The sequence below is a fragment of the Bubalus bubalis genome, chromosome X, assembly GCF_019923935.1.
Source record: "Bubalus bubalis isolate 160015118507 breed Murrah chromosome X, NDDB_SH_1, whole genome shotgun sequence".
NCBI classification, from domain to species: Eukaryota; Metazoa; Chordata; class Mammalia; order Artiodactyla; family Bovidae; genus Bubalus; species Bubalus bubalis.
This window is the reverse complement of record NC_059181.1, coordinates 142,703,332-142,775,420: the sequence shown is the minus strand read 5'-3', so window position 1 is coordinate 142,775,420 and position 72,089 is coordinate 142,703,332. Positions and strand designations below refer to the sequence as shown.

Below are 72,089 nucleotides of genomic sequence, written 5' to 3'. Positions count from 1 at the left end.
TTGGTTGGATAGATGGATGAAAATAGATATATAAGGAAGATATTCCCTCAGGAATGTTTTCCTTCTTTCCTTGCCTTCTTCCCTCTCCTCTACCCCCTCCTCCACCCCTCACCACTTTGCTTCCCTGTCTCCTTTCTCTTTTCCTTCCCTTGCCCTCCTTCCCTCCCTTTTTCCGCTTTTTATCCTCTTGTCCCAGCTTAGTCTTTGGAAGATTAAGGGGTTTTCTGTTTCCTCTATCCTTTGAACCTAGTCTGTGACATAAACTCTGCTCTCAGGCCCTTTTCTGTCCTCGGACTAAAGTATATTTGTTATTCTGCTTTGTTTTTTCCTCCTATACTACTTCTAAGCTATTTTCATGAGCTTTGCTTGCTTTACTTTTCTGTATTGCTTACTTTCATAGAATCATCCTTTAGCTTTGCTCAATTTAATCTCTGGACTTTACCCACCTTCTTGATCCTAGAAATTTTAACACAGTACTTCCTTAGAAGAATTCACAGTACACATTTATGTGTTACAGGAAATTCACTCCCTTTCTACTTTTACTTTTAAATTTACATTTCATATAGTCACATGTCAGGCTTCCCTTTTATGTGGGGGTATGCTTGGATTTTTAGGTGGGCTGACTTTGAGATTTGAGTTTTTATCAAAAGAAGAGTTCTCTTTCCTTCCAGGAAATTAATATTTAAAAACAAATCAACACCAAAAGCTGTACACTTCAGTGTTTGTGAACTTTTTTTAGACTACATATATCTCGCTGGAAAGAAGAAAAGGATACTCCACTATCACCACCCACTACTGTTCTTACAAAGAGTCTACCAGGAATCACAGGCGAGGGGCCAAGAAAGAAAGCAGTAAAACAGAATGGCATTAAGTAGGTGGTAGCAAAGTATATGAATTTAGTACATGGCAGCAGAATATACAGGTTTGGACAACAGCAGGTACAGAAGGGCCGAAAGGAATCTTTCATTGTACTTGATTCTTGGAAAACATCAGGTGAGAATAATCAAAGGTACAATCTATGTACTTTTTTTTTTTAAGGACTATTTAGCATGGGCTAGTGGTAGATTCACAGAGGTGATTAAAGTTGAGTGATTATTTGTTTTCATAGATATCCTGGAAGGAATGCCTGAATTAAAAATTTTCAAGGGTATTATGTTGCTTTTCCGGGTTTCTTATTTTCCTTGTACAGGAAAAAAGTGAATACAGTATGATTACCAATTATAGTCTAATTTTATGGATTTAAACTTAGTTAAAAATACAACCCATAGCAAATTCATAATTTATTAGAAGCCTACTTATTTTCAAATAGGCTTTTATCAAGGTTTATCTAAAATTGATGCTTTTCTTTTTTTAAGGACATTTGACACACTAAGGAATCACCCATCATTTTATGTATTTAATCATCGTGGTCGAGTACTGTTCCGGCCTTCGGATACAACAAATTCTTCAAACCAAGATGCATTGTCCTCTAACACATCATTGAAGTTACGAAAACTTGAGTCACTGCGTCGTTAAGATTTTTACAAATTATAATAACAGGACAGGACACAAAGCTGGAATATTGGAGTTTGGGATACAAAACACTCCCCCATCAGTATTTATATTGATCGCTCAGACCTAATTAAAAAAGTCTACAACCCTTATTTGTACACTGTTAATCAAGTCATTAATGCAGTATAAGTTATCTGTGAAATGAGTCTTTGATCTTTCATAGAATTCTTTTTCATTTAAAACAAATTCACATTTTTTGTAAAAGTCACTGTTTTGAGCACATTTCTTTGAAAAATGTTGATGGTTTTGTAATTATTTATTTTCTTAGATTTCTTTTGCACTACAGTTTTTAGGATCCTTTTGGAAATAGTGTGACTACTGCATTTTGCAGCATGAATGGTAGTAAATGGTCTTAAGTTCTTAACAACAAATGGATTTCTCTAAAGAGACCAAAATGGTGACTTATCAGTTTTTCTTATGCCCCCTAAAAAGTGGCTCTGCCTCAGCAGATACTTGCCAGTTTTTAATTTATCCATGACTTCTCACCCTACCCCACTCCCATATACCTCCTAACATCAGCTGTCTTGTTTCATCACTTCTCTGGGGTTCAGTGTGCAGTGAGCAATTTTTGTGTCAGAAATCCCATCATAACAAATAGATTTAACAAACTCAACTTACGTAAAGCTACCTGTGTTCTCTTCATATATCTGTAAAACAATGTCCCTAATTGATTATGTAGCGTAAGAATAGTTGAAGATAGACCAGAAAGACCATCCGTGAATTAATTATCCTGCCTATGTAGAAGAACAGTAATCACTGAAGAAAACTGATTAGTTGTTACTAACCAGTTTAACTTATTTGAAGCCTCTGTTATTTTATTGCATAATAAACTTGTGAATTAGTTGGAGAAGGCAATGGCACCCCACTCCAGTACTCTTGCCTGGAAAATCCCATGGACGGAGGAGCCTGGTGGGCTGCAGTCCATGGGGTTGCTAGGAGTTGGACACGACTGAGTGACTTCACTTTGACTTTTCACTTGCATGCATTGGAGGAGGAAATGGCAACCCACTCCAGTGTTCTTGCCTGGAGAATCCCATGGACAGAGGAGCCTGGTGGGCTGCAGTCCATGGGGTCACTAGGAGTCAGACACGACTGAGCGACTTCTCTTTGACTTTTCACTTTCATGCATTGGAGGAGGAAATGGCAACCCACTCCAGTGTTCTTGCCTGGAGAATCCCATGGACAGAGGAGTCTGGTGGGCTGCTGTCTATGGGGTCGCACAGAGTTGGACACGACTGAAGCGACTTAGCAGCAGTGAATTAGTAAGAATAAAGGAAACCTTATTAAAGGTAGATTTCAACAGAATTGGGCCAAATATGTTCTAAATATTTGGAACTAATATCTTTTAATTTAAAAATTAAGGTCGTAGCTTCCAATTTGTAGCAGACTTGGAGTTTTCTGTCTTCATTGTATGTTGCTGAAGGTGAGGATGAGGGTACAGACTAGAATTTTTTTAGAAATAGCAATTTTAGGGAAATTTGGCTAGCTCTGATCTGCTGGAAGCTTAACATTTCTTGGTAGAGAACGTTGCATTTGTTGAATTGTATAGGTGTAAAGGGAATTTAAATTTAAAAAGGAAATGTGCTTTAGGCAAGAATCATAAGATGCCCTTATCGTTGATGGCTTTTTTTCTGCTAGTAGTGAACCTCAGCTCTTCTGCCTGGTAACACACAGCCCAAAGTACAAGATTATTTTGTCATTGGGTTTTTAATCATTGTTTAGTTTTGTTTTGCTAACCTTTTAATCATTGTTTAGTTTTGTTTTGCTAACCCAATCTATCTGTGGAACACTGACTCTGCTCTCTAAGGAGAACAAAGTTAGAAATCTAAAATAATTCAGAAATGAGTTTAAAATGTGAAGTCAGGAGTTAAAGTGGTCGTATAAATCAAAGTAGTGTACGAGAAACAAGCTCCTTCCATCATGCCTGTCTACCATTTCCTCAGGTATGACTTGATTTGCAAGATCCTCTTGTTTTTTTCTCTTTTGAGGCCTGTCTTCCTTTCCTAGTATGTTTTTATAATAAATTTATTAAGATAAAAATCACATACCTTACTATTCACCCATCTAAAGGGTACAATTCAGTGGTTTTATAATATATTCACAAAGTCATGCAAACATGGTCACAGTCAATTTGAGAATTGTTGCTGTCACCCTGGATAGAAACCCTGTACCCTTTAGTAGTCACCTGTCCTTCCCTCCCAATGCCTCCCAACCCTGAGCAACTAATCTTTCTGTCTGTACAGGTTTGTTTCTTCTGGTCATTTAATATGATTGGATTCCCATAGTATCTGATCTTTCATGGCTGGCTTCCCAAATATTGTTTAGTTCTATGTGGAGTGAGAACTTCTCATGTTAAGAACTGTGAATTCTCTGAAAGGAGGTGGTTGGTAAGAATCAGTAGATGTAAGGAGGCAAGGTCAGATTCCTAATAGGTTTCTCAGTCAGTCGGATGCTGAATAGGTTTTTTCTCAGAACCAAGCATTCATGATGTGTTAATATAATTGTTTGTCTAGTCTCTAGAATGGATATTGAAATCTTTGCCTGCTCAGGACAGTCTTGCTAAAAATGATGCCAAATAATATGGCAAGTAATTGACATAGCAGACTTCAGTCATGTCTAATTTTGCTAGGAGTTTGTATACCTCTGGTCAGGTGAGTTTCCCAAATTTTTAATTTCCTCCAGTGAATTTATGCTCTCTTTTTAAAGTATGTACCATAGGATTGGGGTGATTTGGATGCATCATAACAGTGCTAAATGGATTAAGTTTGGAAGTTTTTTGTAATGCTATGAGGCAGTACTAAGGTAGCCCAAAATGTAGTGATGTGAGCAGATTAAGCCTGCAGCTGACTATGATTTCAGTGACATTCAGAAGTGTGTGTTGTTGAAGGCTCTCTAGAATATAGGAAGGCTCACTTAATCAGGGAAGCAGCCGAATGCTATGGCCTAGTGGCCCAGCTGCAGAAAATGCAGGTCGGCGAATTGGAGGCTGTGAAGCTCTGTAACTCCCTAATGATTGTTTCCTGAGCATTGTGGCTTATTTTTGAGTGGCATGACAGCATCCCCCGGTTGTATGTGGCCTGTTTCCATGATGTATTGAGTAGTGTTGTTTGTTGTGAGCATCAATGCCTGTAACACCAAGCTAAACACATTCTTTTGGATATGTTTCCTCTCTTTAAATGATCTTGCCCTGTCCAATAAATAAATGATTGTCTCACCCTGTTTTTGGTAGTGGTTTTTTTTGTTGTTTTGTTTGTTTGTTTGTATGTTTTACTTTTAATCTCATTTTCTTCTGCTTCTCTGTCCCCAGAAAAATGTAAGATTTAATTTTAACAACTGTATTTTTTCCAGTGTGATGCTTTTACTAAATTCAATGGATACTTTACTTTTCATTATACATGTAAAGTCTTACTGCAATTTTATGCTCTTTTAGAGTTGAAATAGAATGTGTAATCTCATTTATATTTGTATTTATGAATTATCAAATACCCTTTGGAGTACAAGAATATTGGTCTTCAAGCAGCAGTGTCTAATCATTCCAGCACAAATTTGTTATATAGCCAAACTGCTATTACAGAAATGGCAATTTATACTTAATAGGAAATCATTATGATTGAAGCATCAAGGGGCAAATCTAAAGTTTAATCCAAGAGGAATTTCTGATTCTAAAAGCATGGCACTTGTCTGCAGTAGTTTGAAAGATAGCACTATTAGTATTCAAATCTACATAGGAATATCTCAAAATAACCTACTAATCAAGTGTTCTTTTGAAAAGAAAAGGAATATATGCACATGGCAAAAAAATCAGATGGTACAGAAAGGTATGAGATTAAAACTTGCTCCCTTTCTTCCTGCTCCTAATAACCTCTCTCCAGAGGTAACTAGCTTTAAGTGTCTTGTATATTCTTTCAGGAAAAAAATAATTTGCCAGCAAGTGTATACATAAAAAGTTTTTACATTAATGGAATCAGACTGTATACACTCTCTGTACCTTGCTTTTTTTTTGCTGTGTCTTATAAGATCTTTCTGTATCTGTATATATAGAAATACCTCATTCTTTTTAATGACTGTGTGGTATTCTACTATATATTGTGTTATAAATGTTAAAACATATAGACTTCCAGGTTGTTGGCAGTATTTTACTGTTGATAAACCATATTGTGATGAATTTACTTGTACGTATAATGAGTTTAACCTAACAAGGTTAATTCCTAGTAATAGAATTGCTGGGTCAAAGGATAGTTTTCATTTTCAGGTCAGTAGGTATTGCCAAACTGATCTCCAGAAATCTGCCTAATTATACTTCCACATATAATGTATAAGAATAATTATTTATGAGGCCCTTACCAATATTGGGCACTCAGCTTTTAAAATTTGATCATCTGAAAGTGAATAAATGGTACTTTGCATCTTAATGAAGTTCTAATGCATTTTAATGAAAGAGATGGAACACATTTTCATGTTTATTGGTTACTTATATTTCATTTTCTGTGAACTGTGTGGTCATGTTCTGTTTTCGATTCGATTTGTTTTTATTAGTTTGTATGAGCTCTTTGTATGCTAAGAAAATTGGTCTATTGTCTTATGTTTAATAATATTTTCCTGAGTTTTATTTATTTATGTAGTTAAACTTACCAGTCTTTATGGCTTCTGGGATTTGTGCCTTGCTTTAGAAAGGCCTTTACATTTAAGAATAAATTTAATGTATTTTTTCAGTATTTTTAAGTTTTTTTTTTAAACTTTTAAATCTTTGATTCGTTGGAATTTAGGTGTAAAGAGTGAACTAAGGATTCAACATTTTTCTCTTCTAAATAGCTATCTGGTTGTCCCAATCCTATTTATTGACTTTTTCCACATTGATTTGAAAAACCATCCCTTGTATATTGTTTCCATATATATTTAGATTTGTTTCTGAACTTGACAGACTTTTCCAAAACTTACCAGTCTTTTAATTACTTTAAGTTGTTATACATTTTCATATTAGGCTTTGCTAATATATATCACATTATTATTAATTTCAGCGTATTTTCCTAGTTATTCTTGAAATTTTATATTTCTAGACAAACTTTCAGTTTAGTTCAGTTCAGTCGCTCAGTCCTGTCCGACTCTTTGTGACCCCATGAATTGCAGCACGCCAGGCCTCCCTGTCCATCACCAACTCCCGGAGTTTACTCAAATTCATGTCCATCGAGTCAGTGATGCCATCCAGCCATCTCATCCTCTGTTGTCCCCTTCTCCTCCTGCCCCCAATCCCTCCCAGCATCAGAGTCTTTCCCAATGAGTCAACTCTTCGCATGAGGTGGCCAAAGTACTGGAGTTTCAGCTTTAGCATCATTCCTTCCAAGAAATCCCAGGACTGATCTCCTTTAGAATGGACTGGTTGGATCTACTTGCAGTCCAAGGGACTCTCAAGAATCTTCTCCAACACCACAATTCAAAAGCATCAATTCTTCGCCACTCAGCTTTATTCACAGTCCAACTCACATCCATACATGACTACTGGAAAAACCATAGCCTTGACTAGATGGATCTTTGTTGGCAAAGTAATGTCTCTGCTTTTGAATATGCTATCTAGGTTGGTCATAACTTTCCTTCCAAGGAGTAAGCGTCTTTTAATTTCATGGCTGCAGTCACCATCTGCAGTGATTTTGGAGCCCAAAAAAATCAAGTCTGACACTGTTTCTACTGTTTCCCCATCTATTTCCCATGAAGTGATGGGACCAGATGCCATGATCTTCGTTTTCTGAATGTTGAGCTTTAAAGCCAACTTTTTCACTCTCCTCTTTCACTTTCATCAAGAGGCTTTTGAGTTCCTCTTCACTTTCTGCCATAAGGGTGGTGTCATCTGCATATCTGAGGTTATTGATATTTCTCCCTGCGATCTTGATTCTAGCTTGTGCTTCTTCCAGCCTAGCGTTTCTCATGATGTAGTCTGCATAGAAGTTAAATAAGCAGGGTGACAATATACAGCCTTGACGTACTCCTTTTCCTTTTGGAACCAGTCTGTTGTTCCATGTCCAGTTCTAACTGATGCTTCCTGACCCGCATATAGGTTTCTCAAGAGGCAGGTCAGGTGGTCTGGTATTCCCATCTCTTTCAGAATTTTCCACAGTTTATTGTGATCCACACAGTCAAAGGCTTTGGCATAGTCAGTAAAGCAGAAGTAGATGTTTTTCTGGAACTCTCACTTTTTCGATGATCCAGAGGATGTTGGCAATTTGATCTCTGATTCCTCTGCCTTTTCTAAAACCAGCTTGAACATCTGGAAGTTCACGGTTCATGTATTGCTGAAGCCTGGCTTGGAAAATTTTGAGCATGACTTTGCTAGCGTGTGAGATGAGTGCAATTGTGCAGTAGTTTGAGCATTCTTTGGCATTGCCTTTCTTTGGGATTGGAATGAAAACTGACCTTTCCCAGTCCTGTGGCCACTGCTGAGTTTCCGGCTTTGCTGGCATATTGAGTGCAGCACTTTCACAGCATCATCTTTCAGGATTTGAAATAGCTCAACTGGAATTCCATCACCTCCACTAGCTTTGTTTGTAGTGATGCTTTCTAAGGCCCAGTTGACTGCACATTCCAGGATGTCTGGCTCTAGGTGAGTGATCACACCATTGTGATTATCTTGGTCGTGAAGCTCGTTTTTGTACAGTTCTTCTGTGTATTCTTGCCACCTCTTCCTAATATCTTCTGCTTCTGTTAGGTCCATAACATTTCTGTCCTTTATCAAGCCCATCTTTGCATGAAATGTTCCCTTGGTATCTCTAATTTTCTTGAAGAGATCTCTAGTCTTTCCCATTCTGTTGTTTTCCTCTATTTCTTTGCATTGATCACTGAGGAAGGCTTTCTTATCTCTCCTTGCTATTCTTTGGAACTCTGCATTCAGATGCTTATATCTTTTTTTTTTTAACTTTATTTTATTTTCAGATGCTTATATCTTTCCTTTTCTCCTTTGCTTTTTGCTTCTCTTTTCACAGCTATTTGTAAGGCCTCCCCAGACAGCCATTTTGCTTTTTTGCATTTCTTTTCCATGGGGATGATCTTGATCCCTGTCTCCTGTACAATGTCACGAACCTCCATCCATTGTTCATTAGGCACTCTTATCTATCAGATCTAGTCCCTTAAATCTATTTCTTACTTCCACTATATAATCATAAGGGATTTGATTTAGGTCATACCTGAATGGTCTAGTGGTTTTCCCTACTTTCTTCAATTTAAGTCTGAATTTGGCAATAAGGAGTTCATGATCTGAGCCACAGTCAGCTCCCGGTCTTGTTTTTGCTGACTGTATAGAACTTCTCCATCTTTGGCTGCAAAGAATATAATCAATCTGATTTCGGTATTGACCATTTTGTGATGTCCATGAACTTGAGTATCATTTTATTCAGTTCTAAAATCCTATTGCTATTTTTCCTAAAATTTTAGGAACTTAAAGTATGAAAGAATAGTTTGATGAGTGCCAAGATACTTTTCAGTTAGATTCACCATTTCTAAATGTTTTATTACTTTTGCTTTTGTTCTTTCCAAGCGTGGTTTTTTCAAAGCCCTCCTGAATTGTTTGTGGTGAGTTACAGACTTCATCATCACACTTCATGACATCATGACATTCCTAAATATGTCAGCAGGCCTCTCCTATAAGAGTGAAGACATTGTTTCATTTAACCACAATACCATTCTCACACTTAAGAAAATGATGAACCGTCTAATACTATATTCAGATTTACCCATGTATCCCCAGAATGACTTTTATAGCTGCCCTCACCAAGGTTCACAAATTACATTTTTAAATTTGTCTCTCTAGTCTCATTTATTTTTTTAGCTGTGCTGCCCAGCTTGTGGGCTCTTAGTTCTCCAACCAGGGACTGAACCTGTGCCCCCTGCGTTGCAAGCACAGAGCCTTAACCAATTGGCCACTAGGGAAGTCCCTCTAGTGTCTCTTAAATAGTCCTTCTACCTCCTTTTAAAGATGCTATTTTCTAAATAAACCTTAGTTTTTAGAACTGTTTTAGATTTATAGAAAACTTGGGAAGATGGTGCAGAAAATTCCCACATAATTTGCCTCAATTTCACCACAGGTTAAAGTGTTAGCATGATACATTTGGTAACAATCCTTGAACCAAGATGGATACATTGTTATTAACCAGAGGTAATATTCAGATTTGTTTAGTTTTTACCTAATATCCTTTTTATGTTCCAGGATTCCATCCATGATATTAGCTGTGATGTCTTAGGCTTCTCTTGGCTGTGACAGTTTTTAGACTTTCCTTATTTCTGGTGACCTTGACAGTTTTAGGAAACTCAGGTAATTTGTATGATATTCCTCTATCTGGATTTGTCTAATTTTTTTTAGTGTTATTAGACTTGGATTATGTATAGCGTTGTCATACCAAGGGAACACATTTATTAACCTGAATTATCGCTCTTGATTTTTTTTTTTTTTTTGCCTGTGCCTGCAGCCTGTGGGATCTTAGTTCCCCAGCCAGGGATTGAACCTAGGCCATGGCATGAAAGGGCAGAGTCCTAATCCCTGGACTGCCAAGGAACTCCCTATTGGTGTTACTCTTGATCACCTAAAGCAGTGTTTGTCAAGTTTCTCCATCAAAGGGTAGAGTTACCCTTTCCATACTGTCTTGGAAGTTGCTATACATAGCCCAGACTTAGAAAGTGGGGAGTTATGTGCACCTCCTTGAGGATGGAGTATCTACATCAATTATTTGGAATTCTTCTGCACAGGAGATAGCTCTTCTCCCCCACTTACCAATTTATTCTATATTTTATTTATATGAGTTTGGGCTCATGGATATTTATTTTGTACTCTGGCTTATCATGCAATACTACTTAATTTGTTGTTGAAATTGTTCCAGTTATGGACATTGGTTGCTCTTTCTTTTGATTCCTGTGTCCCTTTGACATCACTCCCATTATTGTGGATTTTTTGCCCCAGTATTTCTTACTTCTGGCACTACAAGATGTTCTGGGTTCATCTTGCACATTTCCTTCTCCAGTTCTAGAGTCAGCCTTTTACTCCAAGGAACCTGGTTCTTTTTGTTGGAGAATAGTTTTTAAAACCAAGATCTGGGCCCTGGTTGTGCTCAGTTACTACTGGAAATTTGTCACTTCAAGGCCCTTCTACCTGAAAGAGCAAGGAAATATGTGTTACTAACCTGTGCCTATACACATATGTATAAATATTTCTATAGGTAACATCTGTATTTCTATTAAGTGAAACACAAGTTCATTTTGATGTTTGATCCATCGCCACATACATCATTGTAACTTCCTCCTCTTGCTTATCTGTAAACTGTTCCAACACTGAGAAACCTGGTTCCCACTGTCTGCTAGCCACTTACTTGAATTGTTTAATTCCAGTATACATGTGCAGTGTTTTCAGAATTGTTAACATGTTTTCCCATGGGAAACAACTTTTGCAGCTAGAGCACAGTGATTGTATAGGGATTTTTTGCTATTTTACAGTGTCCACTCATTTCCAAATTTACTTAGGTCAGCACATTTCCCATGTACTCTTTAGTACATTTGTTTCAAGAACTTGTATAGATTATTTTGTCCCCTTCTGCATTCTATCCTTGGACTCCCCTGACCTAAATGATTTTTAAAAATATACACCAAGGTTCACTTTTTGTGATCTACAGCTCAGTCAGTTTTGACAAAATCATAATTTATGTATCTACAATTACATTATTATATAGGATAAATTCACAACCCTAAAAATCCCTTGTGCTTCACATGTTCAACCCTCTCCTTTCCCCTGAGCTCCTGTTCACTATGATCTTTTTACTGTCTCCATGGTTTTGCCTTTTCCAGAGGGCCATATAATTGGAATTATATAGTATGTAGCCTTTTCAGACTGGCTTCTTTTACTTAGTGATATGTATTCAAGTTTCCTTCATGTCTCTCTGTGGCTTGATAATTCATTTTTAAAATCTGTGAATAATAGTTCATTATATGGATGTTCCACAGTTTATCCATCACCTATTGCAAGATATCTCCATTTTCTGATGATTATGAATAAGCACTCACATGTTTTTGTGTGGACCTGCTTTTTCAAATTAATTGGGTAAATACCAAGGTGTATGATTGCTGGATCATATGGTAACATTATATTCAGTTTTATAAGAAATAGCCAAGCTATCTTCCAAAGTGGCCTTACCATTTTGCCTTCCCATTAGCAGTGAATGACTTCCTGTTACTCTGCATCCTCGCCAGTGACTGGTATTGTCAGGTTTTGCATTTTAACTATTGTAATAGATGTGCAGTGATGCTCATTTTAATTTACAGCTTTCCCTAATGACAAAAGATGTTGAGCATCTTTCATGTTTATTTGCTATCTGTATTTCTCTTTTGGTGAAGTATCTGTTTAGATCTTTTGCTTAATTTAAAAAATCAGGTTGTTTTCTTACTGTTGGATTTTAAAAGTTCTTTGCATATCTTGAATACAAGTCCTTTCCAGAGTTGTGTTTTGCAAATATTTTTTCCCAGTTCGTGGTTTGTCTTTTCAGTCTCATAATAGTGTCTATTACAGAGAAGATTTTATTTTAGTAAAGTCCAACTTATCAGTTTTCTTTCTTATCTCATGCTTTTTGTATTATGTTTAAACGCTCATTTCCAAATTCAAAGCCATCTAGATTTTTCTCTTATGATTTCTTGTAGAGGTTTTATTGTTTTTCATTTTACATTTAGATCTATGATTACTTCCTAGCTAATTTTTGTGAAAGATGTAAGATCTGTATCTAGGTTCATCTTTTTTCATATGGACACCCAATTGTTACAACACCATTTGTGGAAAAGACTATGCTTTCTCCATTGAATTGCCTTTGCTCCTTTGTCAAAAATGGTCAACTATATATGTGTGGGTCTATTTCTGGGCTGTCTGTTCTGTTAATCTACACGTCTACTCTTCTACCACACTGTCTTGATTACTGTAGCTTTACACTAAGCCTTGATATCAGGTAGTGTGAGTCCTCCATCTTTGTTCTTATTTTTCTGTATTACATTGGCTATTCAGGATCTTTCATCTTTCCCTTTAATCTTTAGAATCAGTTTGTCGATATCTACAAAATAATTTTCTGGGATTTTGACTAGGATTGCTTTGAATCTATAGATCACATTGGAAAGAATTGATATCTTAATAATATTGAATTTTCCATTTTGTGAACATGGAATATCTCTGCATTTATATAGATCTTATAATTTCCCATATAGAGATCCTGTACATATTTCATTTGATTTATATGTATTTCATTATTTTGGTGCTATTATAAATGGTATTTTTTAAATTTCAAATTCTAATAGTTATTGCTGTTATTTAGGAAGGCAATTTTTTGTACATTACCCTTGTATCTTATTCCTTGTTATCATTATTTTTTAAATTCAGGAATGGATCTTGAATTTTGTTAAATGCAATTTTGGCATTTATTGAGATACTCATGTTTTTTCTTCTTTTACCTATTAAAATGGTGAATTATAAGAATAGACTTTCAAATACTGATCCATTTTTGCATTCATGGGGTGAAGTAAATATCCATTAAAGATAACAGCTTGCTAGGATTTTTGGTCTTTATGATTTTCTTTAATGTTAACCCAGCTTTTATAATACTTTCTTTAAGCCACAGGTTCACTAGTAAGACTAGATTTCTGCCAAAAGTTGGGTTATTTCTTCCTTTGTTGTTAAGGGTACTCACTTCTTTCTCTGCATTAGTTTATGTGTTGTTCTTTTTGCATTTTATAATGTAGTATTTGGTCCATACAAAATGTATGGAATATATATGTAAGCCGAAACTTAAAGGGACTTGTGTAAACTCACATCAAACTTAAGAAGAAGAGTATTATCAGTACTATTGAAACAATCTTTTATATTATGTTTAGTGGCCTTTTTATGTGTGTCCTCTTTAAGAAATATTTTCCTATTTTGGAAGTCTTAGAGATATTCTTCTCTAAATTCCTCTAAAGTCTTTTTTTTTTCTTTCATATTTAAATACTTAATCAATCTGAAATTTTTGGAGTATGGTATGAGGAAGAGATCCAATTGCATTACACTTCACATACATTGCCAATATGTGCTGCAAAAAGAAAGTCTATTCTTTTCCCAGCAATCTGTAATAATACCTCTGAAATGTATCACATTCCCATATATGTGTGACACTATTTCTAGGCCCTGCTATTCTGTATCATTGTTCAATTCGTGTACCTCTGCATCTGTATCACACTGTTTTTATTACTAAAGGTTAATAATAAGCCTTGAGATAGTAAGGCAGATCCCCCTAGTTTGTTCTTCTATGTGTGTGTCTTGGGTATTTATTTTTCCATATAGATTTTAGAATCAGCTTGTAAAGTTCCATGAAAAACTGTTGGAACTTTGATTGTTATTGTGTTAGATTTATACATTAATTTGAGGGATGGAGGAAGTGGACTCTGAGTCTTCTTGTCTACCGTACAGACCTCACTTTAAGTCTTCTCTGATACCTTTCAATAAAATTTTATAATTGTCTGCATACCAGTATTAGACATGCTTAGTTATATTTATTCTATACACATATACACATATTCTCTGTCATATATATCATGAAAGTGAAAGTGGCTCAGTTGTGTCAGACTCATTGCGACCCCATGGACTATACAGCCCATGGAATTCTCCAGGCCAGAATACTAGAGCGGGTAGCCATTCCCTTCTCTAAGAGACCTTCCCAACCCAGGGATCGAACCTGGGTCTCCTGCATTGCAGGCAGATTCTTTACCAGCTGAGCCACTAGGGAAGCCCGAGAATAGGGGGTGGGTAGCGTATCCCTTCTCCAGTGGATCTTCCCAACCAGGAATCAAATTGGGGTCTCCTGCATTACAGGTGGATTCTTTACCAGCTGAGCTACCAGGGAATCCCCCTACTATATATTCCTATATATATCTTTAATATTCTTTATATAATTTTGTTGATTTTAAGATTGGCTTTAAAACTTACATTTCCTGAATTTCTTGTTATTGTTATATAGAATAATTATAGAATTCTTATATATTAGGAATTCTTATATATGAACAATTATAGAATTAATACACAATTTTTATGTGTTGATTTGATATCTATTCTCTTTGTCAAATTCTTTGTCTATAGACTACTTTGAGTTTAGCCAAATAACTTACTGTCTTTTATTATCTTAAGGTGTAAGCTAAGGATTCTTGGAGTACAGTGTTAAATAGAAGTGGTGGACATCCCTGTCTTGATCTTACAAGGAATACTGATTTTTCACAACTAGGAATAATATACACTATAGATTTCTGGTAGATTCACTTCTTAACACATGATTTTAATTTTGTCCTTACGAATAGTTGTTTTATGACTTATGTTTTCTGCATTGATTAGAATGATTGTATGACTTTCCTCCTTTATTTGTTAATACAGTACACTGGTTATCCATTTCTTGCCTCTCAGCTCCAAATTAATGTTTGGCCTAATCTGTGAAAATGGTCCATGTCTCTTTTTTTTCCTTATAGCAGTTGTCACAGAAGTTTGTCTGTAAAGGGCGTCAGAGACATTGTAAGGGGAAAGTTTTGCTTCTGGGTCCTGGGTTGCTGACACAGCTGGCTTCTGCTGGGCACCAGGCTTCTCCAGGGCTAGGCTCTGCCCCTCACATGATTTCTCCAGGGCCCGGCTGGTGAAAGGCATAGTGACCAGCAGCACTCATGGCCAGCAGCTTCCCTTGAAACCCTCTCAGCCAATAGTATATGTCAAACTGCTTCTGATGAGACATCTCTGTACCAACATTCTTAGATACCCCAGAGGCAGATTTCTAGAAATTTCCATTGGTGTGGTACCACAACAACTTTACCACCATTCTCTGAGTTGCTTCTAGTCTTTTCCAATAAGGTCAGGATTTCGACCCTTGAACAGCAAGAATACTTTTCCTTGGGTACTTTGCCTACAAGGAACTGTTTCTTGGGCGTTCTCAGTCTAGGGGATGGTACTCTTCCTTGGGGGATCTATCTCACCCTGGGAGGCAGAAGTCTTCCTTGGGTACTACAGATAAGCTGTGGGCTGGGGAGATTTCACTGGATGATCGTCAGCACTGTAGGATAACTTTCCCTGGGGTACTCTCTCAGCTCTGTTGATGAGGGGGCTTTCCTTTAGTACTCCATCTTAGTCCATTTAGGAGGACATCTTCCTTGGGTGATTATCTCAGTGCTAGGGGAGGACTTTCCTGTGGGTGGGTGCTCTCCATCTCAGCTATTTTGGGGAAAGAGATTTTTTCCTTTCTTGCTTATCAGCTATGTAGTGGGGAGTCTCTTCCTTGATCGCTCCATCTCAGCCCTGGGCTTGGGGATGTTTCTTAGATTCTGTTTCTCAGTCCTGTGAGGAAGGACTCTACTTTGGGTGCTTTACATTAGCCCTGGGGCCAGGGTTTTTCCTCAGATGCTCTGTCTTTGCCATGGGTGGGAGGTGCTTTTACTTGAGTGCTCTGTCTCAACCCCATGGAGGCAGGGAAGAACTCTTCCTAGGGCCTTCTACCCAAGTAGTGTTAAAGGAGGGGCTTGTCCTTGCATGTTTGATTTCAGCCCTAGCCAAAGGGATTCTTCCTGTGGGTATACACCTCTAATCCCAGAGGGTGGGTTTGCAGCACCACAAAAATTCTCTGCCATACATTTCTGGGTCTCTCCAACAAGTTCTGGACATCAACCCTTTTTTTGGTGGGAGGGTATCTTCCTGTTAAGTTCCCTCTAAGCCCTGGAGAGGACTTTCCATTGGGTACTCTATTTTCAGCCAAGGTATGGCACTTTTTCTTGCATGTTTATGTCAGTAGTGGGGTAGGAAGTTTCCTTGTGGACCCTATCTCAGCTATACAGTAGGAAGGCTTTCTTTGGGAGCTATATCTTAGCCTTTGTGCAGATATTTCTTTGGATGCTCTAACTGTCCTGGGAGTGGTGCTTTGCCTTGAGTGTTTTCCCAGCCCTGAAGGGTGGTTCTTTTTGGAACTGTATCTCAGTCCTAGCAGGGATGGAAGAGGCACATTACATCTGTACTCATGGAAGAGACCATTGGTATTAAGGCACAGAACATGCAGTAATCTTCTAAACTGTATTCCACCTTACCCCAATCCTCAATTAATCAGTTTTCCTTAATCTTTCTGTGCCTTGGTTTCTTCATTTATAACAATTAGAATGGTAATCATACCTAACTCATAGGATTCTACAGAGGATTAAGTGAGTTCATATATGTTAACCATTTAGAATAGTACCTGGCATGCAGTAAATGCTCAATGAAATGTCTTCACCCTCTTTGTATTCTAAGAAATGCAAATGTTACAGAAAAAATTCTTTATCATGATTCTATTCAAATTATGGGAGGCATAGTCTTGGTTATCTTTGGATGAAAACAGCTTAAAGATAAGCTTCTATGCTTCTGACCCTTATCCCCCTCAATCCAGCACCTAGGTGGACATATTTGAACCTCCCTGTGTTTGGGGGTGAGGGGGCTTATATTTTCAAACTACCCTACCCTTCACCATCTGTGTGTAGCATTGGGTAAAGTGGTAATCAATATTTGTTAATGATGAATTTAAAGCATAAAAGGACACACACAAGAGAATGATTTTCCCTAAGAAGGGTTGATAAAGGATGAATTGTACCTCTTCAGTGGGTAATTATGCATTTGTTCCCTTTTGGTTGATGAGAGCCACTCATCACCCCCACGGTTTTTTGGCTTTGGATAACACCACATATTTTAACTGCCTTATTTCATTTAGACTGGATTAAAATTAAGTTGCATTTCTGATAACAGAGTGTTTCTTGGGGGATGAATGGCAAATTTTTCCCTGTGATTAAAACCATATTAATGGTACAAATGCATGATTATACATACATCTTAAGACTTTCCAAAGTTGTGATGGTTGTATTTTTGTCATTAATGGAATAGGTTGATTTTTTTTTTTAGTGAATGATGACTAATGAAGCTGATGAGTTTGCTGCTCAGCTTGAAAGCAAAGCGGAAAGTCCTAGAGAATCCAACAGTCCTTCCTCATCTAATAGAAGGTAGACTATGGCCTTTCTGTTGATAAATTAGGAAGGAAGATGATAATTATATCTTTGAGGAATGGAGAGATATAAACATTTTTGCAAGTGGAAGAGAAAGAATCTAATAAGGTGCAACAAATTGGAGTTACTGCAAGAATTGGAAGGATGAAGCAGATTCTTGAGGCAGTAAGATATGATGGGCTCAACAAGAGGATAGGTCTGAATATCGCCATCTCCTGTTCATACTCTAATCCAGAGGAGTCTGACTTCTGCATTCTCTACTCCACTGAAACTGTCACATCTAGTCCCTTGTCTGCTACACATTGCCTTTAACTTCTCAGCAGTATGTGACACAGTCAGTCACTCACTCCTCCATGGAAACCTTGGGTTTCCAGAAACCACATTTCCCTGATTTCTTCTCTGTTTCATTCTCCTTTTTTAGTTTTTTCTTTTCATTCCCACCACTAAATATTATAGGGCCCCAAATCTGGATCCTGGGCCTTCTTCCCTTGAATATACTATCTCCCTAGATGATCTCACATAGCCTTAGAGCTTTAAATATGATGTGTATTTCAACAATTCCTAAATTTATACCTCAAAATGACAACTTACTCCTGAACTCCAGACTCAGATTCAAATGCATTATTGTTATCTCCATTTGCATGTCTAAGAGACATTTAAAACTTAAATCACTCCATGTGTTTAAACTGAACTCCCTCTCCTGCACTAGCCTTCTCAGCATTACAGCATTTGTCTATTTTTTCTTTTGTTGTCTGTGCTTTTAGTGTGATATCCAAGAAATTATTACCATGTCCAAAGTCATGAAGCTTATTCCCTGTTTTCTTCTAGGAGTTTTATAGTTTTAGATCTTACATTTGGGTCTTTAATCTGCTTTGAGTTAATTTTTGTTTATGGTATAAGGTAAGGGTCCAGCGTCATTCTTTTTTTATGTGGATATCAAGTTTTCTCAACACCATTTCTTTTTAAAGCACTCATTTCTCCATTGAATAGTCTTGACACCCATGTAGAAGAGCATTTGACCATATACATGAGGGTTTATTTCCAGAATCTCTATTCTGTTCCATTGATCTATTTGTATGTCTTTATACCAGTAACATGGAGAAGGAAATGGCAACCCACTCCAGTATTCTTGCCTGGAGAATCCCAGGGACGGGGGAGCCTGGTGGGCTGCCGTCTATGGGGTCACACAGAGTCAGACACGACTGAAGTGACTTAGCAGCAGCAGCAACAGCATACCAGTAACATACTGTTTTAATTACTAAAGCTTTGAAATATGTTTTGAAATCAGGAACGTAAGTCTTCCAATTTTATTCTTTAAAAATTTTTTTGTCTGTTTGGCATCCCTTGAGGTTCCATAGGAATATTAAAAACTAATTTTCTATTTCTGTAAAAGATAACTTTAGAAGTTTGACAGGGATTATATTGTAGATTGCTTTGGTTAGTATGGGCATCTTAACAATGTTAAATCTTCCAGTCCATGAACATGGGATGCCTGTATATTTATTTGTGTCTTCTCTAATTTCTTTCAGTGATGTTTTGGTAGTTTTCAGTGTACAAATCTTTTGCCTTCTTTGCTAGGTTTATTTTTAAGTATTATTTTTGCTGCTCTTTTAGATGGAATTGTTTTCTTAGGTTCCATTTGAGATTGTTCTGTTAATGTATAGAAATGCAACTTATTTATGTGTGTTGATTTTGTAACTTACCGTGAGGTTTCATTTTATAATCCCACATTCACTGTAAGCTCCTTTTTGTATCCCTCACAATGTGTTGTACCACATAGGTGTTTTGGCATCTTTGGTTAATGAAATACCTGTTTATTTTCAGATTTAGAAGAAGATTCAGGACCTTGAGAATGTACTAGAAAAATAAATTCCCACCATCTTCACAACAAAGTTAATTACATAAAAACATAATCCTATTAAAACTATCAGTGAGAAATGTTGACACATTTGCTGTGCTGTAGGGTGGTGCTGGATATTGCTGAAGTTCCCTAGAATATGACATTCAAGGGAATTGCCTTCCAGAGGTTAAGAAAAACCAGTGAAGCTTTAATGCTCTGATTCTATGTCAGTAAAGTCTGGCTTTGGTCCTAAGAATTTTCTTTGAAAACATAGTTTGCTTTTTTATTTATTTGTTTTCCCCTTGAGGAGGGATATGTTACTAACTCATACTATGCCATGATCTTAGTTTTCTGAATGTTGAGTTTTAAGCCAGTTTTTTTCACTCTCCTCTTCACCCTCATCAAGAGGCTCTTTAGTTCCTCTTCACTTTCTGCCATTAGAGTGGTATCATCTGCATATGTGAAATTATTAATATTTCTTCCAGAAGTCTTGATTTCAGCTATGATTGACCCAGCCCAGCATTTCAGATGATGTACTCTGCATATAAATTAAATAAGCAAGGCAACAATATACAGCCTTGACATATTTCTTTCCCAATTTGGAACCAGTCCATTGTTCCATGTCCAAGTTCCAAGATCAAAGCTAAATACTATTACAGTCCTGGTTTGTGCAGCAAGTCACATTCCTGGTATTTATAACTACCTTCTTTTAATACCCTTGTCCTCAACCAGCACTCAGCTCTTCATGGTTCTTTTCCTGGGAGGTGACTCAACATTCATTCTTGAATGCTTTGGCCACTAGACATTCTGCTTCAATTAGATTTACAATTATCCACTGTTAGTTGCTCAGTCGCATCTGACTCATTGGGGGCCCTTGGACTGTAGCCAGCCAGGCTTCTCTGTCCATGGAATTCTCCAGGCAAGAATACTGGAGTGGGTAGCCATTCCCTTCTCCAGAGGATCTTCCCAACCCAGGGATCAAACCTGTGTCTCCTGCCTTGCAAGCCAATTCTTTACTGTCTGAGCCACCAGGGAAACCAAGGGAATTCCAGAAAAACATCTATTTCTGTTTCATTGACTATGCTAAAGACTTTGACTGTGTGAATCACCACAAACTGTGGAAAATACTTAAAGAGATGGAAATACCAGACCACTTTACCTATTCTCTGAAAAACCTGTATGCCGGTCTAGAAGCAACAGTTAGAACCAGACATGGAACAACGGACTGGTTCCAAATTGGGAAAGAAATATGTCAAGGCTGTATATTGTTGCCTTGCTTATTTAATTTATATGCAGAGTACATCATCTGAAATGCTGGGCTGGGTCAATCATAGCTGAAATCAAGACTTCTGGGAGAAATATTAATAATCTCACATATGCAGATGATACCACTCTAATGGCAGAAAGTGAAGAGGAACTAAAGAGCCTCTTGATGAGGGTGAAGAGGAGAGTGAAAAAAACTGGCTTAAAACTCAACATTCAGAAAACTAAGATCATGGCATCCAGTCCTATCACTTCATGGCAAATGGATGGGGAAAAGTGGAAACAATGACACATTTTGGGCTCCAAAATCACTGTGGATAGTGACTGTAGCCATGAAATTAAAAGATACTTTGCTCCTTAGAAGAAAAGCCATGACCAACCTAGACAGCATATTAAAAAGCAGAGACATCATTTTGCTAACAAAGGTCCATCTAGTCAAAGCTATGGTTTTTCCAGTAGTCATGTACGGGTGTGAGAGTCTTCATAAAGAAGACTGAGCGCTGAAGAATTGATGCTTTTGTACTCACATAAGTGAGTCTCCCAAAAGTCATTTTACTTCAGGTTGATGGGAAACACAAGAACAATGAATTCCGTGGACACTGCTCCATTTCTGCACTCATTTCCTGTGAAATGGGCTCCTTATTTAGAAGTGATGCTGATTGGAATACCATGATGGTGAATAAGGCATTTTTCAAGTCTATAAATGTTGGTTTCTCAAAAGCAGTTCAGGTGGGAAGGAAAATCCATTTCTACAGTGTTTGAACATGGACAAAGCACTGCCCCTTCCTTAATGGAAGTGAGCCGGTGTAATCACCTGCCACCTGGTAGTAGCAGGCAGATTACTCTAGAGACTGGTGTCATATTGAGGGCTCAGTGTTGGCCTCTGCTTTTTGCAGATTGGGGCTTCAGCAGTGATTATAGTGAGATCAGTCTTGCTGAGTAGAAGCCCATGTTGCTGAGCAAAACCTCCATCTTTGCGATTTGGCCACTTGGTTCTTGAATTCATTGGGTTGTGACCTGAATGCTAGAGAAAGAGGCTGATTGATGTCTAGATGATGAATACCTATCCATCGGATTATTAAAATTCTGCTCTGGTAAGCTTATTTACAGAGAGTTCTCACAAGACACAAGTATCTTCATATCGTGTATCCATTTGGACAGGTGTATTCACATACTTTTCCCCTGGACCTCCTTGTCCCAAATGTTCAATTATGCATCCTCAAAGTCCTTGACCCTTCAGCCAATGAAGTGGATGTGACCTAGGCGTGGATATGCACTCATACTTGTGGCTGACTCTCCTGGCAGAAGGAACGACAGGTGCACTGCTCAAAGTTCTTTCCTTGGAGGGTTACCCTTCACCATGTCCTTCCAGACTGTCCCAAAGTGGACTGGACTGATGCAGGTGTCCACTTCTGGCTTGAGTGGTAGGCAGGATTCTCAATGTGCCCTTCAAGATTCCAGTCTTCTGGTTATTTAATCAATCTCTAACATGAGAACTGCTGTGGTGGGTTTTTTTTTTTTTTTTAATGAAAAATGAGTTTTATTTTGGTGGCACTGAAATAAAAACAAGCAAAACAGCAGTATTTCTACACTGAGGTGAAAGCAATGTTTAAACTTTCTTAGCAATAAAATGTATCCCAAAAGAAAGTATGTTTCATGAAGATTCCAAAGTACAGGCGAATCTTAACACAACAGTACAGGAATCTGTAATACTGAAGATGACTCTCTTCTGACAGGATGTTTAACATACATTTTTTAAAATGATAGAGGCAGTGAAGCAATCTCTTTTAAATAACTGTGTCAAGAGTGATATGGCTTTTTCCATTAATACTCTAACAATTTCTTTTTAATACTTTTTACTGCTATGACAATTTTACAGAACTTCTGCTGTACTTAAAATAAGCTTTGTTATTAAACTTAAAAGCTTTTGCACAGCAAAGAAAACCATAAACAAAATGAAAAGACAACTTACAGTATGAGAGAGAATATTTGCAAATGATGCAACTGACAGGGATTAATTTTCAAAATATATAAACAGTTCATTCAGCTCAATAGCAATCCCCCTCCCCAAATCCAACCCAATAAAAAATGGACTGAAGACCTAAATAGACATTTCTCCAAAGAAGACACACAGATGGCCAACAGGCACATGGAAAGATGCTCAGTGTCTCCAATTTTTAGAGAAATGAAAATCAAAGCTACAATGAGGTATCACCTCACACCAGTCAGAATAGCCATCATCAAAATATCTATAAATATCAAATCTAGAAAGGATGTGGATAAAAGGGAACTCTCCTACACTGTTTGAATGTAAATTGGTGCAACATCTATGTAGAACAGTATGGAGGTTCCTTACACTAAAAATGTAGTTACCATATGTCCAGCAATCCCAATCCTGGGCATATATCCTGAAAAGATGAAAACTCTAACTCAAAAACATACATGCATCCCATCTGTCAGCACTATTTACAACAGCCAACACGTGGAAGCAACCTAAATGTCCATCAACAGATGAATGGATAAAGGAGATGTGGTACTATATATACAATGGAATACTACTCAGCCTTAAAAAGAATGAAATAATGCCATTTGCAGCAACATGGATGGACCTAAAGATTATCATTACTAGGTGAAGTAAATCAGAAAGAGAAAGAGAAATATCATATGATATCATTTATATGTGGAATCTAAAACATACAAATGAACTTATTTACAAAACAGAAACAGACTCGCAGACATAGCAGTAAAATCAAACTTATGGTTACCAAGGGAAAAGGGGGTAGGGGAGGGATAAATTAGGAGTTTCAGATTAGTTAGATGCATACTGCTTTATATAAAATAGAAAAAGAACAAGGTCCTATTGTATAGAACAGGGAACTTAATCAGTATACTGGAGTGGGTTGCCATGCCCTTCTCCAGGGGATGTTTCCAATCCAGGGATCACACCCAGGTCTCCTGCATTGCAGGCAGATTCTTTACCATCTGAGCCACCAGGAAACCCAAATGAACCATAATGGAAAAGAATATGAAAAAGAATGCATGTGTATATGTATAATGGAACCACTTTGCAGTACATCAGAAACTGACACCACATTGTAAGTCAACAGTTCAGTTCAGTTCACTTCAGTCACTCAGTCGTGTCCGACTCTTTGCGATGCCATGAATCGCAGCACGCCAGGCCTCCCTGTCCATCACCAACTCCCGGAGTTCACTGAGACTCACGTCCATCGAGTCAGTGATGCCATCCAACCATCTCATCCTCTGTCGTCCCCTTCTCCTCCTGCCCCCAATCCCTCCCAGCATCAGAGTCTTTCCCAATGAGTCAACTCTTCGCATGAAGTGGCCAAAGTACTGGAGTTCCAGCTTTAGCATCATTCCTTCCAAAGAACACCCAGGGCTGATCTCCTTTAGAATGGACTGGTTGGATCTCCTTGCAGTCCAAGGGACTCTCAAGAGTCTTCTCCATCACCACAGTTCAAAAGCATCAATTCTTCGGTGCTCAGCCTTCTTCACAGTCCAACTCTTACATCCATACATGACCACTGGAAAAGCCATAGCCTTGACTAGACGGACCTTTGTTGGCAAAGTAATGTCTCTGCTTTTGAATATGCTATCTAGGTTGGTCATAACTTTCCTTCCAAGGAGTAAGCGTCTTTTAATTTCATGGCTGCAGTCACCATCTGCAGTGATTTTGGAGCCCCCAAAAATAAAGTCTGATACTGTTTCCACTGTTTCTCCATCTATTTCCCATGAAGTGATGGGACCAGATGCCATAATCTTCGTTTTCTGAATGTTGAGCTTTAAGCCAACTTTTCCACTCTCCTCTTTCACTTTCATCAAGAGGCTTTTTAGTTCCTCTTCTCTTTCTGCCATAAGGGTGGTGTCATCTGCATATCTGAAGTTACTGATCTTTCTCCCTGCAATCTTGATTCCAGCTTGTGCTTCTTCCAGTCCAGCGTTTCTCATGATGTAGTCTGCATAGAAGTTAAATAAGCAGGGTGACAATATACAGCCTTGACATACTCCTTTTCCTTTTGGAACCAGTCTGTTGTTCCATGTCCAGTTCTAACTGATGCTTCCTGACCCGCATATAGGTTTCTCAAGAGGCAGGTCAGGTGGTCTGGTATTCCCATCTCTTTCAGAATTTTCCACAGTTTATTGTGATCCACACAGTCAAAGGCTTTGGCATAGTCAATAAAGCAGAAGTAGATGTTTTTCTGGAACTCTCTTGCTTTTTCCATGATCCAGCAGATGTTGGCAATTTGATCTCTGGTTCCTCTGCCTTTTCTAAAACCAGCTTGAACATCAGGAAGTTCATGGTTCATGTATTGCTGAAGCCTGGCTTGGAGAATTTTGAGCATAACTTTACTAGCTCTGAATAAAATTTAGTAGTTCTTGCAAGCATGAATGTGCTTTAGGAGACAGATCCAAAAAAATATTTGTACAATTTATATCAAAGAGTGTTCTGCCTATGCTTCCTTCTAGGAGTTTTATGGCTTCTGGTCTTACATTTAAGTCTTTAATCCATTTTGAGTTTATTTTTGACGTGGCTTTAGAGAATGTTCTAATTTCATTCTTTTACACATAGCTGCTCAGTTTTCCCAGAACCTCTTATTGAAGAGACTATCTTTTCTCCATTACACATTCTTTCTTCCTTTGTCATACATTGACCATAGGTGCATAGGTTTATTTCTGGGCTTTTTATCCTCTTCCATTGATCTTCCACATCAAACACACATTGATTTGTGTGTTTTTGTGCCAGTACTATACTGTTTTAATGATTCTAGCTTTGTAATATAGTCTAAAGTCAGGACGTGTGACTGCTTCAGCTCTGTTCTTTCTTAAGATTGTTTTGGCTATTCTGGGTCTTTTGTGTTCCATACAAACTTTAAAATTATTTTTTCTAGTTTAGTGAAAAATGCCATTGGTGGGTTTTTTAATTAATTAATTTTTTATTGAAGGATAATTACTTTACAGAATTTTGCTGTTTTCTATCAAACCTCAACATGAATCAGCCATAGGTATACATATATACCCTCCCTTTTGAACCTCCCTCCCCATCCCACCACTCTAGGTTGATGGAGAGCCCCTGTTTGAGTTTCCTGAGCCATACAGCAAATACCCATTGGCTATCTATTTTACATACGGTAGTGTAAGTTTCCATGTTACTCTTTCCATACATCTCGCCCTCTCCTCCCCTCTCCCCATGTCCATAAGTCTATTGTCTATGTCTGTTTCTCCATTGTTGCCCTGCAAATAAATTCTTCACTACCATTTTTGTAGATTCCATATATATGTGTTTAGTTCAGTTCAGTCACTCAGTTGTGTCACTTTGCGACCCAACGGAATGAATCATGCCAAGATTCCCTGTCCATTACTGACTCCCAGAGCTTGCTCAAACTCATGTCCACCGAGTCGGTGATGCCTTCCAACCATCTCATCCTCTGTCATATCCTTCTTCTCCCGCCTTCAATATCTCCCAGGATCAGGGTCTTTTCCAGTGAGTCGGTTCTTCGCATCAGGTGGCCAAAGTACTGGAGATTCAGCTTCAGCATCAGTCCCTGCAATGAACATTCAGGACTGATTTCCTTTAGTATGGACTGGTTGGATCTTCTTGCTGTTCAAGGGACTCTGAAGAGTCTTCTCCAACACACAGTTAAAAAACATCAGTTCTTTGGCACTCAGCTTTCTTTATAGTCCAACTCTAACATCCATACATGACTACTGGAAAAACCATAGCTTTGACTAGATGGACCTTTGTTGGCAAAGTAATGTCTCTGCTTTTTAATATGCTGTCTAGTTTGGTCATAGGTTTTCTTCCAAGGAGCAAGCATCTTTTAATTTCATGGCGGCAGTCACCATCTGCAGTGATTTTGGAGTCCCCCCAAAATAGTCTCTCATTGTTTCCCCATCTATTTCCCATAAAGTAATGGGACCAGATGTCATGATCTTCATTTTCAGAATGTTGAGTTTTAAGAAAACTTTTTAACTCTCCTCTTTCACTTTCATCAAGAGGCTTTTTAGTTTTTGTTTGTTTGTTTTTTTTTTTTTTTTTTCCGCTTTCTGCCATAAGGGTGGTGTCATCTCTGTATCTGAGGTTATTGATATTTCTCCAGGCAATCTTGATTCCAGCTTGTGCTTCATGCAGTCCAGCATTTCTCATGATGTACTCTGCATATAAGTTAAATAAGCAGGGTGACAATATACAGCCTTGATGTACTCCTTTCCCGATTGGACCAGTCTGTTGTTCCATGTCCAGTTCTAACTGTTACTTCTTGACCTGCATACAGATTTCTCAGGAGGCAGGTTAGGTGGTTTGGTATTACCGTCTCTTGAAGAATTTTCCACACTTTTTTGTGATCCACACGGTCAAAGGCTTTGGCATAGTCAATAAAGCAGAAATAGATGTTTTTCTGGAACTTTCTTGCTTTTTCAATGATCCAGCAGATGTTGGCAATTTGATCTCTTGTTCTTCTGACTTTTCTAAATCCAACTTGAACATCTGGAAGTTCACAGTTCATGTACTGTTGAAGCCTGGCTTGGAGAATTTTGAGCATTACTTTGCTAGCATGTGAGATGAATGCAATTGTGTGGTAGTTTGAGCATTCTTTGGCATTGTCTTTCTTTGGGATTGGAATGAAAACTGAGCTTTTCCAGTCCTGTGAACACTGCTGAGTTTTCCAGATTTGCTGGCATATTGAATGCAGCACTTTCACAGCATCATCTTTTAGGATTTGAAACAGATCAACTGGAATTCCATCACCTCCTCTAGCTTTGTTTGTGGCAATGCTTCCTAAGCCCACTTGACTTTGCATTCTGGGATGTCTGGCTCCAGGTGAATAATCACACCATTGTGATTATCTGGGTCGTGAAGATCTTTTTTGTACAGTTCTTCTGTGTATTCTTGCCACCTCTTCTTAACATCTTCTGCTTCTGTTAGGTCCATATCATTTCTGTCCTTTATCGAGCCCATCTTTGCATGAAATGTTCCCTTGATATCTTTATTTTCTTGAAGAGATCTCTAGTCTTTCCCATTCTATTGTTTTCCTCTATTTCTTTGCATTGATCCCTGAGGAAGGCTTTTTTTTTTTCTTTCTCCTTGCTTTTCTTTGGAACTCTGCATTTAAATGGATGTACGTGTTAGAATATGATATTTATCTTTCTCTTTTGGGCTTACTTCACTCTGTATAACAGGTTCTAGGTTCATCCACCTCATTAGAACTGACAAATGTATTCCTTTTTATGGCTGAGTAATAGTCAATTGTGTATATCTACCACAACTTCCTTATCCATTCATCCATTGATGGACATCTAGGTTGCTCACATGTTCTAGCTATTGTAAATAGTGCTGCGATGAACAATGGGATACATGTGTCTTTTTCCATTTTGGTTTCCTCAGGGTATATGCCTAGGAGTCGGATTGCTGGGTCATATAGTGGTTTTATTCCTAGTTTTATAAGGAATCTCCACACCATCTTCCATAGTGGCTGTATCAATCTACATTCCCACCAACAGTGCAAGAGTGTTCCCTTTTCCACACACCCTCTCCAGCATTTACTGTTTGTAGACTTTTTGATGAGGGCCATTCTGACTGGTGTGAGGTGATACCTCATTCTAGTTTTGATTTGCATTCGTCTAATAATGAGCAATGTTGAGCATCTTTTCATGTGTTTATTAGCTGTTTGTATGTCTTCTTTGAAGAAATGTCTGTTTAGGTCTTTTTCCCACCTTTTGATTGGCTGTTTGTTTTTCTGGCATTGAGTTGCATGAGCTGGTTGCATATTTTGGAAATTAATCCTTTGTGTTGTAGCAGCAGCAGTAGTTGTTTCATTTGCTATTATTTTCTCCCATTCTAAGGGTTTTCTTTTCCCCTTGCTTATAGTTTCCTTTGCTGTGCAAAAGCTTTTAAGTTTAATCAGGTCCCACTTGTTTACTTTTGTTTTTATTTCTTTTACTCTAGGAGGTGAGTCATAGAAGATCTTGCTTTGATTTATGTCATCGAGTGTTCTGCCTATGTTTTCCTCTAAGAGTTTTACAGTTTTGGTCATACGTTTAGGTCTTAAATCCATTTTGAGTTTATATTTGCATATGGTGTTAGGAAGTGTTCTAATTTCATTCTTTTACATGTAGCTGTCCAGTTTTCCCAGCACCATTAACTGAAGAGGCTGTCTTTGCCCCATTGTATATTCCTGCCTCCTTTGTCAAAAATAAGGTACCCATAGGTGCATGGGTTTTTTTTAATGGGCTTTCTATCTTGTTCCATTGTCTATATTTCTGTTTTTGTGCCTGTACCATACTGTCTTGATGACTGTAGCTTTGTAGTATAGCCTGAAGTTAAGAAGCTTGTTTCCTCCAGCTCCATTCTTCTTTCTCAAGACTGCTTTGGCTATTCAGGGTCTTTTGTGTTTCCATATGAATTGTGAATTTTTTTGTTCTAGTTCTGTGAAAAATGCCATTGGTAATTTGACAGGGATTACACTGAATCTGTAGATTGCATTTGGTAGTACAGTCATTTTCACAATATTGATTCTTTCTACCCAGGAACATGGAATAGCTTTCCATCTGTTTGTATCATCTTTGATTTCTTTCATTAGGGTCTTATAATTTTCTGTGTACAGTTCTTTAGTCTCCTTAGATAAGTTTATTCCTAGATATTTAATTCTTTTTATTGCAATGGTGAATGGAATTGATTCCTTAATTGCTCTTTCTGATTTTCCATTGTTAGTATATATAGAAATGCAGGTGATTTCTGTGTATTGATTTTGTATCCTGCAACTTTGCTAAATTCACTGATTAGCTCTAGTAATTTTCTCATACTATCTTTAGGGTTTTCTATGTACAGTATCATGTCATCTGCAAGCAGTGAGAGCTTTACTTCTTCTTTTCCCATCCGGATTCCTTTTATTTATTTTTCTTCTCTGATTGCTGTAGCTCGGACTTCCAGAACTATGTTGAATATTAGTGGAAAAAGTGGACACCCTTGTCTTGTTCCTGATCTTAGGGGAATGCTTTCCATTTTTCACCATTGAGAATAATGTTTGCTGTAGGCTTATCATATATGGCCTTTCCTAAGTTGAGGTAGGTACCCTCTGTGCCCATTGGTTGAATAGTTTTAATCATAAATAGGTGCTGAATTTTGTCAAAAGCTTTTTATGCATCTATTGAGATGATCATGTGGTTTTGATATTTCAATTTGTTAACATGGTGTATCACATTGATTGATTTCCATATATTGAAGAATCCTTGCATCCCTGGAATAAACCCAACTTGATCATGATGTATGAGCTTTTTGATGTGTTGCTGAAATCTGTTTGCTAAAATTTTGTTCAGGATTTTGGCAGCTATGTTCAGGAGTGATATTGGCCTGTAATTTTCTTTTTTTGTGTTGTCTTTGTCTGATCTTGGTTTCAGTGTGATGGTGGCCTCATAGTACGAACTTGGAAGTGTTCCTTCCTCTGCAATTTTTGGAAACAGTTTTAGAAGGATAGGCATTAGCTCTTCTTTAAATGTTTGATAGAATTCTCCTGTGAAGCCATCTGGTCCTGGGCTTTTGTGTTTTGGGAGATTTTTGATCACAGCTTCAATTTCAGTGCTTGTAATTGGGTTGGTCATAATTTCTATTTCTTCTTGTTTCAGTCTTGGCAGATTGAACTTTTCTGAGAATCTGTTCCTTTCTTCCAGGTTATCTATTTTATTAACATATAGTTGTTTATAATAGTCTCTTGTAATCCTTTGTATTTCTGCATTGTCTGTTGTAACCTCTCCTTTTACATTTCTAATTTTGTTGTTTTGATTTTTCTCTCTTTTCTTGATGAGTCTGGCTAGGTGATTGTCAATTTTTTTTTATCATCTCAAAGAATCAGCCTAAGGTTTTATTAATGTTTACTATTGTTTCTTTTATTTTTTTTTCATTTATTTCTGCTTGGATCTTTATGATTTCTTTCCTTCTACTTATTTTGCTTTTTTTTTCTTCTTCGTTTTCCAGTTGCTTTAGGTGTAAAGTTAGGTTGTCTATTCGATGTTGATGTTTTTCTTGTTTCTTGACATAAGATTTTATTATAAACTTCCCTATTAGAACTGCTTTTGCTACACCCCATAGGTTTTGAGTTGTGTTCTCATTGTCATTTGTTTCTAGAAGTTTTTTGATTTCCTTTTGATTTCTTTAGTAACATGTTGGTTATTTAAAATCTGTTGTTTAATCTCCATGTGCTTGTGTTTCTTACAGTTTTCTTTCTTGTAATTGATGTCTAGTCTTATAACATTGTGGTCAGAGAAGATGCTTGATATGAATTCAATTTTCTTAAATTTACTGAGGTTTGGTTTGTGACCCAAGATGTGGTCTATCTCTACACACTTTTTACTATCAACTTGTCAGTTTCCAGCAAAATGCAACATGGTGGAATTTTAGATAGGATTAGGGCTTCCCAGGTGGTGCTAGTGGTAAAGAACATGTCTGCCAATGCAGGAGATGTAAAAGATGTGAGTTTGGTACCTGGGTTGGGAAGATCCCCCGGAGGAAGACGTGGAAACCCACTCCAGTATTCTTGCCTGGAGAATTCCATGGACAGAGGAGCCTGGTGGGCTACAGTCCATGGGGTGCAAAGAGTTGGACATGACTGAAGCAATTTAGCACACTCATACAGTAGAGATCATTTTGGGGGAAAATTGACAGTAATGACTCAATAACAAATCTTTCAGTCCATCCAAAAAGTATTTTTCTCCATTTACTGAGGTCTTTAATTTCTTTTAGTAATGTTTCATACTTTTTGTGTTGTTCATGCTCAGTCAATCATGTCCGACTCTTTGTGATCCCATGGACTGTAGCCCGCCAGGCTGCTCTGTCCATGAGATTTTGCTGGCAAGAATACTAGTTGCTATTTCCTTTTGTGTTGTGCTCTAGCACTATTTACTTAGATTTAGATATTTGATGTTTTTGATCCTGTTTTCAGTTGTATTTAAAACTTCATATTCTAGTTATTTCTTGCTATTATATGGGAATAGAAAAGTGGTAGTAATAACTAAAAAGTGGCTATTATTATAAGTAATAAGTTGATTAAATTCACTTATTAACTATAATGATTTTATATTCTTTGGCATATTCTATGTAATGACATCTGTGAATAATGACAGTTTTACTTTTTTCTTTCCAAACTTCACAACTGTTATAATTTCCTGGCACTACTGAATTTTTAGAACCATCAGTTAATTGTTGAATAGATACTGGACACCATTTATTCTGAACTTTGGGAGAAAATGTTTGATATTTCATCATTAAGTAGGATATTTGCTATAGATTTTGGGGGGAGTAGATACACTTATCAGATTAAGTAAGTTGCTTTTTATTCTAAATTGTGGATAGATTTTATCTTGAATAGGTATTGAAATTTAACCCATCTATAAAAGTAATCATAACGTTTTCCTTTGGTTTGCTGTTGTTAAGTATTATGTTGAGTTTTGAATCTTGCATTCTTGCAATATACCTCATCAAGACAGAATGTATATCCTTTTATATATGATTGTATTTTGTTAATTAGTCTTTGATTTAGGATTATTGGGTTTTAGTTCAGGAGAGATATTAGTGCAAAGGCCTATAGTTTTCCTTTCTTCAAAAATCCTTGTGAGATGTTATCAGTTTATATTGACCTTCTAAAATGAAGACAAAGAAAAGGAATTATTTCCCCTAACAAGAGTTGACACAGATTGGTTTCTACTCCCTCAAAGAAGTAATCCACTTTTTTGTTGATGAGAGTTGTCCATTCCCCAAGCATTCTGATTACTCATGGTTATACCACATTTGACTTTTTGACACAACCTTGTGTATTAACTTCCTTTGTTTTTAGACTGGATTAAAATTAAGTGGTGTTTTCTGGAAAGAGTATTTGTTGAGGTATGGTAAATATTGGACCATGGATAAAACTCAAATTAGTGATTCACTTTCTTGATTGTATATACATACACAAACTGTTTGCAATTTTGTGATTGTTGGATTTTTGTTGCAAATGGAACCTGTGCATTGATGTTTTTCAGGAAACGATGAGTGATGAAACAGAGTTGGCTGTAGAGCCTGAAAAACAAATGGAACTTTGCAGAGAACCCAAGAGTCCTTCTGCATCTAAGGAAAAGCTGAGTGTGGACCTGCTGTCAGTGAAACAGGAAGAGGAAGAAGAGTCCTATTCTGGAACCTCATCCCGAGTCCATGGAAGATGGTAAGGATGACTGTTCTCACCTCCTCTTCATGATCTTACCCAGTTAAGTGTGGATTCTGCCACCTCCACTTTACTGGAACTGTTCTCATCAATCTCTCCAGTTTTGGCTGAGACTGCCATTAATTTCTCAGCCATATTTGACACAGTTGTTAACTCCCTCCTTCACGGAAACTTTCTTGGACTCCCATATTCCAAGGTCTACTGGTTTTCTTCTCATATTTGTAACCCCCTTTCGTTCTTTTTTCCCCTACTTTCCCTTGTCATTTTCCCTGTAGATATTATTGTAAAGAGTCCTGAATCCCACCATTTTTCTCTATCATCTCTAGGCTACTCTGATGTGAACTTTCAACAAGATACTACAATAGTTTCTTATCTGATCTGATCCCCATTCTTGCTAGTCTGACCCTCACTGTCTAACCCTGCAGCCAGAGTGGTCATGTCAACACAGAAATCAGATCACACCACATCCATGCTGAAAATGCCTCATTACCTTTCCTCGGCACTCAGAGCACAATATGAGCTCCTGACTCTGGTCCACTGGCTCTGCACGACCTGAGCACACCATCCTCTCCTAACACGTGTCCTCTGCATGGGCACAGGCCGGCTCTCCCTCCTCCTCCAGCCTCTGCCCAAAGGACACATGCTCAGAAGGATCTGCCTGACCTCATGATCCACTGGGGCTCCCCCTCCTGCTCTCTGTCCCCTGCCTGCTTGCTTCTCCCTGAACACGAATTTGAACAGTAATTATTTTGTTGGATCATAGTACACTTCCTACCTGGCCTTCCCATGAGCATGGACATTCCATAAGGGCGGGGATTGTTTCTTTGTGTGCCGTTGGAGGCCTCCCCCAGATCCTGGCACAGTGCCCAGAACAGAGGACAATGAGTCAATGGAGGAAAGGTGTTAGACTTGGAGTAAAAAGAAATTCACTTTTCTGAGACAGAAAAGATGGATGAGGAGGATCATGTACTGACAGGGATTTGGGGTGATCGACTGTGGATATCAGACATCTTGACATCAAGTGAGACTTGCAGCTTTTCAACTTGTACAGAGCATTAAGGAGATATTAAATCATGAGTGCCAGGGCTCTATGAATGTTTGCATAGTAGTTGAACTGTTCAGATACATTTCTGTATGTATTGAGAGTGTCAAGAGAGAAAAAGTGTTCTATTGTATGCTCCTTGCTCAGTCCTATTTGTGGGATCTGATATTTCCACTTGGAACATCTTCCTGCTCTGTGAAATAAATAATTCCCTAAAAACTGAAGGGCACATAGATGTCCCTGTGGGGGTAATTGAGCACAAATATCTTTCAGTTCAAACTCTATATTAGGTTTCTAGGAGCTCTTGTCATTCACAATATCCATGAGGATGGGAGGAAAAGTGGTCATACTCCACATGATGGCTTCTTGTCAAAATCTATTCCAGTGGACCCCATAGATTTGGCAGGCGGTGGTATTCTATACAACAAGTTGGCTTCTCTGTCTGATGACCTAACTGGCCTCAGCAAGGGTGGGCTGATTCACAGACCTTCTAGTAATGCCCCCTAAGAGGACTCATTACCAGCTGTCTTTTTGCAGATGAACAAAAAATCTTGATAATGGCTTCTTTGGGAATGATGCCAACTAAATTGTTATTAAGTCTAGAGGAAATCAATGCTGATATAAAATGTGAATTAAAGAAGGAAATTCAGCAACCTGAACAAAGTAAGTAGTATAACAATTTCTATTAGAAAAGAAGCACACACACAAAAAACCATGCAGAGTCTCTCTCTTTCTATGATTTAGGACGAAGTCTTGAGGTTCATTTGTTGCCCAAGTTGGGTTTTCACATAATTTAGGATAGCTTCTTTTTATTTTGACTATAATATTACACTGCACCTTTTTTTGGGGTTATTTTAATTTTTACTTGGTTGTTGCTTGCAAGAATTCCATTGGTAGATATGTTCAGGCATCATGACTGACACATTTAAAACACATACCCTATGTAACATTTTATCAATTGAATATCTGAAGTAGCAGATACACCAAGATTGAGTTCTATCATCTTTTCATAATTTGAGAAATAACTGAAGATTTTTAAAATATATCTCTAGGATATGAAAAAATCTTCAGATTGCTTAAAACAGTGCAAGGACCACCAGCAGTGAGGAAGAAATTTGTTGAATTTGCTGTCAAGGAAGCAGCAAGGTGGGTCTAAAGAGGAATTCTCCAAATTTTTTAATAGCTAGGCTCAATACAATGTTGGGGTGAGGGGTGGGTACAGGCCTCACCTTGTGTTTCTCACTGGGTCTTTCATGAGAGTTAATGCTGTCTCCACAGTTATTCAGGTTAATATTACCTGAGTCTGTCTCATTCTTCCAAGCCCAAGGGGACTTCTATTCACACAAGAATTTGATTGGGCCTTGAACCTCAGTTTATACTCTCTGTATTTGCTCTATTGTCTTTTATCATCAGGGTCCACTTACTATTCCCAAGTGGATTCTAAGTTCCTTTCTATCCCCCACAGTGCTGCCCATGTCATCATTTCATTGGTTATCTCTGTTACTGTCATGACTCTTCATTTTCAAATTTAAAAGCCAAGACTTAATTGATCGCCTTGAGAAGGTACTAGAAAGAATGGAATATGGTTACTCTTTCAACAAAGATTATTACGCCTAAAACATATAATCCAGTTATTTCAATGATCAATGGAAAAAGAAGATCAAATTGCTGTTTTCTAGAGTAGAATGAAATGCTGTTGTAATCTCCTAGTCTCTTAGCATGTGTTTAAAAGACTTGCCTTCCAGAGGCTACGAAAAAGCAGTGGAACTTTTTAATATTATAAATTTCTGTTAGTAAAAAGTGGGCTTTTGCCCTCAGAACTCATTTGAACGGATAATTCGTGTGTGTGTGTGTGTGTGTGTGTTTCTTTCCCACCTGGCATGATGGATTATTAACACATCAGTTTACTTACATCCCTTGTATTGCAGCAGGTCACATTATTGTAACTGGTGTTTAAAATGGCATCCTGTAATACTTATTTCTTGTTCCCTTTGCCCTGAGACTGCACCTTAGCTGGTCTTGGTGCTTGGCCTAAGAGGTGGGGTGACTCAATCCTCCATTCCTGAAAGATCTGGACTATTAGATATCCTGTCTGATTTGGATTGTTGTAATTTCCCATATACCTTCATCACAAAACATGGGAGTATTAGGAGAGACTCTAGATATTCTGCACATATTTCTCCTAGCCACTGAATGATAGCAACCCGGTTTCTTTTGGTAGTCAGATTCCATCACTCCAGCCAGCACAGAAACCCCCTTCGTGCCTGTTGGTTAAGAGGAATGAGCAGTCCAAAGTGGCTAACTGGCAGTCTTTCTTGACTGACATTTCAATGAGTCATTATTGGGTCCCATGTTGATAAAATTTCTCCATTTGGAAATAAGACATCTAGTCTAGCAGAGTTGAATGTTGTGAGGGCAGGAAGAAAATTTTTGCTAGTGGATATGTAGCAGTTCCTCAATTATGTTGCCCCAGTTCCAAAAGGAACTGACACCAGGCTGGAACTGTAACTTAGACTTCAAAGAGTCATCCCACTATTTATTGAGCTGGCCAATTCAGGATCATAGGGAACATCCTAAGACCAGTGAAATCCAAAAGAAAATACAAAGCCTAATTTTTGCCTTCAGGTCTTATTCCTTCTGTTGCTGCCTGATTCACACCCTGAGTTTAATAGCTTGTATCTAAGTCCTGAGAAACAAAGTTAAGTCTAATGAAGACATTTGAGGTTAGCAGATAAGAGTATGAGAAGCGGTAAAAACAAAAGATATTTGGTCAATATGTATGTAAACATATTGATATCAAAATAAGAAAGAAATACTCATAATGATTCTAGACCTTGTTTCTGAAAGCAGTCATATGGTCTTTTCTTTCATTACCCATTATATATTCTCTTTGTCCTCAACAAGCACCTTCCTGGAGAGGGTCATTTTCCTGATAGGGTGATGCAAAGTTTTCTTCCTGTGGTTCACTGCCATTAGCAGTCCTGAATGAATTAGGATGTTGTAGTTTCCATTGATGTTAATCACTGGACATAGCAGTATTAAGAGGTGCTCTGTACAATCTACTGCACTCCAAATATATTCTTCCTTATTCCCATTATGAATGAGAGGCCTTGAAGCAATCAAATCCCAGACATTACCTAGTTTACAGATCCAAAACCTTATAAATGAAGGAGAGGCCTCTTGAGGAAAGACCCTGTGACAGAGCAAATGTTTATCCAGTTTTATCTTTCTTTCACTGATACCCAGAGGGACCTGCACCCACTTTTTAGGGTGCCAGTGCAATGTGGAAAGAGAAATGATCAGATGCTTACTGATTACAGGTCCTGAGCTCTGCAGAGACAATAATGTCCTAGAGATGCAAATGTCATTCTGCCATTTCAAGAAACAGTTGACTTATTGCTGGGCCTTAGTAGAGACTGAATGCTTAGACACAGGACACCAAGTTCTCATGCCACCTGAGCTGCCCAATCTGACATGGAAGTTGTCTGACCTACCAAGTCATAGCACTGGGGATGCACAGAAGCACCCCATTATCAATAGAATGTATGTATACATCAGCCTAAGGAGAGGCTGAAGCTAAAAGTAAGTTCCATTAAGATGTGGCCAAAATACCTATGATTGTACTTCTGCTACACAACTTTCTCTGTCTATGCTTGGCTGAATTCTAACGTGGTCTCTATGACCTTTATTCCTTGATCATGTTATCTAACATGACAAAAGTAATTTTTCAGATGTAATTAAGGCTACTCATCAGTTTACTGTCATATAGTGGGGTTATATGGATGGGCCTAACCTACTCTCATAAGGCTTTCAAAAGCAGAGGATTTTTCTAGCTGGTAGCACAAGAGGACAAGGGAATACAAGACACAAGATGAACTAATGTGCAGTTGCTGACTTGAGGATGAAAAGGGTTATATAAAAAGGACCAAATAGTTCCTCTATGAGTTAATGGTGACCCCCAACAGTCAACCAAAAAATCAAAAACTTCAGTCCCACATTGCAAGGAATGGGATTCTGCCAACATTCTGAATAGATTTGATAGCAAATTCCACCTAAGAGCATCCAGAGGAAAATTTAGCTAGGACAAAATCTTGCTTTGAGCCTTTTAAGAGCTGAGGTGGAGAAGCAAGAGAAGTACATCCAGACTTTTGAGTGCAAAATTATGAGATAAGACATAATATAGATGTGATGTTTTAAGCCACTAAGTTTGAGATAATTTCTTTAAAAAATTTTTAAATTTATTTATTTTAATTGGAGGCTAATTACTTTACAATATTGTAGTGGTTTTTGCCATACATTGACATGAATCAGCCACGGGTGTACATGTGTTCCCCATCCTGAACCCCCCTCCCACCTCCCTCCCCATCCCATCCCTCTGGGTCATCCCAGTGCACCAGCCCTGAGCACCCTGTCTCATGCATCGAACCTGGACTGACGATCTGTTTCACATATGATAATATACATGTTTCAATGCTATTCTCTCAAATCATCCCACCCTCACCCTCTCCCACAGAGTCCAAAAGACTGTTCTATACATTTGTATCTTTTTGCTGTCTCACATATAGGGTTATCATTACCATTTTCTAAATTCCATATATATGCGTTAGTATACTGTATTGGTGCTTTTATTTCTGACTTACTTTCGCTCTGTATAATAGGCTCCAGTTTCATCTACCTCATTAGAACTGATTCAAATGTATTCTTTTTAATGGCTGAGTAATATTCCATTGTGTATATGCACCACAGCTTTCTTATCCATTTGTCTGTGGATGGACATCTAGGTTGCTTCTATGTCTTGGCTATTGTAAACAGTGCTGCGATGAACATTGGGGTACACGTGTCTCTTTCAATTCTGGTTTCCTCAGTGTGTATGCCCAGCAGTGGGATTGCTGGGTCATATGGCAGTTCTATTTCTAGTTTTTTTAAGGAATCTCCACACTGTTCTCCATAGTGGCTGTACTAGTTTGCATTCCCACCAACAGTGTAAGAGGGTTCCCTGTTCTCCATATCCACTCCAGCATTTATTGTTTTTAGACTTTTTTTTCCTTTTTTTTAAAAAATTTTATTTTATTTTTAAACTTTACACTATTGTATTGGTTTTGCCAAATATCTAAATGAATCTGCCACAGGTATACATGTGTTCTCCATCCTGGACCCTCCTCCCTCCTCCCGCCCCATACCATCCCTCTGGGTCGTCCCAGTGCACCAGCCCCAAGCATCCAGTATCGTGCATCGAACCTGGACTGGTGACTCATTCCATATATGATATTATACGTATTTCAATGCCATTGTTTTTAGACTTTTGGATACCAGCCATTCTGACCAGCATGAGATGGTGCCTCATAGTGGTTTTGATTTGCATTTCTCTGATAATGAGTGATGTTGAGCATCTTTTCATGTGGTTGTTAGCCATCTGTATGTCTTCTTTGGAGAAATGTCTGTTTAGTTCTTTGGCCCATTTATTGATTGGGTCATTTATTTTTCTGGAAGTGAGCTGCAGGAGTTGCTTGTATGTTTTTTGAGATTAATTCTTTGTCAGTTGCTTCATTTGCTATTATTTTCTCCCATTCTGAAGCCTGTCTTTTCACCTTGCTTATAGTTTCCTTTGTTGTGCAAAAGCTTTTAAGTTTAATTAGGTCCCATTTGTTTATTTTTGCTTTTATTTCCATTACTCTGGGAGGTGGGTCATAGAGGATCCTGCTATGATTTACGTCAGAGAGTGTTTTGCTTATGTTTTCCTCTAGGAGTTTTATAGTTTCTGGTCTTATGCTTAGATCTTTAATCCATTTTGAGTTTATTTTTGTGTATGGTGTTAGAAAGTGTTCTAGTTTCATTCTTTTACAAGTGGCTGACCAATTTTCCCAGCACCACTTGTTAAAGAGATTGTCTTTTCTCCATTGTATATTCTTGCCTCCTTTGTCGAAGATAAGGCATCCATAGGTGCTTGAATTTATCTCTGGGCTTTCTGTTTTGTTCCATTGATCTATATGTCTGTTTTTGTGCCAGTACCATACTGTCTTGATAACTGTGGCTTTGTAGTAGAGACTGAAGTCAGGCAGGTTGATTCTTCTAGTTCCACTCTTCTTTCTCAAGATTGCTTTGGCTATTCGAGGTTTTTTGTATTTCCATACAAATTGTGAAATTATTTGTTCTAGTTCTCTGAAAAGTACCATTGGTAGCTTGAAAGAGATTGCGTTGAATCTATAGATTGCTTTGGGTAATATACTCATTTTCACTATATTGTTTCTTCCAATCCATGAACATGGTATATTTCTCCATCTATTTGTGTCCTCTTTGATTTCTTTCATCAGTGTTTTATAGTTTTCTATATATATAGGTCTTTTGTTTCTTTAGGTAGATTTATTCTTAAGTATTTTATTATTTTTGTTGCAATGGTGAATGGAATTGTTTCCTTAATTTCTCTTTCTCTTTTCTCATTGTTAGTGCATAGGAATGCAAGGGATTTCTGTGTGTTAATTTCATATCCTGCAACTTTACTATATTCATTGATTAGCTCTAGTAATCTTCTGGTGGAGTTTTTAGGGTTTTCTATGTAGAAGATCATGTCATCTGCAAACAATGAGAGTTTTACTTCTTCTTTTCCAATCTTGATTCCTTTTATTTCTTTTTCTTCTCTGATTTCTGTGGCTAAAGCTTCCAAACTATGTTGAATAGTAGTGGTGAAAGTGGGCATCCTTCTCTTTTTCCTGACTTTAGGGGAAATGCTTTCAATTTTTCACCATTGAGGATAATGTTTGCTGTGGGTTTGTCATATATAGCTTTTATTATGTTGAAGTATTTTCTTTCTATGCCTGCTTTCTGGAGGATTTTTATCATAAATGGATGTTGAATTTTGTCAAAGGCTTTCTCTGCATCTATTAAGATAATTGTATGGCTTTTATCTTTCAATTTATTGATGTGGTGTATTACATTGATTGATTTGTGGATATTAAAGAATCCTTGCATCTCTGGGATAAAGTCGACTTGGTCATGATGTATGATCTTTTTAATATGTTGTTAGATTCTATTTGCTAGAATTTTGTTAAGGATTTTTGCATCTATGCAAATCATCATATGCAATATCATCATCAGTGATATTGGCCTGTACTTTTCTTTTTTTGTGGCATCTTTGTCTGGTTTTGGTGTTAGGGTGATGGTGGCCTCATAGAATGAGTTTGGAAGTTTACCTTCCTCTGCAATTTTCTTGAAGAGTTTGAGTAGGAAAGGTGTTAGCTTTTCTCTAAATTTTTGGTAGAATTCAGCTGTGAAGCCATCTGGTCCTGGGCTTTTGTTTGTTGGCAGATTTCTGATTACAGTTTCAATTTCCGTGCTTGTGATGGGTCTGTTAAGATTTTATATTTCTTCCTGGTTCAGTTTTGGGAAGTTATACTTTTCTAAGAATTTGTCCATTTCTTCCAAGTTGTCCATTTTATTGGCATATAATTGTTGATAGTAGTTTCTTATGATCCTTTGTATTTCTGTGTTGTGTGTTGTGATTTCACCATTTTCATTTCTAATTTTGTTTATTTGATTCTTCTCTGTTTGTTTCTTGATGAGTCTGGCTAATGGTTTGTCGATTTTATTCATCCTCTCAAAGAACCAGCTTTTGGCTTTGTTGATTTTTGCTATGGTCTCTTTTGTTTCTTTTGCATTTATTTCTGCCCTAATTTTTAAGATTTCTTTCCTTCTACTAACCCTGTGGTTCTTCATTTCTTCCTTTTCTAGTTGCTATAGGTGTAGAGTTAGGTTATTTATTTCACTTTTTTCTTGTTTCTTGAGGTAAGCTCGTATTGCTATGAACCTTCCCCTTAGCACTGATTTTACAGTGTCCCACTAAGATCATGGCATCTGGTCCCATCATTTCATGGCAAATAGATGGGTAAACAGTGGCAACAGTGGCTGACTTTATTTTTCTGGGCTCCAAAATCACTGCAGATGGTGATTGCAGCCATGAAATTAAAAGATGCTTACTCCTTGGAAGGAAAGTTATGACCAACCTAGGCACCATATTAAAAAGCAGAAACATTACTTTGCCAACAAAAGTCTGTCTAGTCAAGGCTATGGTTTTTCCAGTGGTCATGTATGGATGTGAGAGTTGGACTATAAAGAAAGCTGAGTGCCAAAGAACTGATGCTTTTGAACTGTGGTGATGGAGAAGACTCTTGAGAGTCCCTTGGACTGCAAGGAGATCCAACCAGTCCATCCTAAAGGTTATCAGTCCTGGGTGTTCATTGGAAGGACTGATGTTGAAGCTGAATCTCCAATACTTTGGCCACCTGATGTGAAGAGCTGACTCATCGGAAAAGACCCTGATGCTAGGAAAGATTGAGGGCAGGAAGAGAAGAGGACAGAGGATGAGATGGTTGGATGTCATCACCGACTCAATGGATGTGGGTTTGGGTGGACTCCGGGAGTTTGTGATGGACAGGGAGGCCTGGCATGCTGCGGTTAATGGGGTCACAAAGAGTCAGACATGACTGAGTGACTGAACTGAACTGAACTGATAGGTTTTGCGTTGTTGTGTTTTCATTTTCATTCATTTCTATGCATATTTTGATTTCTTTTTTTATTTCTTCTGTGATTTGTTGGTTATTCAGAAGTGTGTTGTTTAGCCTCCGTATGTTGGAATTTTTAATAGGTTTTTTCCCGTAATTGACATCTAATCTTACCGCATTGTGGTCAGAAAATGCCGGGGTCCAGCCTGGGATGATCCAGGGTATTCGAAGGAGAGACAGCTTCAGCGATCATCAGGAAACAATAGATCAATTAAGCGTTAATTAAAGATATAAAGAGGGGTTAAATAAGGATAGCTCAATGAGGAAATTCAGTGGAGAAAAGAGGCTGAATAATTCAGCCGGAAGGTGAGAGAAAGAACGACATGGGGAGACCAAGTTTCGGTGAACAAGGCCAGCACTTTATTTTTCAAAGTAGTTTTTATACCTTAAGTTATGCATAGAGGATAATGGGGGAAAGGATAGAGTCATGCAGTAAGCCAGGCTTTCTTCCTGCACTTATCATATGCAAAAGTTTAGGTGATTTGCACCATCTTCTGGCCTGGAGGCCTGTTAACATTTTAAGACCCTTTCTTCAGAAAACTTATTTTTCTCTAAAGGTGATTAGTCAGGCGCCACCCTCCAAAAGCATTAAAGTTGCATTCCTATAGGCAAAGGTGTGGTGAGCTACAACAAAAAAGAATTAACTCAAGGGTCCAAGGTTACAAACATTAAAGCTACTACTTACACCAATTATATCAATCAATACACTGCCAAGGACACAGTAGGTAAGGGGTATGGAGACTTAGCAGCAAACATTGGCCCAATAAGTGAAAAACCCTTCACCAATACAATTTCTAATCAATCTTTTAACTACTCAAAGGAATCTGTGTTTAGACAGTTTAGAACATCTCCTGCCTCTCACAGTTGGGAGGCTCTGAACAATCACATGTGGCCGGAAAAACCTATTCAGGCAGGCTAGAGGATTTCCAAAGGAGTTTGTAGGTTGAAACACTGTCACACCCAGGAATTATTAACTGGAGCTGTAAGCTAACTCTTTTTTCAGAGAGAGGTAGTGCGGGACAGCCCCCGTAAAGTCAGAGGTGTAGGTGAAAGCACAAAGCAGAAAGTAGGCAGACTCTGGTTTTGGGGGTAGATGCTCAAGAATTTCCAGGGGGACTCCTGAGGCTCGATCCCGCCTTTGCGTATGCCGAGCCTCCTTCCTCATGACCTTTGCCATGGGCGGAGCTCCTGCTCCCAGCAAGAAAAGTTGCTTGGAATGATTTCAATTTTTTTGAATTTACCAAGGCTAGATTTATGGCTCAGGATGCGGTCTATCCTGGAGAAGGTTCTGTGTGCACTTGCAAAAAAGGTGAAATTCATTTTTGGGGAGTGAAATGTCCTATAGATATCAATTAGATCTAACTGTTCCAGTGTATCATTTAAAGTTTGTGTTTCCTTTTTAATTTTCTGTTTAGTCGATCTATCCATAGGTGTGAGTGGGGTATTAAAGTCTCCCACTATTATTGTGTTATTGTTAATTTCCCCTTTCATACTTGTTAGCATTTGCCTTACATATTGTGGTGCTCCTATGTTGGGTGAATATATATTTATAATTGTTATATCTTCTTTTTGGATTGATCCTTTGATCATTATGTAGTGTCCTTTGTTTCTTTTCACAGCCTTTATTTTAAACTCTATTTTATCTGATATGAGTACTGCTATTCCGGCTTTCTTTTGGTCTCCATTTGCGTGAAATATCTTTTTCCAGCCCTTCACTTAAAGTCTGTATGTGTCCCTTGTTTTGAGGTGGGTCTCCTGTAGACAGCATATATAGGGGTCTTGTTTTTGTATCCATTCAGCCAGTCTCTGTCTTTTGGTTGGGGCATTCAACCCATTTACTGTTAAGGTAATTACTGATAAGTATGATCCCAGGAAGTTGCCATTTACTTTGTTGTTTTGGGTTCAAATTTATACACTCTTTCTGTGTTTCCTGTCTAGAGAAGATCCTTTAGCATTTGTTGGAGAGCTGGTTTGGTGGTGCTGAATTCTCTCAGCTTTTGCTTGTCTGTAAAGCTTTTGATTTCTCCTTCATATTTGAATGAGATCCTTCCTGGGTACAGTAATCTGGGCTGTAGGTTTTTCTCTTTCATCACTTTAAGTATGTCCTGTCATTCCCTTCTGGCCTAAAGAATTTCTATTGGAAGATCAGCTGTTATACTTATGGGAATCCGCTTGTGAGTTATTTGTTGTTTTTCCCTTGCTGCTTTTAATATTTGTTCTTTGTGTTTGATCTCTGTTAATTAGATTAATATGTATCTTGTGTTTCACCATGGGTTTATCCTGTTTGGGACTGTCTGGGTTTCTTGGACTGGGTGGCTATTTCCTTCCCCATTTTAGGGAAGTTTTCAGCTACTATCTCCTCGAGTATTTTCTCATGGCCTTTCTTTTTTTTCTTCTTTTGGGACTCCTATGATTCGAATGTTGGAGCGTTTGACATTGTCCCACAGGTCTCTGAGGTTGTCCTCATTTCTTTTGATTCTTTTTTCTTTTTTCCTCTCTGCTTCATTTATTTCCATCATTCTTTCTTCCACCTCAGTTATCCTATCTTCTGCCTCAGTTATTCTACTGTTGGTTTCCTCCAGAGTGTTTTTGATCTCAGTTATTGCATTATTCATTGACTCTTTTTTATTTCTTCTAGGTCCTTGTTAAACCTTTCTTTTATCTTCTCAATTCTTGTCTCTAGACTATTTATCTGTAACTCCATTTTGTTTTCAAGATTTTGGATCATTTTTATTATCATTATTCTGAATTCTTTTTCAGGTAGACTCCCTATCTCCTCTTTTGTTTGGTTTGGTGGGCTTTTATCATGTTCCTTTACCTGCTGAATATTTCTCTGCCTTTTCATCTTGTTTAGGTTGCTGTGTTTGGGGTGGCCTTTCTGTGTTCTGGAAGTTTGTGGTTCCTCTTTTTTGTGGAGGTTCCTCCCTGTGGGTGGGGTTGGATGAATGACTTGTCAAGGTTTCCTGGTTAGGGAAGCTTGCGTTGGTGTTCTGGTGGGTGGAGCTGGAGCTCTTATTTCTGGAGTGCAATGAAGTGTCCAGTAGTGAGTTTTGAGGTGTCTATGGGTTTGGTGTGGCTTTGGGCAGCCTGTATATTAATTCTCAGGGCTATGTACCTGTGTTGCTGGAGAATTAGTGTAGTATGTCTTGCTCTGGAACTTGTTGGCTTTTGGGTGGAGCTTGGTTTCAGTGCAGGTATGGAGGGTTTTGGATGAGCTCATGTCGATTAATGTTCCCTAGAGTCAGGAGTTTTCTGGTGTTCTCAAGTTTTGGATTTAAGCCTCCTGCCTCTGGTTTTCAGTCTTATTCTTACAGTAGCCTCAATAATTCTCCATCCATACCACACCGATGATAAAACATCCAGTTTAATGGAGAAAAGATTCTCCACAGTGAGGGACACCCAGAGAGGTTCACAGAGTTACATGGAGAAGAGAAGAAGGAGGAGGGAAATAGAGGTGACCAGGAGGAGAAAAGGGGGAATCAAAAGGAGAGAGACAGATCTAGCCAGTAATCAGTTCCCTAAGTGTTCTCCACAGCCTGGGACATACAAAGAAATTCACAGAGTTGGTTAGAGAAGAGAAGGGGGAGGGAGGAGATAGAGGTGACCTGGGGAAGAAAAAGGGGAGTCAAAAGGGGGAGAGAGTAATCAAGCTAGTAATCACACTCCTAAGTAAAAATGGGTACTGAAGATTTGATTCTTAAAGGTACAAAATTGATAACAAATACCAAAGAGCAAAGATTCAAAATCTAGAGTAGAGGTTAGACTCTCAAAAATACAATATGAAAAAAACAAAACAAAATCACAAAAATTATAAAATATATACATGAAGTTTGCTTTTAAAATAGGGTGTTTTTTTGCAAGGTAATAGTAGGTTGCAAAAATGAAAATTAAAGGAGTAATAGAGGACTTAAAAAATTTTTTTTTAATTTAAAAATGATAATAGTAAAAATATATCTAGGAATTTCTCTGCAGCTGTTGTGGGCAGTGTGGGGTGAGTTCAGATAGTTCCTTGATCCAGCTTATACTTCTCAAGATCTTTAGGCCCCTTCCAATGTAGTCAGTGCTAACTACAGGGTTTTAATCTGCTGTACCTGTCACTTCCAAAGTGGTTCCCTCTGTTTATTTTGGCTTCTTCTGTTTGCAGGTCTCTTCAGTGTCTAATTTCCACCCTGACACAAGGGGGTGAAGGTGGTCACTTATTTAGGCTCACTTGTCAGTTGTGCTGTGGGGAGGGAGGAACACTGCAAACAAATATCACTGGCGTGTGTGGGGAGTGCTCGCAGTGTCTTGGCCACACTGGGTTTGCCCCTGCTTATGGCATGTGTGCTTTCCCAGTCTACACTGCTCAGGCTCCAGGTTGTTCTGCAGGGGAACTGTCTAAAGCGAGCCCTGGGTTGCATGCACTTCCCAGGTCTAAGCCACTCAGGTTCAGGTTCTCGGGTACTCCACAAAGGCACAGACTCAGTTGGGCCTGCATTTTGTGCCCTTCCCAGGTCCAAGCAGCTCAGGTGACCAGGTGCTTGGTGAGTACACTCTCTCCTGGGCAGGGGGTGGGGTGCATCTTATGGCCTTCCCCATCCCAGCTGCTCCATTTCCTGGGTATGAAGTAGGCATGCCATCTCAGGTGTGCTGTGTGTCTCTTCTGGGGAACTGATCTCTGGCTGTGACCCTCCCGGCGGGTGTCAACCATCCAGAATCCCAGGAAGTCTTGGTTAGCAACTGGGAGCCTGCTCACAGTTTGATAGAGGATGCCATCTCTGGGGCCGAGATTGCCCATTTCCGGCTCTGGCTGCTGTCCGCCTGCCTCCCTGCCTCCGGCGGGGGTTGGGCCGGCCCACAGCCGGCTAGCTCTCCTCTGATATTTGCTCCGTCCTTTGTTCTGTGATCGGGCCCAGCAGTGCCTTGCTGCTGCTACTGCTAAGTCGCTTCAGTCGTGTCCGACTCTGTGCGACCCCATAGATGGCAGCCCACCAGGCTCCGCCATCCCTGGGATTCTCCAGGCAAGAACACTGGAGTGGGTTGCCATTTCCTTCTCCAATGTATGAAAGTGAAAAGTGAAAGTGAAGTCGCTCAGTCATGTCCGACTCTAGCAACCCCATGGACTGCAGCCTACCAGGCTCCTCCATCCATGGGATTTTCTAGGCAAGAGTACTGGAGTGGGGTGCCATTGCCTTCTCCGAGCAGTGCCTTAGGTTAGGGCTTTTTGCGGGATAGTTCTCTCTCTCTTTTTTTTCTCTCTCTCTCTGGCTATCCCACAGTTTGGGTTGGTATCTCACATTAGCTCCCTCAGATTGCCCTCAGGGCATTTAGGCCTGGTCCTTACCCTAAGCAATGCAGTCGGCCCCTTCCTGTTTAGCCCCCCGCTTTCTGGTGGCGGATGCAAGTGTCTGGGCTACTTGCCTGCTGGGAGTTGTCATTAGGCATGTAATCTGTGGGGTTTATTTATTTATTTTTCCTCCTGGTTATGTTGCCCTCTGAGATTCCAAAACTCCCCACAGACCCGCGAGTGAGAGGGTTTCTTGGTGTTTGGAAACTTCTCTTTTAAACTCCCTTCCTGGGATGGGTCTCCATCCCTAACTCTTTTGTCTCTCTTTTTATATTTTATATTTTGTCCTTACCTCCTTTTGAAGACAATGGGCTGCCTTTCTGGGTGCCCGATGTCCTCTGCCAGCATTCAGAAGTTGTTTTGTGGAATTTTCTCAGCATTCGAATGTTCTTTCTATGAATTTGTAGGGTAGAAAGTGGTCTCACTGTCCTATTCCTCCTCCATCTTAGGACCGCCCCCTTGAGATAATTTCTTATGCAGCAATAAAAACATATACTCTCTGATGCCACACCATATCCTTATGTGGAGTTTTCTATAACTAATTGACTAAAGAAACAAGTCCTGGTTGTAGACAGTTGTACACAATTACATAAGCACCACATGTTGGTTTGCTTCTAGAAGAAAAAGATTCTGTAAATAATATACAGTTTGATTTCTTGGATTTATACTTGGACTGAAATGTAGCATATAGGAACAGGCACTTCTTGATCTGTGGAGGGAGGACTTCTGAAAATTTACTACCCCTAAAAAGTAATGAAGGCACTGGCAGATATTGTCAGAATAAAGGGTTTTTAGAACTTTGTAATTAAGAAAGCACTTGTAAAAATCTGAATAGCATTTACTCAAGAAAAATGGCTAAGACAACACTAGCAACAGCAAAACAATAATAAACCGATCATAACAGCTAACTTTGTGGTGTTTTAAATGGTCCTCTTCCCAGCATCTCTTCTGCTCCTTGGGACCTTGGAAATCAAAAGACTCACAATTATGGTTTCTCTAAAAAGTGGCAATATATCAGCCACTGAAGGGGCAGGAAAAGGTTTGGAGCTTCCCCCAAACTCCATTCTCAGAGGATTGTCACATTTAAGGTGCCTGGCAATTCCTTGAAAAAGCACAATTCTCAGGACTTATCCATAATTCAGTAGTCTGAGAGCTTGCTGTGTGAAGAGCCTGAGTCACTACCTGAAAGTTCAAGGCAGAAATCCTGTATTGTAGTGTTGAATAGAAAGGATGACAATGGGCAATTCTGTCTTGTTTTGATTTTACATGGAGTCCTTCAAATGTTTCTCCCCTAGGAATAACTGCATTGTAGATTTCTGATAGACCCCCTTCTTACATGCTTTTAATCGTTCCTCATGGATATTTTCTGCATTTTATCACATATATTTTCTGCATCAATTAGGATGATCATATAATCTTTCTCTTTTTCTGTTACTACAGTGTGCCAGTACTGACTTACTCCCTCAGTTTCAAAGTCACCCTTTTGGCCTGACCTGTGAAAGTGGTTCTGGTTCCTTTAATTTTTTTTTTCTTGTGGAAGCAGACACAAAAGTCTGCCTGCAGAGGGTGCCAGGGTTAGGGCTGCGGGGCAGGGTTGGGGGGTGGTGGAGTGGAAGCTGGCTCCCGGTTCTAGGCCACTTGTTCAGTTGCTCAGGGTGGAGGCCTCTTTAGGCGGCAGCATCTCCAGTGCCCAGTGATGTGGAGCTGTCGCCAGTAGCATCTGTGACCAGGGGCTTCCCTTGAGTCCTCCCAGGCAGTAACACATCTGCTTCTGGTGAGACACTTCCTAGTGTACTTCCCTCCCAGACACCTGAGGAGAATGCATTTCCGGCAGCTGCCCAGGGTACATTCTAGAAAGTTACACCTGTGAAGCCTTGACACATTTACTGCCCTTTTGTGAGTTACTTCCAGGCTCCTCCATTAAGGTCAGGATTGATAGCAGGAATGTGGATTGTTTTTCCGAGGGCTTTCTCTCTGCCTCGGAGGGTTCCTATCCCTGGGTGTTCTACATCCAGGGTGGAGCCCTTCCTAGGGGACCTCCTCAGCTCTGGGGAGACACTGCCTTGGGGGCTGGCTTCAGCCCAGAGGGATGCCATTTCTTGGATGCTTTAGTTCAGCCTTGTCGGGGACAGGGCTGGCCCTGGAGCTCCTGCTCAGTTCTGGGACAGTTCCCTGTGTGATTCTCCTCACCCGGGTGAAGGGATGCTTCTGCGGAAGCTGGGGGAGAGGGGATGAGTGCTTCTTGGTGGCTGTCCTAGCCGTGAGTGAAGACGTTTCCTGGGTGTGTTACCTCAGGGCTGTGGGTCCCTCTCCTTTGTGGGCTTTCCCTCAGTGGCAAGAGCCTTTTCTCAGATGCTCAGATCAGCATGGGGAGCAGTTGTGCTTGGACTGTGTGTCTGCTTTGATGAGGCAGCTTTTCCTTGTGATCTGCTCATTGTCCATGGGGCTGTTACTGGGAGTGCTTGTCTCCATCTTGGGAGGACTTAGGTGCTGTCACAACCGAGGGGGTGCTATTCCGAGGGTGCTCTAAGACTAGGGTGGAACTTGGTTGTCCTGGCTCACCCGTGGGGTGGGATACTTTTCCTATGATTTCTGTGCCTCAGCCTTAAGGAAGTTCTTTAAAGTTTGGAGTATGGCCTTGGGCATTTGTGTGGGAATCTGGGTTCAGCAATGTATGAAAATTCAAGTTCCACCGTATGCTCAAAAACACTCGTTATAAAGTCAGTCTATAATTTCAGCTACTCTGGTGTGTGTGCAGTGAACTCTCATTATGTTTAAACTTGCATTTTCTGCCGAATAATGGTTTTTAGGGGGGCTATTCACGTATGTCTTTGTGAAGTAGTTGGCTTAAAGCTCAACATTCAGAAAACGAAGATCATGGCATCCGGTCCCATCACTTCATGGGAAATAGATGGAGAAACAGTGGAAACAGTGTCAGACTTTATTTTTTGGGGCTCCAAAATCACTGCAGATGGTGACTGCAGCCATGAAATTAAAAGACGCTTACTCCTTGGAAGGAAAGTTATGACCAACCTAGATAGCATATTCAAAAGCAGAGACATTACTTTGCCAACAAAGGTCCATCTAGGCAAGGCTATGGTTTTTCCAGTGGTCATGTATGGATGTGAGAGTTGGACTGTGAAGAAAGCTGAGCGCCAAAGAATTGATGCTTTTGAACTGTGGTGATGGAGAAGACTCTTGAGAGTCCCTTGGACTGCAAGGAGATCCAACCAGTCCATTTTGAAGGAGATCAGCCCTGGGATTTCTTTGGAGGGAATGATGCTGAAACTAAAACTCCAGTACTTTGGCCACCTCATGCGAAGAGTTGACTCATTGGAAAAGACTCTGGTGCTGGGAGGGATTGGGGGCAGGAGGAGAAGGGGACGACAGAGGATGAGGTGGCTGGATGGCATCACTGACTCGATGGACTTGAGTCTGAGTGAACTCCAGGAGTTGGTGATGGACAGGGAGGCCTGGCGTGCTGCAATTCATGGCATCGCAAAGAGTCGGACATGACTGAGCGACTGAACTGAACTGAACCCATATTTTATTGATATCTTTTTATTTTAAAAATGATTTGTAGTTCTGCATATATTCTGGATTCTATCTTTTGAGATATAGACATGAGCATATATATTTAAATATATAATTTTTAGTATCTTCTATAACTATTTTTCACTCTTAAATGTGTCTTTTGATTAATGGAAAACTTAAGTCCATTTAATTTATTCTTGATGGTTAGTGCTTTTATACCTTTAAAAACCTTTGCCTACCCTATACTATGTAAATCACATTCTGAGTTTTCTTCTAGATCTCGTATTAATCTCAATTAAATGTTTTATAAAATGGAATGTGGTAAGAGTCAAGGTTTATTTTTTCCCTGTAGTTATCAAGTAGACTTATTAAATGGACTATCATTTACACATTGAGTTGTGGCTCGCAGTGTCATAAATCTAGCAATTTTATATTTCCAGATTTATTTCTATATTCTTATAGAAATATAAGAATATATATTCTATGTCCTCTTCCATTGGTGAAAAAAATTGGCCTATCCTTGCTCCAATACCACATATTTTAAAAATACTATATCTTTATAGTAAATCTCATATCTGATTCTGTGTGTCTTCCAACTTTGTTCATTTTCTTAAAGATTGTCATGACTATTCACAGCCCTTTAATATCCTTATACATTTTATTATCAGCTTGAAGATTTTTCCCACAACTAACATGATGGAATTTTAAATATGATTGTAATAATCATTTTGGGGAAAAATGACAGTGACTTAATAACAAGTCTTCCAATCCATTCAAAAATTATTTCACTTCATTTACTGAGCTCTTTCTTTTCTCTCAGTGATGTTTTATATTTTTACTAGCACCTCTTTCATTAATTTCTTGGCATTTTATGTTCTTGATACTATTTTCAGTGGTATTTTAAATTCTCTTTCTAATTATTTTTAGTATTATTGTGAAATACTAGGTTTTTTATTTAGTATTTCCTTTATGTCAAGTCACTTGACTTCATTCATTGATTAACTCTATTTGGCATCCTTTTGACTATTCTGTGTGTAGAAAAATGTCATCTGTGAATAATGACACTTTTACTTCTTCCTTTGCAAACCTCATAGCTATTGTGTTTTTTGGTGCTACTGCACTTTTTAGTACCTCCATATGTTCTTGAACATATAGTGGGCATCCTGGTCTTGTTTATAAACTCAGGTAGAAAGTGTTTGGTATATCACCATTAAGTATGATGTTTGCTATAGGATTTTTTTTTTCTTTAAACATATGGCTTTTTGCTGTAAGATTTTGATTAGGTTATGGAAACTGGCTTCTCTTCTGAGTTGCTGATAATTTTTAATCATGAGTAGATGTTGAACTTGGACTCATTGGACTCATCTTTAAAAATGATCATGTGGGGACTTCCCTGGTGATCTAGTGGTTAAAACTCCACACTTCCATTGCAGGGTCGCCAGTTCAATCCCTGGTCAGGGAACTAAGATCCCACATGCTGCATAGTGCAGCCAATAAATAAATAAAAAGAAAATTAAAAAAAAAACTTCTCTAAAAATGATCATATGATTTTTCTTTTTTTTTTAAATGTGGTTAACACTGATTTTTTAAAATGATTTATTTATTTATTTTTGGCTGTGCTGAGTCTTCATTGCTGTGTGAGGGCTTTCTCTAGTTGTGGAGAGCAGGGGCTACTCTGTAGTTGTGGTATGTGGGCTTCTCACTGTGGCGGCTTCTCTTGTTGTGAAGCATAGGTTCTAGGGTGTGCGGGCTTCAGTAGTTGGTGCTCCAGGGTTCTAGAGCACAGGCTCAATACTTGTGGCACATGGGCTTAGTTTTCCCTCAGTATGTGAGATCTTCTTGGAGCAGGGATCAAACCTGTGTCCCCTACATTGAGGAGAGGATTCTTTTTTTTTTAATTAATTAATTTATTTTAATTGGAGGCTAATTACTTTACAATATTGTAGTGGTTTTTGCCATGCATTCACATGAATTAGCCATGGGTGTACATGTGTTCCCCATCCTGAATCCCCCTCCCACCTCCCTCCCTATCCCATTCCTCAGGATAATCTCAGTGCACCGACCCTGAGCGCCCTGTCTCATGCATCAAACCTGGACTGGCAATCTATTTCACTTATGGTAACATACATGTTTCAATGCTATTCTCTCAAATCATCCCACCCTCGCCTTCTCCCACAGAGTCCAAAAGTCTGTTCTTTACATCTGTGTCTCTTTTGCTGTCTCGCATATAGGGTCATCATTACTATCTTTCTAAATTCCATGTATATGTGTTAGTACACTGTATTGGTGTTTTTTCTTTCTGACTTACTTCACTCTGTATAATAGGCTCCAGTTTCATCCACCTCATTAGAACTGATTCAAATGCATTTTTTTTAATAGCTGAGTAATATTGCATTGTGTATATGTACCACAGCTTTCTTATCCATTCATCTGCCAATGGACATCTAGGTTGCTTCCATGTCCTGGTTATTGTAAACAGTGCTTCAATGAACACTGGGGTAGACATGTCTCTTTCAATTCTGGTTTCCTCAGTGTGCATGCCCAGGAGTGGGATTGCTGGGTCATATGGCAGTTCTATTTCCAGTTTTTTAAGGAATCTCCACACTGTTCTCCATAGTGGCTGTACTAGTTTGCATTCCCATCAATAGTGTAAGAGGGTTCAGTAGGAGGATTCTTAACCACTGAATCACCAGGGAAGTCCAACACTGAGTGATTTTTGAATTTGACATGAACCTTGCCTTTCCTAAGGTGTATACTACACCATGTTGGTGTATATCTTTTTCATCAGTTTTTTTTTTGAGGGGGATATGTGTGCTAATCTTTGGTTTACAATTTTTATGTCTATTTTCAAGGAAGAGATTTTGACTTGTAGTTTTCCTTTCTTCTAATGTCTTTGTTAGAAGTTTGTATCAGCTTTATATGACCTCATAAAATGAGTTGAAAACTAGTCCCCTATTTTTTGTTTTCCAAAGGAGTTTGGAAATATTTAACGTTAGAACTGGTGTTGCTGCTGCTGCTGCTAAGTCGCTTTAGTCGTGTCCGACTCTGTGCGACCCCATAGATGGCAGCCCACCAGGCTCCCCCGTCCCTGGGATTCTCCAGGCAAGAACACTGGAGTGGCTTGCCATTTCCTTCTCCAATGCATGAAAGTGAAAAGTGAAAGTGAATTCGCTCAGTCGTGTCCGACTCTTAGCGACCCCATGGACTGCAGCCTACCAGGCTCCTCCATCCATGGAATTTTCCAGGCAAGAGTGCTGGAGTGGGGTGCCATTGGTGTTAGGTCCTCCTAAATGTTTGGAGGACTCTTTAGGGATGCCTTCTGGATAATAAGGTTTTTCATTTTTTTAATTCATAGTTTTACCAGATACAGGAGCACTCAGATTTTCTATTTCTTGTTTGGTAAATTTTGGCAAGTTTTATTTTTCATAGGTATGTCTAGTTCATCTCAGTTTTTAAATCTGAAATGAAGTCATTCATAGTATGCCCTCCATTAAGAAAACTTCTGATGGATCTATGGTATGTCTCCTTTTCATTCTTAGTATTGTTTATTTATGGGTAAATGTAACCTAAATCAATTTTACCTGAGGTTTCTCTGTGTTATTATTAGTGTTTTTCAAATGTCATACTTCTGATTTTTTTTTTTTTACCATTTTTGAACTGGGCTTTTGAAATCAGCACAGTCTAATGCCCTCTTTTACCATAGTAATTAATTCAAGTATAAAAAAAAAAATTCAAGTATAAGAATGTGAACTAAAAAGCCCAGTCACAGTAAATCTTCGGATTTCTACTGGGAATGCTAGGACAAGGACATACCTGTTTTTTCCTGCTAGATATGATTGAAGTAGCATGTAATTCAGAAGCCTCTGACATCCCAAATGGGATGAAAGTGGCATCAAAGAAAGCAGATGGGAATGATGGAAAGAGACTAGGCTCTTGAGGGTTAAGCCTCGTGTAAAGCTAATCTTCAGGTGTGTGTTGAACTGTTGTATCATTTTAGCCAAAATGGGTGGAGTGTTCTGCTCCTGCAATTGAAAGCATCTATGCAAACCACATAGATGAACCACAGTGTTCACTGTGGAAAAGAAAAAGGGAAAAAATAATTTGAAAATCACCAGTCATTCTAACAACTACTTTACTTATCTTTTTTGACTGTGCTGAGTTTTTGTTGCTATGAGGGCTTTTCTCTAGGTGCAGCAAGCCGGGGCTACTTTCTAGTTGCAATGTATGAACTTCTTATTGCGGTGGCTTCTTTTATTGCAGAGCACAGGCTCTAGGGCGAGTGGGCTTCAGTAGCTGGGAAAAGTGGGCTCAGTAGTTGTCACTCCTGGGCTGTAGAGCACAGACTCAATAGTTGTGGCACACAAGTTGTTGCTCTGCTGCATGTGGGATCTTTCTGGACCAGGGATCAAGCTGGGTCTCTTGCATTGGCAGACAGATTCTTTACCACTGAGCCACCAGGGAAGCCTCAACAAAACCACTTTTAACATTAAACATTATGAAAGGCTGGAGTGTCATCATAAAAAGTCAGTGTTATTTTTATACTCTTATCTCAGCTTTAAGAAATTCTGCCTACCAAAGCTCCCCTCTGGCTCTGAAACTGCACAATGCAGAGACTGGAGAAAAGCTCTTAGAGAGGTGTTACTTTCTGCTTTTACATAAGCAGATCCAATGTGAGGTCCCTGGCAGGAGCGTAAAGAAACCAAGGGAGTGATGAACTCCTCTGTTGGGCTTGGAGTCATGTTTGAGGATTGTTAAGCCTCCTGTGCTGGTCAACATTCAACAGTTTAGTCCAGGCTCTGACGTTCGGCAGTTTGGGTTCAAAATGCAATTTCTGTAGTTTCCTAGGGAATGATAATTCTCAGAAGGATGGATTCACACTCTGAAACCTCACGCGGGATGGATTGATATATAAGCATATCAGTATTGGAGTGAGAAATGTAGTAGTAAGCGGACTGAAATTTATTTTCACTATTCAATCCCGTTTTCCCAGTTCCTTTTTAAAACATCGTTGAACACACCACATGGGGCCTTATTGTACAGATTTCAGTTACATTCATGTTCTTTTTGGTTACTCTAAATGCTAGCCACCTCCTTTACTCATTTCAACTCTTTCATAAGGCAGTACTCTTCCAAGTACAGAGATTTTGATTAACAGATTTTATTTAAGGCTGACTGCTTTTGACCTGGGGGAAAGCTCCTCTACTGCCAAGACATCCCATCAATTACAGGAATCTTTGCAAATGTTGGTTCCGCCTTAACACAAAATCTTTGCTTTGTTAATTTGTCCCCGAGTTTTTGCCAAAATTTTAGCATCTTGGAAGATAAAAGTAAGTTAGTAAATGTAAAGCAATTAGAAGAGAACCTGAAAGTGAAGTGGAAGTGTTAGTTGCTCAGTTGTGTCCAACTCTTTGCAACCCCATGGACTGTAGCCTGCCAGGCTCTTCTGTCCATGGAATTCTCCAGGCAAGAATACTGGAGTGGGTTGCCATTCCCTTTTCCAGGGGATCTTCCCAACCCAGGGATCGAACCCTGGTCTCCTGCATTGCAGGCAGATTCTTTACCATCTGAGCCACCCTGGAAGCCCAGAAGAGAACCTAACTGGTATTAAATAAACCATGAAAATAACTCCCCCCTTTTGCAGTCCTCTTTAATGAGAAATGTAAATGGTTCAGAAAGATGTTTATCATGACTTTATTAAAATAACAGTGTTGCACATTCTCGGGTTTATCCTTGAATGATAAGAACTTTAAGTTAGTATTTCATACCAGGACATCTCATCTTTCGGAGAAGGCAATGGCACCCCACTCCAGTACTCTTGCCTGGAAAATCCCATGGGTGGAGGAGCCTGGTAGGCTGCAGTCCATGGGGTCACAAAGAGTTAGACACAACTGAGCGACTTCACTTTCACTTTTCACTTTCATGCATTGGAGAAGGAAATGGCAACCCACTCCAGTGTTCTTGCCTGGAGAATCCCAAGGACAGGGGAGCCTGGTGGGCTGCCGTCTATGGGGTCGCACAGAGTCGGATATGACTGAAGTGACTTAGCAGCAGCATTGAGTAGTGCCTGTCATGTAGCTCTGAGATTGACATTTGAACCTCTGTGCGATTGGAAGTGGGTGGATTGAATATTCCTACTACTCTTGCATTCACCATCTACAAGTTGCAGTCTGTAAAGTTTCAGTCAATATTTGTTAGTGATGAGTTTAAATCAAATAGGGAAAAGAAATGGAATTATTTCTCCTAATAATCGTTGACAGAATGGTTTATATTTCCTCAAAGAGGTAATCATGAGTTTAATCAATTCTGGCTAATGAGATTCACTCATTCCACAAGCATCCTGAATAATCATGTACTGTGTTTGCCTCTGAACTATACTCATGTTACCTTCCTCCTTTTTTCATTTTCACTGTACTAAAAATAGGTTGCTTTTCCTGAGAGTAGCCTGTTGGGGCATGGTAACCTTGACCCACAATAAAATTCATATTAATGATGCAAATGCATGTTGTGTATACACACATTTATATATATGTAGAATGCAATTTTTAATGGTACTTTTTTTTATCATTAATGGAGTATGTTTACTGAAGTTTTCAGGAAATGATGACTGATGAACCAGAGGAGTTTGCTGTAGAGCCTAAAACACTAAAGAAACACCATGGAGAACCAAGGAGTCCTTCCTCATCTAAGAGGTCAAGTGTGGCATTGCCATCAATGAAACAAACAAGAGATGGAGAATCCCATCTTGGGGCCTCATCCGTGTCTGTGAAGATGGTGAGGATACTTATCCTCAACTCCTTTTTGTGATCTTACCCAGGAGAGTCTGCTTCTGCCTTCTCTACTCCATTGGAGCTAATCTCATTAGGGTCACCAGTTTTGGTTGACGCTGCATTGATTTCTCAGCCACATTTTAAGAATAATTTTATTTATTTTTGGCTGTGCTGGGTCTTCATTGCTGTGCACAGGCTTTCTCTAGTTGTGGTAAGGGAGGGCTACTCTCAGGTTGTGTGTGGGCTTCTCTTGAGCACAGGCTCTAGGTGTGGAGCACAGGCTTCAGTACTTGTGGCACGTGGGCTCTAGAGCACAGGCGCAATAGTTGTGGTGCATGGGCTCAGTTGCTCTGTGCCACGCGAGATCCTCCTGGACCAGGGATCGAACCTGTGTCTCCTGCATTGGCAGGCAGATTGTTAACCACTGGACCACCAGGGAAACCTTCTCAGCCACATTTGATACGTATGTTCAACCACTCCTTTACAGAAAGATTCTTTGATTCTTATACTCCACAGTCTACTGTTTTTTTCCTCTTTATTGGATGCACTTTTTCATTCTTTTTTTCTGCTTTTTTCCCTCCAAATATTGTGATTATTCTCAAATCCCACCATTTTTCTCTATCCCTTAGTCCACACTGCTGAATTGCTCATTGCTCACCAAGCTACTACAGTATAAGTTCTTCACCGATGTCCCTATTTTCCAACTTCCCTCTGCCAGCCCATTTTCTGATCTGCAGCCAAAGTGATCATGTCAACATGGAAATCAGGATGCATGCCACATCCATGCTGAAAACTCATCATCACCTTTACTAGGCACTCAGAGCACAGTCTGAACTGCTGATTCTGGTCCACCAGCTCTGCATGACCTGGCCCTGCCATCCTCTCCTAATGCATGTCCTATTGTCTCCTCCTTGGTCTCTCTGCCTTGGTCCTCTGCTCTGTGGTCCCTGGCCAGTCCCCTCCCCAGGGCCCTGTGTGTGCCCTTACCTCAGCCTGGAAGTCTTCCTATGTTTGTGCACAGGCTGGCTCTCTCCTCCTCCAGCTCCTGCTCTCTGTCCCATCCCAGCTTACTTCTTCCATAACACAAATTCAAACTATAATTATTTCACTTGCTCATTTTGAACTTACTGACTCCTGAGAATTTTTCAGTTCTGAGATTTCTCCATGGTCTATTCTCTTACTATGAAATAAATAATTTTAGAAACCGAGGAGCACATGAATGTCCATGTAGGGTTGATGTAAGATACCTAATTGTAGTTCAATCTCTACATTAGGTTTCCAGAAACCTCTGTCATTCACAATATCCATGAGGAGGGGAGGGAAAGTGGTCATACCCTGCTTGATGGCTTATTCTCAAAATCCACTCCACGAGAGCTTATGAATATGGTAGGAGATGGTATCCCACCCAACCAATTAGATGCTCTATCCAGTGACTTAACTAGCTTCAGCCAAGATGGGCTGATTCACAAAACTTCTAGTAATGCCCTCTAGGAGGACTCATTACCAGCTATGTCTCTACAGATGACCAAAAAGCCATCGCAATGTCTCCACTTGGAATGATGCCCCCAAAACCACCATTATGTCTAGAGGAAACCAGTGTTGATATAAAACATCAATTAAGGAAGGAAATTCGACAGTTTGGATGAAGTATGTTGTATAACAGTTTCTATCATACCATTGGAAGACTCTCATTCTGTGATTTAGAATAGATTGAACATATCTCTTAAGGCTCATTAGTTCCCAGAAATGGGCTTTCACATAATTTAGAATGATTCCTTTATAGTTTGACTAAAATGTTGTAACATATTTTTCTCTTTTTTTCCCTTTTTTCTCTTTCTTTTCCTTTTTTACTCTTAGTTATTGTATACAAAAGTTTTATTATTAGTTATATTCAGGTATCTTGATTTAAACATTAAAAACACATATATTGTGTAACATTCTGGTTTATGAAGAATGGTTAATGAGTTTATTGGATGCACCAAGACTGAATTCTAACTCAACTTTATATTTGAGAACTACTGAAAGTTTATTTTTTAAACATTTTCAGAATATGAAAAAATCTTCAAATTGCTTAAAGAAGTGCAAGGACCTCCAGATGTAAGGAAACAGTTTGTTGAATTTGCCATCAAAGAAGCAGCAAGGTGAGTGTAAAGAAGAACTCTCCATTGTTTTTAAGGAGTTGGGCCCAATGCAGTGCTGGGGTGAGGGGTGGGTACAGCCCTGCCTGGTATTTCTCAGACCCAAGTCCTCTGTGAGAGTTAAAGTTGTCTCCATAGTTATTTAGGTTCATATTATCTGAGTCCATCTCATTCTTCCAAGCTCCCCTTCTCACCAGAGTTTGATTGCGCCTTGAACCTCAGTTGACACTCTATATTTTCTGGATTGTCTCTTGCCATCAGGGTCCATTCATATTCTTTTGTAAAATTAAGCTCCTCTTTCTGTTCCCTACAGTGCTCCTACATGATAATTTCTTTGCATGTCTCTTGGTTAATGACTTGTCTCTTTATTTTCAGATTTAAAAGAGGGCACTTAATCAAGCACCTTAAGATAATACTAGAAAAAATAGATTCTGACCATTTTCTCAACAAAGACATTTGCATTCTAAACATATAATCCTGTTATCATCATGATCAATAAGAAATAATGACCAGATTGCCATCTTCTGGATGGAATGGAATGTTGTCAAAGCCTCTCAGCATGTATCTGGTTAACAAAATTGTCTCCAGAAGCAAGAAAAAGCATTGAAAATTTAATGTTATAAATTTCTGTTAGTAAAAGCTGGGCATTTGCCCTAAGCATTTTGTTTGAATGAATAATTTGTTGTTTGTCTTCTCACCTGAGGTGGGGGTGTTATTAAATCATCCAGTAAATGCTGCTACAGTTCTGGTTTCTTCAGCATGTCACCCTGTGTAGCTGGTATTTATTACTGCACCCTTTCCCTATCCATTTCTTATTTTTTCTCCCAAGGCAGCACTGAGGCAAAACTCAGCTGGTTTTGGTGCTTGGCTTGAGGGAGGACTCAAACCTCAATTACAAAAGAGTCTGGGCCATTAGATGTCCTCCCAGGGTTGAGTTGTTGTAATTTCTCATTAACTCATTATTAGTTCAGAGCTGGTTCTGAATAATCTCTTAGAATTCTGATGACTTGAAGTTCCACCTTTGCACAGCCTCCTTGTCACTGGTCACAGGTCCATTTAGAGAAAGTTGGGACAGTGATATTTGGCAGTGTAGCATGGCCTTCCTCAAGGGCAAGCTGCAGTCATTATGATCAACAGAGAAGACCCATCACAGAGCTCTTTACAGATGCCTAGGCTCCCCTTGGAAATCAGTATACCACTGCCTTGGTGAAAGTTGTGTTCTTTGGATATCCTGAGGTGAATGAGCACATATTATGTGATAAGTTCACTCTAATGTTCCAGTCTCCCTAAGCCGTTGAATGTCTCACTCTGCAGTATGTCAGGGAAGTTCCTGCATTTCTCTGAGTCCTCTAGGGCTTTTTCAATCAACTAACTACAATGGAGTAAATGTTCATGTACCTCCCAAGAAAATGTCAAAACCCTAATCTCTAATGTGATGGTATCTGGAGGTGGGACTTTTGGGAGGTGATTGGGTCACAAGGGTGGAGCCCTCATGAATAGAATTACTGACCTTATAAAAGAGACCCTGGAGGGCTCCCTTCCCCCTTCCAACACATAAGAATGTAGTGAGAAGTGGGCCTTCTATGAACCTGGAAGTGGACTTTCACCAGACACCAAAGCTGCTGCTGCCTTGATCTTGGGCTTTGGGAGCTTCAGACCTGTGATGTTTGTTGTGCAAACCATCCAGCCTCTTGTATTTCACTAGAGCATCGTGAATAGACTAAGGCACCAGCTGCACAAACTCTGAGAGGCTTTCTTAACCCCTGACACCAAAACATTTAATCCAGAGTCTCAGGTTAATAAGCCCATATATGAAAAATTTGGTCTGATTAAACTGTATTTTCCCTCTACCTCCACCTCACTGTAAAGAACTATTTACACGCGAATTCCACAGAATTCTGTCTATACACATTTTGAAATTTATGTGGTTCTTTTGGCAAATTCTGTACCTCTGCAAGAGTCACACTTTACATCATACTTGGTGGCCTGTGGGAGTTTGAGGCTTCTCTCAGGATTTTGAAGGAAAGAGAGGTGGTGGATGCAACTTTTGAGGAAGATCAGCAATGCCCTGCAAGGCTGCTTCTTCAGGCCAGAGGATCACTGATTCTTCAAGCAAAGGAAAAGTCACCTCTGACAGAAGTTTTGCTTCTACTGGCAAATTACCTCACAGAATTTAGGGGTTCCAAGTACCCAGTTTCATCAGAGTCTGTGCCTGTGTCCCATTCCACTTTTCAGAGTCCCATTCATTTCTAACTAGTGCCCTAAGATTAACAGAGGAGATCTTGAGAACTTGAGAATTCAGTTTGTGTTGTAGTTCAGCCAACCACAGCATTAGACTTCGGGTTTGGTTTTCCCACCTCTTGGCCCTGGGGATACGAGAAATTATAGTAGTTAGTAGAAACTTTCGGGTCCTTTATATAGATCTTCAAAGGAGACTTTAAGGACCTGAGCATATTATTTTCTTCCCTAAAATATCCAGCAGATTTAGAAGCAGCCAGTCATCTCCATTACACTCCTTATTTTGACTGAAATGGTCACAAATAGCATCTACTTGCTCACTTGTGCCTTTGCCTTTCATAGGCACTTGATTATAGGTATCCAAATATGGTAATTTGAGAAACCCCTTTGCTACTTATTGCAATGGACTACCAGTCCCCTTTAAAACTCAGGATAAAAGTTACTAATGACTTTAATCTGATTAAAGAAGGAATTCCAGAAACACAGAACAATCTCAGAGAATTCACCCTTAATATGTGTTCTCTAGAATCTCTTTCAATACCAAAATCTATAAGTCAGGCTTCAGCTAGAAAAGGAGAACCAGTAGGAGGTGTGTGTGTGTGTCTGTGTGTGTGTGTGCACACACACACGTGTGTTGTATGGATTCATCACAGAGAACTGACTTATGCAATGGTAGGAGCTTGTTCAGCCATCTCCATAAAACTGTTGTCTCTTCATCTGATGCTGAAGCAGCTCAGACATTCAGGAAGAAAGGTCACAGCCAGGCTGAACCCCACATATATGAGCTGGAACTCCCCACGAAGATTTAATTAAGACACGTATCTTTTCCTTTGCTCTGACCTTGGGAAAGAGGATACTTTGAAGAAACCTGAGCCTGGCAGAACTCAAGCACTTTCCTCCTTTCTCAGCTTAGGTGTCTCCTCCTCAGAAAGGCCTCCCCTGACTACCAAATTCACAGTACCATTCACTTGTTTTCCTCCTCTTCACCTGACTTCAACTTTTTTCAGAGCATTTGACAGAAGCTCTGGTTGTCTGGTGTCTTTATCTCCCAACTGGAAAGTAAGATCCATGAGGGAGTGTTGGTTCACTGTGATTTCACACCTAGATAAGTGTCTGGTATTTTGAAAATATCTAATAAACATTAAATGAGCTATTTTGTAAATCCTCACAATAAGCCTAACAGGTCAATGCTGTCATGACCCTCAGATCACAGAAGAGGATGTGGAAACATTAAGAGGTTAGCTAAGTAGCCCAGAGCATGAGCACATCAGGGTTTCCCTGGATCTATGACTCATTGCGCAGCTCTGTCCTGAGCTCAAACTTCTTCCTCTCCTCCGGTGGCGCTGCCCTCAGACTGCAGGCTTAGGCTTCCCTGGTCCACAGCATCCCATTGGTCCGTGTTTGTCATGTGACCCTGGATACATCACACGCTCTGCTCACCTTCCTTCCCTGACAGGGGTACCCAGGGCAGGGAGGATGTAGGTGTCATCTGCCTCAGCCCTTCAGCTCTGATGACTCTCAGTAACTGCTGTCCTGTCAGGCTTGGTGAAACTTCTCTCATTCAGTTAATCTCTGGCTCATAGAATCTGTTTTCTCTGTCCCCCAAATTAGATCACTATTTATAGAATCTGTTTTCTCTGTCCCCCAAATTAGATCACTAATCATCAGTGAATGACCCACCTGAACTCTCTGTCCCAGGCCTTGTTGCCTTTCCTAGGTACTGGGTCGTGACCATTTCCTATATGCAGCACCAAGGCCTGGGAGAACGGTGACTGAGAACATATTAATAAGACGGGCCAGGATCGGCTGTGGCTTCTTACCTTCATGCTCACCTCAACCTGGCAGTATCTCTTGAGTCAGGGCCATGATTTACACTTAAGTCCTCCAGGGTTCATGTCATTGCCCAAGGTCAGGAGAACTGGTTGTCAGCTGAAGCCAGACTTATACTCCAGTGTCTTCACTCCATACACACACACACACACACACACACACACACATTCTTTTTCAGATTCTTTTCCATTATAGGTTATTGCAAGATATTGAATAGAGTTCCCTGTGCTATACAGTAGGTCCTTGTTGCTTATTATTTTATATATAGTAGTGTGTATATGTTAATCCCAAACTCCTAATTTATACCCTCCTCCTCCCCTGCCACCACTATCACTTTGGTAACCATTAGTTTGTTTTTGATGTCTATTTGTTTTGTAAATAAGTTCATTTATATCATATTTTTAGATTCCACATATAAGTGATAAAACATGATATTTGTCTTTGTCTGGCTTACTTCACTTAGTATGATATACGATAATCTCTAGGCCCATTCATGATGCTGCAAATGGCATTATTTCATTTTTATGGCTGAATAATATTCCATTATTGTAAATATATAGATAATGGAATATTGTATATATATACATGTATACATACCACATCTTCTTTATCCATTCATCTGTAGATGGACAGATTAGGTTGCTTCCATGTCTTGTGTGCGAGCTAAGTCATTTCAGTCAAGTCTGACTCTTTGTGATCCTATGGACTGTAACCTACCAGGCTCCTCTGTCCATGGAATTCTCCAGACAAGAATACTGGAGTGGGTTACCATGCCCTCCTCTAGGGCTTCCATGTCTTAGCTATTATAAATAAACATTGGGGTGCATGTGTCTTTTTGAAGTATGCTTTTCTTCAGATATATGCCCAGGAGTGAGATTACTAAATCATATGGTAGCTTGACTGTTCATTTTATAAGGAAACTCCATACTGTTTTCCATAGTGGCTGCATCAATTTACATTCCCACCAACAGTGTAGGAGGGTTCCCTTTTCTCTACACCCTCTTCAGAATTGTTATTTGTAGACTTTTTGATGATGGCCATTCTGACTGGTGTGGGGTGATAACCTCATCATAGTTTTGATTTACATTTCTCCAATAGTTGGAGACATTGAACATCTTTTCATGTGTGTGTTGGCCACCTGTATGTCTTCTTTGGAGAAATGTCTATTAAGATCATCAGTCCAGTTTTTGATTGGATTGGATATTTTAGGTGTGGTATTGAGCTGTATTAACTGTTATATATTTTGTAAATTAATCCCTATCAGTTGCATCATTTGCAAATATTCTCTTCCATTCTATAGGTTGTCTTTTCATTTTGTCTATGATTTCCTTTGCTGTACAAAAGCTTTTAAGTTTAATTACAATGTTTATCTTAAGTACAGCAGAATTTATGTGTTAAATAAAATTGTCATGGCAGTAAAAAATATTAAAATGAGATTGTTAGAGTATTAATGGAAAAAGCCATAGCACTGTTGACACAGTTATTTAAAAGGGATTGCTTCACTGCCTTTATAATTTTTAAAATATGTTTGTTAAACATCCTGTCAGAAGAGAGTCGTCTTCAGTATTACAGATTCCTGTACTGTTGTGTTAAGATTCACCTATACTTCGGAATCTTCATGAAACATACTTTCTTTTGAAATACATTTCATTGCTAAGATAGTGTAAACATTGCTTTCACCTCAATGTAGAAATACTGTTATTTTGCTTGTTTTTCTTTCAGTGCCAACAAAATAAACCTTATTTTGCGTTAAAAAAAAAATCTCACCACAGCAGTACTCATGTTAGAGATTGATTAAATAACCAGAAGACTGGAATCTTGAAGGGCACATTGAGAATCCTGCCTACTACTCAAGCCAGAAGTGGACAGCTGCATCAGTCCAGTCCACTTCGGGACAGCCTGGAAGGACATGGTGAAGGGTAACCCTCCCAGGGAAGAACTTTGAGCAGTGCACCTGTCGTTCCTTCTGCCAGGAGAGTCAGCCACAAGTATGAGTGCATAGCTATGCCTAGGTCACGTCCACTTCATTGGCCAAGAGGTCGAGGGCTTTGAGGATACATAGTTGAACATTTGGGACAAGGAGGTCCAGGGGAAAAGTATGTGGATGCACCTGTCCAAATGGATACATGATATGAAGATACTTGTGTCTTTTGAGAATTCTCTATAAATAAGCTTACCAGAGCAGAATTTTAATAATCTGATGGATAGGTATTCATCATCTAGAACTCAATCAGCTTCCTTCTCCAGCATTCAGGTAATAACCCAGTGGGCTCAAGAACCAAGTGGCCAAGGTGGCAGGGATGGAGATTATGCTTGAAGTAATTCTAGAAAGCAGTTTGTTTTTTCTGCCATAGTCGATTCATAGGTCTTGAAATCAAGGGGTGGAGATGGAAGTGCCTCCTCTCACTACTTATCCCTAAAATGCTTCCCATCCCTGTTACTTTGTTTTAGTGAACCAGAGATCTTAGTCCACTAAGGAACAAAACAGTGATGACATTGATATGGAATTCAAACTGTCAGCTAGCCATTTTGGTCCCCTCATCCCTTTCCATCAAGAGGTGAAGAAGGGGATCCCCTACAGGCTTGGGTAATGGAATCTGACAGTCAAAGGGTTTTGGGGTTCCTACTATACAAGGGGCTAAAGAGGAGTATACCCAACATTGCTAAAGAGCTGACTACTCTCACATCTTCTGATTAAAGTTTATGGAAAATGATAACCCACTGAAGGCAGGACATCTAGCCCAGACCCTTCAACAATTAAGATTTAATCATCCTACAAGGCAAAGAACCATGATCAACTGTAGGGCTGCCTCTGGGCAAAAGGAATAAGAAATGAGTAGTGAAAGAGAGCAGTTATGACTACCAGCTACAACTATTGGACCTGCTCCCAGGACTGTACATTTAGCTTAATGTGTTAATAACATCCCCCTCCTCAGGTAGGAGAACAAAGACAGACAACAAGCTATACTTTCACTGGAAATTCTTAGGGCAATAGGCCAGCTTTTACTGACAGAGAACCGTAAAATTGAAAGGCTCCACTGCTTTTTCTCTTAGCCTCTAGAAGGGCAATTTTCTTGACAACAATATTTTAAGAAGCTTCGACAGCATCTCATCCCACCATGCAGCATAGAAAATGTGTAGTTGCTTCTCATTGTTCTTTGCAAGAACACGGTTATCTATTTTTCTTGTGATTGACTGTTTTTGCTCAGGCAGTCGGATTCAACTTTTTCTAGGACCTTTTCAAGTTGCTGAATTAAGACTACTCTTTTAAACCTGAAAATAAAGAGGCATTGAATTAACCAGAAGATATTTAAGCATCTATGATGTGTAAGGCACAGTAATAAATAGAAAATACAGCTTGCAATCTACATGGGAACTGAAAACATATCCTAATGGAAAGATACGGTCTAGGAAAAGACCAAGAGAGGCAATCAAGGGCCCAGGCCCATTCCAGACTATAGTGAGCTTAGAAGGCTCTGTGGATGAGTTAGACTAAAATAATAGTCATCTAATGCCTATGGAAATAGCATAAGCTGTAATTGAGGGCCAGACTTTGGCATAAACAAGGCCTGTTCCTGCCCCTGTTCAGCATTGGGCAGAACTGCATTAAAAAAGCTGAGAAGTTCTTTTTTATACTCACCTTGCAGCTTCCTTGATGGTAAATTCAACAAATTTTTTCTTGACTGCAAGAGGTCCTTGTACTTCTTCAAACAAAGTGAAAATTCTTGCAAAATCTGAAGATATTAAAAAAATAAGTATTTCTAAAGAGATGAGAATAGTGCCTCTACCACTTCAGCAACCATTCTTCATGGGCTACAATGTTACACTCTATTTCACAGTGTTACACATGCCTTTCCAATGATGAATTATAACACCTGTACATCTCTACTAAGGAAACTACCGTAAACATTAACCATGCAAAACAAAAAAAACTAACAGGGGTATTAGGAATTTTTAGACAAACTATCGTAAATTATGTAAAAACCCAATTCAATCAAAAGATGAGTTCAAGATGTAGGTTCAGTTTACTCTAAATTGAGCAACTTCCCATGGTTTTATTAATAGATATTCTTTCACTACTTACTTCGTCCAAACTTCCGAACTTCTTTCATTAATTGATATTTTATATCATCGTTAATTTTCTGTGCCATAGCAGGACTAATCTGCAATTTATTTGGCACAGTTCCCTTTGAAGACATTGCTGCGGCTTTGGAGTCAGCTGCAGAGACACTGCAGTTCTTGGTTCCTCCTATGAGTGCATTATTCCTAGGTTTGTGAATCGGCCCATCTTTCCTAAGACTAGTGAAATCATCAGACAGGGAATCCACTTGCTTGAGTGGGATACCATCTCCTGCCATATTCATAAGCTCTGATGAAGCAGATTTTGAAAAGAAGCCCCCAGGTGGAGTTTGATTATTTTCCATCTTCTGCTCATGAACATCGTGAGCGACAGTAGCAGCTGCAAACCAAATTAAGAGATTGAGCTGTGAGTTACATGCATCTTACCACCCCCGCAGGGACATCCCTGTGCACTGAAGTTTTGAAGAAATTATTTCATAAAGCAAGAGGATGTTCCAAGTGGAAATAGATCCCCAAAATAGGACTGAACAAGGAGCATACAACAGACCACTTTTTCTCTCTTGACACTCTCAATACATACAGTAATGTATCTGAACAGTTCAACTACTATGCAAACATTCATAGAGCCCTGGCACTCATGATTTAATGTCTCCTCAATGCTCTTTATGAGTTGAAAAGCTGAAAGTCTCACTCTATGTCAAGATGTCTGATATCCACAGTCTATCACCTCAAATCCCTGTCAGTACATGATCCTCCTTATCCATCTTTTCTGTCTCAGAAAAGTGAATTTCTTTTTACTCCAGGTCTGACATATCTTCTCCATTGACTCATCGTCCTCTGTGCTGGGCACCGTGCCAGGAGCTGGGGGCAGCCTCCAACAGCACACAAAGAAACAATCCCCACCCTTATGGAATGTCCGTGCTCATGGGAAGGCCAAGCAGGAAATGTACTATGATCCAACAAAATAATTATAGTTCAAATTCGTGTTTGGGGAGAAGCAAGCAGGGAGGGGACAGAGAACAGGAGGGCGAGCCCCAGTGGATCATGAGGTCAGGCAGAGCCCTTCTGAGCAGGTGTCCTTTGGGCAGAGGCTGGAGGAGGAGGGAGAGCTGGCCTGTGCCCATGCAGAGGACACGTGTTAGGAGAGGATGTTGGGCCCAGGTTGTGCTGAGTTGGTGGACCAGAGTCAGGAGCTCATATTGTGCTCTGAGTGCCAAGGAAAGGTAATGAGGCATTTTCAGCATGGATGTGGTGTGATCTGATTTCTGTGTTGATATGATCACTCTGGCTGCAAGTCAGAAAATGAGCTAAATGAAAAGGTTGGAAAGTAGAAAAATAAACTACTGGAGTATCTTGGTGACACAATGGCAGCATAGATCAGAGGAATGGAGAGTAATGGTGGGATGTGAGATTTATACTTAGTATCAAATAGCTGAACTTGCTAAGTGATGTAAGTGAAAGAATAATAAAAGAAAAAGAATCTCCAGTGAATCTGAATATTTTAGTCTGAACTACTGGATAGACCAAGTGTGTGCAGGTATTAAGTAACTGCTCGCAAGAATGGAGTGTGGCCAACCTTTCCTGATTTTAGTTCAGTGACCTCACATTGGTAGCCTGACCTAGGCCATGGTGGGACTACTTATACTACGGATATCTGCAAACTTTAAATACTAGGACTTCTAAACCCTTCCATGTGCCCTATACCTGTGGATAACAGGTTGTTACACATTTATGTACATTACATCTGATGAATGGTATTATTAGCTGAGATACAGAAGGCTAAAAGTAGAGCATTTTTGAAAAGGGAAAAGGTCAGAAGATCAAACATGTAGAACCAGTTGAATTGTAGATATCTAGTATTAACAGATACTCAATGGAAATACCATGTAGGCAGTTGTATATGAGCCTGAAGTTCAGGAGCAAGTTGTGGTCTAGAGGAATAAAGGTAAGAATTTTTGTAGTGTGAATCATATTTAAAGCTGTAAGACTGCATGGGATCATCTACAGAGATGGTGGATTGAAGAGAAAGGAGCCCAATATTCAGCTTTGGGTCTCTGCAGTACTTAGAGGTGGGAAAGAAGACATAAAAGGAAGGAAAAAAATAAGTCACTAATAAAAGGGCAAGGAACCTAGGAGAATGTGGTGTCTGGGGACACTAAAAATTTTCCATGGAAGAGGGAGTGAACAACTGTATCACATGCTGCTGAGAAATTAATGCCAAAGTGTAGCACACACTGGTGACTTTGACACTGCTTCATTGGAGTACCATAAGATGGAGCCAGACTGCACTTAGTTAGAGCATGAACAAAATGTGAACACAGGAAGAATGTGAGCAGATCTGTCCTCTTATTTAGCCCTTCATCTCCTTCTGTCTCAGGAAGCTGCTTTATTAACTCTTGCAGCAACTCCAAATGATTAGACCTAACTAGTCCCTTGCCCCTCTACTTGCAAGTATGCTCATATCTGTCCATCCTTCAAGGACATAACTATACGCTTCTTTTGACATGACTAAACCCCAGAGATAGAGTTCCCCCCTCCTTGATTGCTTAGCCGTGGTGACATACTTTGCCTTCTCTTAGATGATGAGTGGCCCTTGGGCTCTCCAGGATGTTTCCTTTGTTTTTGATGCCCTGCTGTGACTTGAACTGCTTTATCATGCTTCATTTTCTGAAAAACATCAGTGGACACATTCCATTAAAGACAAAATGCAGTCACAGGCTTCATGCATATACAGCCATGCATTTATATCATTAAAAGAAGTTTTAATCATGGGTCAAAGATTTACTGTCACTCAACACACACTCTGCTCTCAGAAAACACAATCCAATTTCAATCCAGTCTAAGTGAAATAAGTAGAAGGTAAAATAGGAGGTGTTGGCCAAAGCCAAACATGGTACAACTTTGATTATTAAGAATGCTGGGAAATGAGTGGTTCTCATTAACCAAAGTGATAAATGCATGGCTGTCTCTAAATTTAGAGAAATACACACCATTTTGTTTTAGCTCTTCTTAGGGGAGGGAAAAAGGAAAAATTTTTTGTCATTTTGTGCTTTAAATCTATTAACACACTGATTAACACTTTATTAAATGGTACCTGTTGATGGTGAAAGTTAGAGTACTGATAATGTAAATCCTCGCATCTCTAACCTATGGAGATTCAAATATGTCACCTTTGGGGCTGGGCAGGTCTTCAGAGTATTTTTCAGTGTTGGTGGCAGATAAAACATGAAATTGAAGGCTATAATAGGTTCAGTTCAGTTCAGTCGCTCAGTCGTGTCCGACTCTCTGTGATCCCATGAATCGCAGCACGCCAGGCCTCCCTGTCCATCACCAACTCCCGGAGTTCACTCAAACTCACGTCCATCGAGTCAGTGATGCCATCCAGCCATCTCATCCTCTGTTGTCCCCTTCTCCTCCTGCCCCCAATCCCTCCCAGCATCAGAGTCTTTTCCAATGAGTCAACTCTTCGGATGAGGTGGCCAAAGTATTGGAGTTTCAGCTTTAGCATCATTGCTTCCAAGGAAATCCCAGGGCTGATCTTCAGAATGTACTGGTTGGACCTCCTTGCAGTCCAAGGGACTCTCAAGAGTCTTCTCCAACACCACAGTTCAAAAGCATCAATTCTTCAGCGCTCAGCTTTCTTCACAGTCCAACTCTCACATCCATACATGACCACAGGAAAAACCATAG

At 39.3% G+C, this 72,089-nt stretch overlaps 2 protein-coding genes and 1 long non-coding RNA gene across 4 annotated transcripts in view; 2 read left to right on the top strand and 1 right to left on the bottom strand.

The window, feature by feature from the left end:
* The window catches only part of LOC102407213 (ER membrane protein complex subunit 5), a 9,184-nt gene extending 7,541 nt beyond the window's left edge, over positions 1–1,643 (top strand). For both annotated transcript variants that reach the window (XM_006056252.3, XM_006056253.3), the window contains one exon: positions 1,356–1,643. In XM_006056252.3, coding sequence (XP_006056314.1) covers positions 1,356–1,515 — 160 coding nt within the window. In that variant the 3' untranslated portion in view covers positions 1,516–1,643. The remainder of the gene's footprint in view (positions 1–1,355) is intronic.
* Positions 1,644–57,935: 56,292 nt separating this feature from the next.
* Positions 57,936–60,800, top strand: LOC112582221. Its single transcript, XR_006548684.2, has 3 exons — positions 57,936–58,117; positions 60,161–60,254; positions 60,627–60,800. It is a non-coding gene; the product is annotated as an uncharacterized LOC112582221 (long non-coding RNA).
* A 6,484-nt stretch (positions 60,801–67,284) lies between these two features.
* LOC102409267 (integrator complex subunit 6-like) lies at positions 67,285–71,257 on the bottom strand. The gene is made up of 4 exons (XM_025276882.2): positions 70,964–71,257; positions 68,404–68,778; positions 67,960–68,053; positions 67,285–67,592 (listed from the first exon to the last, which is right to left on the bottom strand). Exons 1-4 carry the CDS (start codon positions 71,061–71,063, stop codon positions 67,496–67,498), a joined length of 666 nt encoding a protein of 221 aa, XP_025132667.2. The 5' UTR covers positions 71,064–71,257; the 3' UTR covers positions 67,285–67,495.
* Positions 71,258–72,089: the final 832 nt, after the last annotated feature.

Bases quoted from the DNA above. Each gene is read 5' to 3' on its own strand.
- LOC102409267 (XM_025276882.2), bottom strand. From the start codon at position 71,063: ATGAAGCATGATAAAGCAGTTCAAGTCACAGCAGGGCATCAAAAACAA. The intron at 68,054-68,403 runs GTAAGTAGTGAA...TAATATCTTCAG, and splicing joins AGTTCGGAAGTTTGGACGAA to ATTTTGCAAGAATTTTCACT. The intron at 67,593-67,959 runs GTGAGTATAAAA...CTTTATTTTCAG, and splicing joins ACCATCAAGGAAGCTGCAAG to GTTTAAAAGAGTAGTCTTAA.